Source organism: Lissotriton vulgaris, chromosome 3_2 (genome assembly GCF_964263255.1).
Source record: "Lissotriton vulgaris chromosome 3_2, aLisVul1.2, whole genome shotgun sequence".
NCBI classification, from domain to species: domain Eukaryota; kingdom Metazoa; phylum Chordata; class Amphibia; order Caudata; family Salamandridae; genus Lissotriton; species Lissotriton vulgaris.
In genome coordinates, this window is record NC_141690.1 from 52,069,159 (window position 1) to 52,141,247 (window position 72,089).

The window sequence follows — 72,089 nt, forward strand, 5'->3', positions numbered from 1 at the left end:
CAGGCAGTTTCCCTCACGGCAATGCTCTTGCTGGTTTATAGCGTCCCCGCTGCCCCAGCAGCCTGGCCTGGTTTTTATCGCGCCTCTGGGCACGTAGTGTAACGTCAGCAGCAGGCACCCAAGCCTACTGGGTAGAGTAGTTCGGGCCGTTCCCCTTCAGGTGCGTGGATTGGTGAGCCAAGCCGTTTCCCTCACGGCTGTCACGGGCAGAATAGCGGCAGGCAGTTCCCCGCACGGCAATGCTCCTGCTGATTGATAGCCATTCACAATGGGTCGCAAATTGCAAATATAGTTTCCTAATTGTGAGTCGCAGAAAGTCGCAATTAGGATTTGGCAAAATCTGGCGGTCGTAGATGGGATCCTATATGCTGTTGTGGTTGTTTCGTTTTACTTGCTGTGTTAATGGAACATCTTTAACAGCACAATCAGAGTAGAAAGGCAAATAAATTGGGAACTTTAGGCTTCTTTCAAATGTCTGGAATATATAATTTTCAAGTTAAGCAGTGATTCCTTTTACTTATGAGGCTATGTTTATGTGATCTACATAGGAGTAGTTTCATAAATTGTAGACAGGGTTTGCTCTCTTCATGTATGGAAAAGTTCAGAACTTGTTTGGGTGGACAAGGAGCAAAAATGGTTTATTAGGCTCGAATTGTATCAATCGGATTTGTTTTCTAGTCAGTAGATCCAGCTAAGAATTATAGAAAGCTAAATACTATGCAGGAAGATACAATTGTGCTAATTGCTAAATTGGTATTGACAGGTGACTGGCAAGTCATGATCTACACCAGTGGTTCTTATCTTGGGGTCCACAAAACTTTATCAGGGGTCTGTGAGTACTTGGAAAATTAAATTAAATTAACACATTAGGAATGTGTATATCAATGAAGGAGAAATATGTAAAATATAAAAAAGAATTTGATGTTCTATTAATGTGAATGAAATCAACAATAGAGGTTAAACCTTAAGTTAGTATCTGTAGATTGATTAATGGGAGCAGTTAAAATGTATCAAACCAAATATAGTATTGACAATAAGTGGCCTCAATTGGATTTAGAAAAGCTCTAACCTTCCCACTAAAATTAAAATGTTGTATATGTTTGTTTGTGAATTAAATAAACTATGTAATCATGTGTGGATTTGTTTGATGAATGACTCGTATTGTATTTTTTTTTTATTGTTTTGCAGGTCAAATAATTAAAGAAGCTTTTATGGGATCCCAGTCCTCCAATAATGACTCAGTTGGAGTCCCTAGGTTCTTATAATGATTCAGTGGAGGTTCACCGGGTTCCAATACTGATTAAGTGTGGGATTCACAGAGGTCAAATACTTAAGAATTACTGCTCTGAACTAACATTGAAATTGACAGAAGACCTAGTGACCGGCTCTCATAATATGGCATTGATAATATAGTAAGTCCAGGTGCTTTATGGGATGTCTGAGACTGGATTCAAGAAAGATCAATCACCTAGGTGTTATGTCACATGTTGTGTTCAATGGCTAGTTGTATTACTCAGCTGTACTCACTTTTCTGAAGGCTTTACCTTGTAGCCTCTGTTTCTATTCCTTTGCCATTGGCACACACCTATTGCGGCTTGGCTGCATACTCTCTTGTTATCGCTCTCGAGACTCCTCTTCTCCCTGTGTGAACTTCAGTCCAACAAGTCTAGCAGAGCCAAAAGATGGCATGGTTATAGTTGTGAAAGTGCTTATGCTTCATGGGGATTAGAGACAGAACACCTCAGGCTTTCAGATGTTCCACATCAATGGAGCTCCCCCACATATTTCATCTCACCTTTGATCCAACAAGTAACATGGCTGGGAATTTCCCAGGCTTCAGTTTATACTGCCACACCCCCCCCACCAAACTGTCCAAGCAGAAAATGGGCTTCTAAGTAAGACGTGAGGCCTGTGAAGTGGCCCTATCTAGAATGACAAAACAAAGAGAAAAGAGGTACAATTAGTCAATGGGAGTAATCTCAGTGAGTAGCGCTGGTCCAATGCAAAGCAATGGTAACCCTTGGGCTTTATTATTATAGACACACCCACAATACATCCAGTAATACTAATTAGTGTGTGAAAAGCTTTAGATTAAGTTTACCAGGGAGAGGGGAGGACAAACAAACAAATAAACATATTAACAGGAGGTCAAGTAGACAGGCCAAGCAATTGTAATTAGTACATTAACGTACCCTTAAGTACATATCGTGGTTTCAGCAAAAATGCATGTGATGTGCTTGCTATGTAGTTAAAAAGGCCAGGAAAAGACAGTGGAAATTTAAGGAATATTTTTAGGCTAAGAGTTGTATCCATTGATGGAAAACCTCTAGAATCAAAATGTACCGCATATGGTAAGTGATGTTTAAAAGTTCAACTAATCTTTATGGGTGTTTAATCCCATGACTCGCGGCAGAGGTGTCCTCTGCCACAGTCTGTTCACAAAAGTTAGTATTACTCATTGCTAGTTAGGCTCATACATAGCTAGAGCATGCCGGCGCAATTGTTGATCCGTACTTACAGATGTGAAGCATAGGTTCTCAGACCTGCCCCACCTTTCACCAGCTCATGGAGTATTCTGTTTCAGAGCCACTGTACTTGTGTGCTCGGAGTGGTGAGGGGTGCCGCTCGCAGTCGGACTTTTGAGGACACTGCTGTTGCCCTGAAGCCTGCCTAAATTGTGCCCTTCCCGTGACTTGGGAGCCCGTGTGCTCAGTCACCACTCGGACCAAGGGAACCAAGATCAGAGACCCGGAGCGGGACTGCGAGGACCAGGAGCGCTTGCGGCAACATCATTCCGCGCACCTGGTGCCTCTTCCCGCCCCCTCCTCCCAGCGAGCTCTGAACGACTCGCGGCCCCCGCTTCGCGGGGGCCGCTCGCAGTCGGACTTTTGAGGACACTGCTGTTGCCCTGAAGCCTGCCTAAATTGTGCCCTTCCCGTGACTTGGGAGCCTGTGTGCTCAGTCACCACTCGGACCAAGGGAACCAAGATCAGAGACCCGGAGCGGGACTGCGAGGACCAGAAGCGCTTGCGGCAACATCATTCTGCGCACCTGGTTCCTCCTCCCGCCCCCTCCTCCCAGCGAGCTCTTAACGACTCGCGGCCCACGCTTCGCGGGGGCCGCTCGCAGTCGGACTTTTGAGGACACTGCTGTTGCCCTGAAGCCTGCCTAAATTGTGCCCTTCCCGTGACTTGGGAGCCCGTGTGCTCAGTCACCACTCGGACCAAGGGAACCAAGATCAGAGACCCGGAGCGGGACTGCGAGGACCAGGAGCGCTTGCGGCAACATCATTCCGCGCACCTGGTGCCTCTTCCCACCACCTCCTCCTATAAAGCCTAGCCCCCGTACGCGAACGCGGGACGCGCGCGGACGGAGGTGCGGGCGAAGACCGGGCAAAGAGCGGGCCGTTTGAGGCCGTTCGAGTACGTGAGAGTCCGGTCCGGGCCCCGTCTCTTTATCTTCCACATCAAGGACGTTTAACCACCAGTGAAATGAGCACCAGGGAAACCAGAAGTAAAATATTCGCTCTAGCCGCGGCCGGAGCAGTTAAAGGTCCAATCGACACCTACTTTGCCAAAGCTGGTTCTCTCCTGATTGAGGAAATCGAGGTCCTGGAGTGAAGAATCTCCCAAGAAATAGACTGGGTAAGGAGATCCTCAATGGGCCAAATGGCCCAAGCCAGAACCCCAGAAGATAGATCCTGTTTACCAACTAGCGGCAGTACTGACCAAGCAACATGTTCGCTACCTGGTACTTCAACTACCAATCCGGAGTTCACCATTGAGGTTCCGAGTGACTTTGAGGATATGAGCCTAATGGCTCTACCCAATACTCAAATCCCCCAACTAATATCAACAGAGAATACTGAGGCAGCTAAAGTCATGGAACCTAACAAAGATAGTGATAGGGGGGCTAGAGAAGGGGCTATACAAAAAAAGAAGCGGGCCCCAAAACAAAGAAGATAATAGGTTCAAATCTCCCAAACCCAAACAACCTAGAGGTAAAGGGGGGAAAGGAGCCACCTCTGCTACGATGCTAGAGAAGTCGGGAATGACAACTCCCCCTAGCATCACTAACACAACCTCACTACCACAGTCTACCAGCACCGCGCCAGTGGATATTACTTCTGATGATATCACACTGGAGGACATAGGCACACTCCTTAGGTCCCTATTGAGTCCCCTCGAAGCTAGACTGATTAAGATCGAAGCCAGACTAGTTATCATCGAAAAAGCAACTGTGCAACTTGCCGATTCGAGGAAACTCGATAATAGTGGAACTAAAATAGCAAAAGAGGGACTGGGACCAAAGTCCACTAAGGGTAACGGACCACCTATAGCCACAAACAATAAGCTTCCACCCACAAACCCCAAAACTTCACAATCTATTCCAAATAATACACCGCAACCACCAAATGCCAACAAGGCCCCAATCCCAAACCAGCAAACAGCAACTGCCACTCCTAAAATAATCCTCCCACCGAAAGATAATGCTCAGCCTTCGACTAATGCCAAGGGTGACCCACCACTTACTGGAGAGAAATTAAACCCTAACCGCAGACAAAAGCCTATAAACTTCCCCCCAGAAGCAGCACCTTACACCTTAGTTCTGGCGGGGGTCCCGGAATTAAAATCCTCTACATTTGAATCCACTACCTCACTCAGGAACAAAGTAATTAACTGGCTCTCCGTAAACAGACCACTCCCGAGAGGAACAACCAGTGATATCTCCATGGCCAGGAGGGCAACGTGGGCTGGTTACACCAGGAAATCCATTAGGGGAGATTGTATTCTGGTCACCTTCAAAGACCCTAACACAGCCGCATACATCTGCACCTGGGCTTCCGATGAGGATTTTGGCAGTAACATCCAACCTCTTCCTCTTTCATATTTTTACCCTTCAAGCCTCTATAACTTAGAGGACCAGAGATGGGGGTACCATCAAGAGCTGCTGGAGGACTGGGAAAACTGTCCTAGGGAGAGTAACGTTCCCCAACACCATAGGGGAAGACTAATAGATCAGTTCCCTTCGTTTGGGGATGAGGCTGGCTGGGAAACTGTCACAAGGAGGAGGGGTGGGAGTGGAGGTTATAGGAGAGGAATCCCAGGGCCACACAGAACACACTACCCAGCCTATCTATCCACCCACAATAGATACAGTAGTCTAGAAATGGTAGACTAACAGGCGGATGAAGAGGGGAGTGTTCCATTAGTATCTCCTAGGATTGAGATCAATACACTCCCAGCCCCAGATACATATACTATGGCAGTTAACATAGCCAAACCTAGCCTGGCTCCAAGTATGACGGACCCTATTGTAACCCCTACTAATATAACATCTGACATGAATCACTCCCCTGCAAGCCAACTGCCGCCCATAGAGCTCAACCCCAATAACTCTACCCCTATAGGCCCAGCCACTACCCAACGGTCTCTTATAACAGTGATCTCTTGGAACGTGGCAGGCCTAGCCAATAAAATAGATTCCTGTAGTGGGGTTCTTACATCAGCTCCAAAAACATACTCCTTTTCCAGGAGACTTGGGCGCGCGACTAAATATTATTTCCGGGCTTTGCTTCTTTTTCCAAACCCGCTAAGAGGGGGGGAAGGGGTAGGCCGTCGGGAGGACTCACGACCTGGGTAGCAACGGACCTAGGTTGTCACGCTACCTGCTTTGAGACCGCCTCAGATGACATATTGGCTGTCCTACTTGAGTGGCCAGACTCCACGAAGTTGTTAGTTATTAACATTTATTCAAGGCCGGTACCTATGCATAAAGAATCTGGCACCATAGATGAATTAGCTGGGCTTCTAGAAGGTATTCCATGTGAACTTGCCTGCTTGGTGGGAGGTGATTTTAACTCCCAGTACAAACCACTACCTGGACTACGCGATGGCCCTTCCTATGAGGAAGACTTATGTTGGTTTGTCCCTGAGACGGTGGCACCACCCCCAAGGGCCTGGACTCCTTTGGCCTTGCAGATAACTGCCCTTACTCTTAATCAAGGTCTAAGGGCGTGCAATGGCCGTTGCAAATCAGACATCCCTAGCATCCATACCTATAACAAATCAGGTAGCGAATCTAGACTGGACTATATTATGGTCAAACTGTTCATGTGGCCATTAATAGTCGATTTCAAAGTCACCGAAAGAATGGACAGTGACCATAATGCCTTGCAATTGACTTATTCCCTGCCTGGGTGTGAGGTCACATCTCATGGGACGGATAAATATAAGGCGGGGCTCCTACTTGAAAATAATCGGAGGAAAGTCAAGTGGGAGAAATTGGCCAATAGTCTAGATAGAATACCACAGTTATATGCAAGGATCATCCCACTTTTGGAGAGAGCCTTCCAGATAGGAAATGAGGTGCAAGATGATGCTAACCGAGGAAAGCTTGCACAAATACACGCAGACATCATTAATACCCTAGAACAGGATTTGTTCTCATCCTCAGGGAAAAGGAAAGGCCCTCTGTCCAAGACATCCTGGTATAATGCCGCTTGCAGGGAAGCCAAGGCCCATTTGTTACTTGCTATAAAAGGTCGCCTTGGCAAGGAAGAAATTCGAGCCAGGAGAAGATCTTACAAAAAGCTCCTGGAGAATGCGCGGGCGGAATGGGACCATGATTACTGGGAAAACCTCGTTAGAGCACTAACCAACAGAGACTCGCGCAAATTTTGGCGCTTAGTCGCCAATTGTACAGAGGATTTATCCTCAGCAATAGAGCCCAACATAGCCCCTACGATATGGCAGAGCCACTTCGAGGCGTTGTATGCTGAGGGAGGGGGGGACCAAAATAGAGCTGGTGGCATAATGACATCTAATCCTACGGGGGTTCCTTTTACTGAAAAAGAGGTGAGGGAGGCCATTACAGGATTAGCTGCTGGAAAAGCCCCGGGACTCGATGGGGTGCCCGGGGACTTGTACAAGCAGGAACCAGGGATATGGGTCCCTTATCTTACACTGATATTCAATGCCATTTTGAGGGGAATGGAGGTACCCGATACTTGGATGGGAGCATAGGTGGTTCCGATCTACAAAAAGGGATCCCCTCTGCTTCCTGCCAACTATCGACCGATCAGTCTAATCGACATATCCCAAAAACTCTTCGGAAGACTGATCTTGAACCGGCTTCAGGCCTGGATGGAAGAGATGGACATCCTGTCCCCCTATCAGGTGGGATTTAGAGAGGGTGTATCGACTATAGACCAAATTTTCAGGCTGAATCTCCTTTACTGGAAAACAGCTGTAATCGAGGGCGGTACTCTGTACACTATTTTTGTAGACTTACGTGCCGCCTTCGATTTGGTACCCAGAGCGAGGCTGTGGAGAGTCATGGAAGAGCTGAACGTCCCTGAAGACATCTTGGCAATCCTGATGAGACTACACTATAACAACTACGCCCACGTAAGGTGTGGCAAGGGTGGCAAGTTAACCGAAAGGTTCCCCGTTCGCAGAGGGGTTAGACAGGGTTGTGTGCTCGCACCGTCCCTGTTTTGCCTCTTTGTGAACGGGGTTGTTGCCCACCTGAACAGGATTGCCAACACCGATGCACCCAAGTTGACAGGCAGCAGGGTGCCTGCAATTATGTTTGCAGACGACACCCTGCTGTTGTCTAAATCCCCTATGGGGATCCAACGCATCTTGGATAGTTTTTTAGAGTTCTGCTCTGAAAGAGGATTGGAAATCAACCCACAGAAAACTAAATTCATGATTTTGAATCCCAACCCCCATAACCGAGCCCCACCTAGGCTAGGCACAGTCCAACTAGAACGTGTGCACAACATCGAATACTTGGGGGATTACTCTTAACGAACATCTAACGTGGACGGCCCACCAGACTAAAGTGACCATCAAACTGGCTCAGTTGGCAGGTGGCACTATGCGTCTGGCCAATAAATCCTCCTATCGCCCACTAACCCCAATTATTAATATCTACAAAACTCAAGCCCGTGCGGGTGTCACATATGGGGGTGAGCTGTGGGGACACTCTCAACTGTCTAAATTACAGTCAATTGAAAATAAATTTCTGAGACAGGTCGTTGCCCTCCCCCAGAGCACTCCACTACTCCCCCTTAGATTAGACTTGGGAATTCGACCAATAACGGAGGAGCTAGGTCTTAAACCCCTGACATTTTGGAGGCGTTTGTGTTGTAGCACAGACCTTTTAAACTACAGAGAGGAGCTACAGGAATTCCTGGAGCTACGGAATGCCAAGAGAATTCCGTGGATGATTTATGTTAAGGGAATGCTAGAGGAGATTGGTTACCCGGAACTATGGACGGATCCCTCAAATACCTGCCCAAAGACTCCAAAAAAGGTTCTTGTGAGAGCATACCAAGAACTGATGCTCACCAAAGCTATTGATGCCACTCGAGAAGGATCTCTGACCCATTTGTTCCTAAAAGCAAAAGACTCCTACCGTCTCGAAATTACTCTAGATGCTATGTCTCCTGTATTAACGAGGAAACTATTTTTGCAATGGAGATACGGAATCCTCCCTCTAGCATCATTCACAGCGTCATGGTCATGCCGCTCCTCAATAGAAACTTGCCCAGTGTGTGCACATCCGAAGGAGGATGACGTTCACGTTCTCTTCTTCTGCAAGGGCTATGAGAGGAGCAGGAAATACTGGTTAGTCCCTCTACTCAGGAACTATGGGTTTTAGATCTTTTCAACCGGCTTACAGAGTTTTAAAGACAGACCTCTCTCCCACTGTAGACTTTGCCCTCTCGAAATGTTTAACCTCCATGTGGTACACTCGAAACCGATGGGTCAAAAGACTTGTATAAAATGACTCCTCGAAAGTTATAGACTGATTTCCTGGCACACTTTTTTTAACATGCATTAATTATTGGATCACACTGTGTTTAATTCGTTTTTAAATTTTGTATAAATGTCATGCATCTTTTATGATCTGTGATCGAAATAAAGATTTTCTGGAATGAATGAATTATAGACACACCCACAATACATCCAGTAATACTAATTAGTGGGTGAAAAGCTTTAGATTAGGTTTCCAGGGAGAGGGGAGGACAAACAAACAAATAAACATATTAACAGGAGGTCAAGTAGACAGGCCAAGCAATTGTAATTAGTACATTAACGTACCTCTAAGTACATATTGTGGTTTCAGCAAAAATGCATGTGATGTGCTTGCTATGTAGTTAAAAAGGCCAGGAAAAGACAGTGGACATTTAAGGAATATTTTTAGGCTAAGAGTTGTATCCATTGATGGAAAACCTCTAGAATCAAAATGTACCGCATATGGTAAGTGATGTGTAAAAGTTCAACTAATCTTTATGGGTGTTTAATCCCATGAGTCGCGGCAGAGGTGTCCTCTGCCATAGTCTGTTCACAAAAGTTAGTATTACTCATTGCTAGTTAGGCTCATACATAGCCAGAGCATGCTGGCGCAATGGTTGATCCGTACTTACAGATGTGAAGCATAGGTTCTCAGACCTGCCCCACCTTTCACCAGCTCATGGAGTATTCTGTTTCAGAGCCACTGTGCTTCTTCCTCCTTTATTTTTCCTGACCCGTGGTTGTTGACAATAGGACTCTGGGCACTTTACCACTCTGGATCAATGCTAAAGTGTTAACCATGATTGGCATATTTGTTTTACCAGGAAGTCCCTAGTAAACTGCACTGAGTGTGCCAGGGCTGGTGATTCAAATGGACTAGTGGGCCTGCCGCATTGATTTTTCCACCCTCATGAGTAGCCCTAAAATGGTGTCTCAAGCCTGCCACCGCAGTGCCTTTGTGCAGTTGCTAACTGCCATGCTGACCTGACCAGTGTCCACACTGGCCAGGCCTAACCCTTCCCTCTCTGTACACATTGGACAACCCTATGGAAGGCCCAAAGTACCCCCCTGGGCAGGGTGCAGTGTATGTGAAAGGTAGAGCATGTACTAGTGTAGGTGACATGCTCTGGTAGTGAATTACAGCCATTTTTGTTTTTCACTATTGAAAGGCTGTCTTGCCCATAGTCTATAATGTTTACCTGCATATCTTTCCATAGGAGCAAGATTGAAAATTAAAGTCTGGTATCCCTGAACTCAGAATTTAATAACACATATGTTAGGAAGGATGTTTTTTAAATCATGTGTTTGAAAGTGGCACTTTTAGAAAGTGGCTGCTTTCTTGTCTGACCTTTCTGTGTGCCTTTGGCTATTTATAAATTGACTGTCTAGTTTGTGAGTGAAAGGGCTGGAGATTCCTGGAAACAGAATGAGTCTGCCCAGTGGTGAATAGAGAGATCTGCATCTAGATGGGAGGGAGGAGTTGACCCTGGGACCTGAATAGGACTGTGCCTGCCCCCCACAGTGCTGGCTCCACCCCCTGTGGTGCGTCTGATGTCTCTGCCCTGCACTGTGAAAAGAGAGAAGGAATCATGTCAACAAAGTGCTCCGGGGATGTGCTTTCCCTCCACAATGCTGGCTCAACCTACTGTGGGGTGTCTGATGTTTCTGCTCTGCACTGTGAAAGGAAAGAAGGAGTCATGTATACAGAGTGCTCCAGAACTGGTTTGGACAGGGCTCAGAGCCCTCCTGCACAAAGGAAACAACACATTTTTGGGGTATAAGTACAGGACCCCAGACCACTGAACTATAGAACATCCTGGAATCAAGAAGGAACCTCTGCCAAGGAGAAAGCTGGAAGACTGAAGAAGAAGGGCTGACCTGCTGTAAGGTTGACAGTCAGTTGCTTTGCTGCCAAGGAGAGGGGAAAGACTTTGCTGTTGCTGTGTCCCCTTGCTTGAAGAGATCTCCAAGGGCCTAAGGAGAGCTGACCTCCTGTAAAGAAGTCCCAGGAACAAAAGGACTTCACCCCCAGCTTCCCCCCCTGAACTCTGCCCTTCCTAGAGTGCTTGATCCCATTGCAGGGCCTCTGGAAGCTGTTACCTGCTGTTTGGGAAATTGTACAAGGAGAAAAGAAGACAATCTGCAATTTTCACGCATCGCTCGCTTGCAGAGCGCATCGTCGACAGTGCAAGGAAATTCCCGTCACCGCGAGGATCGAGATCGTCGCAGCACCTGTTGCCGCTGCGAGAACCGACGCAATGTTCGCTTGCGGAACGCATCACCCTGGTGTGGGATGATTCCTGTTGCTGCGAGTATCGTCGCAGAACCTGTCGTCGCTGGGTGTGATCACCACACCACTTGCTTGCGGACAGCATCACATTGCTGCGAACATCGTCGCAGAGCTATCGCATCGAGGGGCCGCAAGAGGAGAATATCGATGCTGCACTGTGCAACCCAGCCGCACCTGAGATCATCGCTGTCTCAAAGATCGTGGCATCGTGCCTTTGAGAGAAACTTCCTACCGAACCTGCACACCAGAATCCATACAAGGTATCGCATCCCTCCCCATACAGACCGGAATCGTCGCAACATGCCCGCTGCATCCAGCGGGGCTGGCGTATCACCTCCCCAGGGTCTCAGGAGTGACGCATCATGTGTTTTTCAACGCTGCAGCTTCCACTTTGAACTTTTCTCCGCATCTACAGGTATTTTGGGCTAAACGTGATGCAACTGTGGATTATTTTAACGCATACCCTAGAACTCTTGTAAAATCATATTCTGGATTTGTATATGTTGGATTTTTGTCGTTTTGACCTTGTGTAGTTTAGATAAAGATACTTTATTTTTCTAAACTCATGTGGAGTCCATTTGTGGTGTGAGTGTTGGTACAAATACCTTACACATTGCCTTTGATAAGCCTGTCTGCTCGTGCCAAGCTACCAAGGGGGTGAGCAGCGCTTATCTAAAGAGTGTATCCCCCTTGCCCTGACTAGAAGCAAGGGTCCCTATTTGAACTGTGGTACCTACCTCTGCCAACTAGAGACCCCCAGATCTAACAGGGGCCGTCAGGGCATAAATGTTATAATGAATGATGTTGCTGCTGGCTGAGTAGTAGGAGTAGGGTGTTGTGTTGAAGGGGTCGGAGGTAACTAGTCATGTAGCTAAAGACATAGTGACGTGTGGAAAATCCCACTTCTTTTTGCAACAGAGGCAGTGGCAGAGGAAGAAGGAGAAATGATCAAAAACAGGTCCATTGGATTGACCCCAGAACCCAATGATAAACCAGGAGCCAGACGACGAAGAAAAAGTAGTCATCAACATGTCCAGCAGACAACTGATGACCGATGAAACAGCTGTACAACAGAGGGGCCTAGGCTTTGTTCCGACTCCAAAAGAAGACCTTTTCAAACTCACTGGAGAACTCCACGTATTCTTTAGGAAATTGGGACTAAACGCTTTCTTTAACAATCATGATAACATCACAGCATCAGACTCTAGATTGAGGAACCCTTCCAGATTCACACCCAATGCCTCCATGACTCCCAGGTTAATTCCCACTTTTGAGAAAGCCATCCTAAAATACATCAACCTCCTCACTCCGAGGACCCCCTTTAATAACCTGCCGACCAGAAAAAGAACAGCCATTATGGATCTCAACAAAGATCTCAACATCACCATAAAACCAGCTCACAAAGACCGGAGCAACCGTAATTCTCAACACCGACGAGTATGACCTTAAGTGCCAGAGACAAATGGCCGATATCAAATACTACAAGAAACTGGACACAGACCCTACTGAGTCCTTGACCAAGAAAATAAGAATCATTGTCAATAAAGCTATTAACAACGGATGGATTTCAAAAACAAAGCAAATGTTTTGGTGAAAACCTCACCCACAGTCCCTTAATTCTACATACTCCCAAAACTCCACAAAAATGTGCAACCTCTTCCAGGAAGACCTATTGTGTCCAGCATAGGTTCCCTCTTGGAGCTCTTAAGCCAATACTGTGATCACTTCCTCCAACCACTGTGTCTAATACCCCATCATTTCTCAAGGACACAAAAGAAACACTCTGTCTCATTGACAACCTCCCTAATCAAAATTAGATTACCTTCCTCATCACCATCGATGTGGAGGCACTGTACACCAAAATTCTCCAGGAGGCCATCATCAGGGTTATTGATGAGACAATCAGAAGATCGACAACTGGCACAACCACCCCTGTGGAGTTCATCTTGAAGTGCACCAGTGTAGCCCTTTAAAACAACTTCTTCCAGTACAAGAACCAACTATACCACCAGATACACTACATGGGGAGAGGATTTGGCCTAACGGCTAGGGTGGTCAACTTCGAGTCTGGGGAACTGGGTTTGTATCTCGGCAATGGCGCTGAACTTCCTGTGATTCTGGGAAAATCACTTAATTTCCCCTTGCCTAACAAAAAAAGAAAAAGGAATTTGTCCTCATGTAATGCAACTGGTGCTATGTAAAGCACTCCAATACCCGAATCAGGTCAAGTTTGCAGTACCTAAAACTCTGTTAAAAAAAAAATACATCCATTTGCAGCACCTTTGTACCTAGGCTGGCATGCCTCTATATACCTGCCTTATATTATCAAATGGAAGCGCTACATTGATGATATTCTGGTATTCTGGGTAGGCACGGTAGAGAGATGTGAAGAATTCCATCTGTTGCTCAATTCCAGAGACCCTTATATTTTGTTCACCCTTTCCAAATCCAAAAAGGGGCTCCCCTTCTTGGAACTCCTTATGTCACTTGATCAGGGCACCCTCAAAACAAAGACATACAGAAAACCCACTGACTGCAATAACCTTCTTCCCTTCAACAGCCACCATCCGAGACACTCAGAGGGTACCTATTTAAATTCTCAAGACTTAGAAGGAATTGCAGTGACACCAGCGATTTTGAGGTACAAGCAGACACCCTGAGCATCAATCTCCACCACAAGAGCTACCCCAGAAAAGTTATCAGAAATGCTAGAAAGAGAGCTCACAATCAGAACAGCGAAGCCCTTCTGGAAACCGTGCAAAAAACACAAGGAGACATCATGACCTGTGTCACGACTGTAACCCCTGCAACCAATCAAGTAAAGAACAGTATTCTTAAACACTGGAAAATTGTTAGCGAAGGAGAACTCAAACTAGAATGGCCCAGGTTTGCCTACACAAGAACTAACAAACTTAGGGACATCCTGGTCCACACTTGACCACAGAAAAGAACAACAACCTATCAGAGCACACGATGAGATCACAATCAGTGTGGCAGCTGCAGTGCATGTACCTCCACCAGACATACTGTGGACCTCCAGATAGGCAACATCACCTTGGCTCAATGACAGCATACCAACTTCAACACTAAAAATTCTGTCTATCTTATTAGATTTCCTTGTAACATATACTATTTAGGAATGACAACTAGACAGGTAAAATTCTGCATCAGTGAACACAAAAGTTATATCCGCTGCGGCCACAGCATCACAAAAATGTGTAACCATTACATTTGAAAAAAGTCACACTACAGGCCAACTTACATGGACTATCCTGGAGGTTAATTCCTCCTGGAGCACGACCACTCTATTGTGGAAAGAACAGCGCTAGGAGTTCCGCCTGCACTGAAATGTCAAGGGGCTTTATGATGAGATACCTTGGATGGAGAGGCAGAGTTGATTCAACCATACTATCTACCCTATTGGTACCAGCCACGGTCCATGCAGGTAACAGCGGTGGGCGGTGGAGCTGGTTAAGGGGGATTTCAAGGGATGATGCAGAGGGGAAATGATTTATTTATTGTATTTTGCCTCTGATTCATGCCTAGACATCCCCTCTTGCACAGCCTCATCACCCCACTGCTCTTACCTGCACGGACTGCTGCTGATAGGTACCCTGTTTTGTCACCTTTTGTTGTGGTCAGCTCTCACTAGCCTACTATCAGTATTTACATTACCACATTTGCCCTCCTTTATTAATCCATCTAACAATGATCCGTATTAACGACACTTTTCATAATCTTGTTCCAACTAATGCGCTTGGTCATCACTTACTCAGTACTGAACACCTCCATTGGAGTTGATTCAACAATCCTGGAAGCCACCACTCATTCCACACGTCACTGTGTCTTTGCCTACATGAATAGTTACCTTTGACCCCTCCCACACTACACCCTTTATCATTACAATCAATAGCTCCTACTACTCAGCAGATAGCAACATCACTCTTTATAGCATTGAAGCCCTGGCGGCCTACAATTTTATAGTAGCTGTTTACACTGTGCTATGTTTATACCCAAACACCACTCTAAGATGGCTCCCGTGTTTCCAGCCTCACCTTCCCCACAAGCGGCAGAAACACATGTGCCTCTGTCATCACTGCCAGAGGTGCCAAGCCACGCCCCTGCCCCCTCCCCACTCGGAGCACACAAGTACTGTGACTCTGAAACAATACATTCAACGTGCCGGTGGGTCTAAGAACCTACGCTTCACAACATTACTGTAAGTATGGTTCAACCACTGCGCCCGCACGCTCCAGCTATGTATGTGGCCAACTAGCAATGAGCAATAGTTACTTTTCTGAATTGATTGCAACATTGGACACCTCTGCCGCGACTCATAGGATTTAACTCCCATTACCATTAAGTGAGCTGCTACACATCACTTCTCATATTTGGCACAGCGTGATTCTGGAAGTTTTGCCATCAGTGGATACAACTCTTAGCCTAAAAATATGGCTTACATTTCCAGTCTTTTCCTGACCTTTTTAGCTGCATAGCGAGCACATCACATGCCTTTTTTTAAAACTACAATATGTACTTGGAGTCCTACGTATATGTATTAACTATGATTGCTTGGCATATCTACTTGACCTCCTTTCAATATGTTTATTTGTTTGTTTGCTTGTCGACCCCTTCCCCTGGTAACCTTTATCTCATTCTTTTCACCCACCAACTAGTATTACTGGATGTACTGTGGGTGTGTCTATAATAATAACGCCCAAGGTCCATCCAAAGGGGACCTTTGCTTTGCATTGGAACAGCACTACTCAATGAAATTACTCCCATTGACTACTTGTACATCTCTTCTCTTTGTTTTGTCGTTCTAGATAGGATCACTTCACAGGTCCATTGAGTGGCATTACAATACTCAACTAGACCACCACACAACCCCACCCCTGACTCATGAAGAAGCGCAAAGGATCTCCTCCTGAGACCATACTACAGTGTGAAACATGTCGACTCTATCCCTGTCTACAAAAGACTTTGCACTTGCCTAGCTACTGAGGGCCATTATCACCCTCGAGGAGCACACCACCTTTTGTTTTTTTTAATGATCACAGGCGTTTTTTATAACATTTACCTTCCTTACTCCCCTTCTAGTCACCTTTTAACATTTACGCTTCACGTACCTTTGCACACAGACCTGCACACACCTTATGGCTAGATTCATAAAAGATCTCAGATAACGTGACCCATCGGGGGACCCTTAGGGCATGGCAGCGCCGGCCCGATGAGGAACATCGCCTCAGGATGAAAACTTCTCTGACCTTCCCAAAGGTACAATGCTCCCCCTTCTCTCTTGTCTTACCTCCGTCTCAGGAACTGCGACTCTCTTTAGTGACAGCCTTAGCATTCAGGAGCATGAGCCACTGGACCCATATCCAGTAACATATTTTCTCTCCCAAGCCCCAGCATACTTTTGGCTGCCTTGCAACAAAACACACACACTTGTGCCATAGTGCAAGAGTTTGTGCATTCTCTAGATCGGTATGAAGTCAAAATATCGAGTTTTTTTTTTGACTAGCAAAAATACTGAGTCAAAAATATTGAATAGACATAATAACGACTAGACAGAATTTAGACTACAAAAATATCGAATAGAATAGTAGTAGTATCGAATAGAATAGCAATAATAACGAATCAAAAATAGAGAATGGACAAAATATCGAATGGACAGAATATAGACTACAAAAATATTGAATTTGAGGTAAGTAAGTTAATAGGAAGAACCTCAAATCTTGGCTGTTATGTCCAGTAGTTTCTTTTCAGTCTGGCTCCTCCGCTCAGTACCGCTTTTGGGTTTTTTGTAGCGCCGGGACACTCCTCGGAGTAGCTAAGCGCTATATAAAACAAATTTTAACATAACATAAAATAACAATATTAATTTTTAATTTTTGCGTAATATAATTCTGTAGCACGTTCTGTCTTTATAGGGGAATAGGGTGGGAAGTAATATAAATATAATTAATTAAATATGTTTTTCTTTATTGGTATTTATTTTGAATTCATTGTGAATTAATTATTAATTGGTAAATAATTAAAATATAATTGGTACTTCATTTTAATGGTTTAAGCAATAAAAATTTTAATTTTAGTAACTTATTTTCTGATGCGGTAGTGGTTTTTTCAATGATCACAGATGTTTTTTTATTACATTTACCTTCCTTACTCCCCTTCTAGTCACCTTTTAACATTTACGCTTCACGTACCTTTGCACACGGACCTGCACACACCTTATGGCTACATTTCTAAAAGATCTCAGATATCGTGACCCATCGGGGGACCCTTAGGGCATGGCAGCGCCGGCCCAATGAGGAACACCGCCCCACGATGAAAGCTTCTCTGACCTTCCCAAAGGTACAGTGCTCCCCCTTCTTTTTTGTCTTACCTCCGTCTCAGGAACTGCAACTCTCTTTAGTGACAGCCTAAGCATTCAGGAGCATGAGCCACTGGACCCATATCCAGTAACATATTTTCTCTCCCAAGCCCCAGCATACTTTTGGCTGCCTTGCAACAAAAAACACACACTAGTGCCATAGTGCAAGAGTTTGTGCATTCTCTAGATTGGTATGAAGTCAAAATATTGAGTTGTTTTTTTTGACTAGCAAAAATATTGAGTCAAAAATATTGAATAGACATAATATCGACTAGATAGAATAAAGACTACAAAAATATCAAATAGAATAGTAGTATTATCGAATATAATAGCAATAATATCGAATCAAAAATATAGAATGGACAAAATATCGAATGGACAGAATATAGACTACAAAAATATCGAATTTGAGGTAAGTAAGTTAATAGGAAGAACCTCAAATCTTGGCTGTTTTGTCCAGTAGTTTCTTTTCAGTCTGGCTCCTCTGCTCAGTACCGCTTTTGGGTTTTTTGTAGCGCCGGGACACTCCTCGGAGTAGCTGAGCGCTATATAAAACACATATTAACATAACATAAAATAACAATATTAATTTTAAATTTTTGCGTAATATAATTTTGAAGCACGGTCTGTCTTTATAGGGGAATAGGGTGGGAAGTAATATAATTATAATTAATTAAATATGGTTTTGTATTTATTGGTATTTATTTTGAATTAATTGTGAATTAATTATTAATTGGTAATTAATAAAATATAATTGGTAATTCATTTTAATGGATTAAGTAATACAAATGATAATTTTAGTAATTTATTTTCTGATGCGGGTTGTGGGGTTTTTTAATGATCACAGATGTTTTTTTAATTACATTTACCTTCCTTACTCCTCTTCTAGTCACCTTTTAACATTTACGCTTCACGTACCATTGCACACGGACCTGCACACACCTTATGGCTACATTCCTAAAAGATCTCAGATATCGTGACCCATCGGGGGACCCTTAGGGCATGGCAGCGCCGGCCTGACGAGGAACACAGCCCCACGATGAAAGCTTCTCTGACCTTCCCAAAGGTACAGTGCTCCCCCTTCTTTCGTGTCTTACCTCCGTCTCAGGAACTGCGACTCTCTTTAGTGTCAGCCTTAGCCTTCAGGAGCATGAGCCACTGGACCCATATCCAGTAACACATTTTCTCTCCCATGCCCCAGCAACTTTTGGCTGCCTTGCACCAAAACACACACCCTTGTGCCATAGTGCAAGAGTTTGTGCATTCTCTAGATCGGTATGAAGTCAAAATATCAAGTTTTTTTTTTCGACTAGCAAAAATATCGAGTCAAAAATATAGAATAGTCATAATATCGACTAGACAGAATATAGACTACAAAAATATTGAATAGAATAGTGGTAGTATCGAATAGAATAGCAATAATATCGAATCAAAAATATAGAATGAACAAAATATCGAATCTAGCGCCGGGACACTCCTCGGAGTAGCTGAGCGCTATATAAAACAAATTTTAACATAACATAACAATATAAATTTTTTCTTTTTGCGTAATATAATTCTGTAGCACGTTGTGGCTTTATAGGGGAATAGGGTGTGAAGTAATTTATTTATAATGAATTAAATATGTTATTTTATTTATTGGTATTTATTTTGAATTAATTATTAATTAATTACTAATTGGTAATTAATTAAAATATAATTGGTAATTCATTTTAATGGATTAATTAATAAAAATGTTAATTTTAGTAATTTATTTTTGATGCAGGTTGTGGGTTTATAGGGGCCTACGGTGGGAAGTAATTGAATTAAATATGTTAATTTAAATATTGGTATTTATTTAGAATGAGTTGTTAATTTATTATTAATTGGTAAATAATTAAAATTTAATTGGTAATAATTTTAATATATTAACTGATAAATATGTTAATTGTTATTTATTTTCTGTAGTGGGTTGTGGGTTTATAGGGGAATAGGGTGCGAAGTAATTTAATATCTTAATTAATTTATTGGTATTTATTTTGAATTAATTGTTAATTAATTATTAATTCGTAATGAATTCAAATATAATTGGTAATTTATTTTAATTGATGAATTAATATATTTTATAAAAGTGTAAATTATTTTAATTAATTTGTAACTGGTATTAATATTTCTGTTATTTATATTTATACATGAAATATTTACATTACCTACTCTTGCACTCCCTGGAGTGGGAATAGTATTTTTTACCCCTACGCTATCCAACTCTTTCCCTACTGTTGCACTCTCTGGAGTGGGAATATTATTTTTTACCTCTACGCTATCCAACGCTTTCCCTACTGTCGCACTCACTGGAGAGGGAATAGTAATTTTAAACCTCCCGCTATCCAACGCTTTCTCTACTGTTGCACTCACTGGAGTTGGAATTGTAATTTAAACCCCTACGCTATCCAACGCTTTCCCTACTGTCGCACTCACTGGAGTGGGAATAGTAATTTTAAACCTCCCACTATCCAACGCTTTCTCTACTGTTGCACTCACTGGAGTTGGAATTGTAATTTAAACCCCTACGCTATCCAATGCTTTCCCTAATGTTGCACTCACTGGAGTGGGAATAGTAATTTTTACCCTTACGCTATCCAACACTTTCACTACTGTTGCACTCTTTAGAGTTGGAATAGTAATTTTTACTTCTACACTATCCAATGCTTTGCCTACTGTTGCACTCACTGGAGTGGGAATAGTAATTTTTAATTTCCCGCTATCCAATGCTTTCCCTACTGTTGCACTCACTGGAGTAGGAATAGTAATTTATACCCCTTTGCTATCCAACGCTATCCCTACTCTTGCACTCTCTGGAGTGGGAATAGTAATTTTCACCTCTACGCTATCCAATGCTTTCCCTACATATATATATATATATATATATATATATATATATATATATATATGTATTAAAATGATTATTAATTTTTTTGTTACAGTAATTATTTATTGATTTTAAGTTTATTTAAATATTTTAAGTATGTTTAAATTAATTATATTTATTAGTATTAAATATGTTTTTAGGTTACATTAATTATTTATTAATTTTAAGTTTATTTAAGTATTTTAAGTATGTTTAAATTAATTATATTTATTATTATATAATTTATTTATTTAAGTTACATTAATTATTTATTAATTTTAAGTTTATTTAAGTATTTTTAGTATGTTTAAATTAATTATATTCATTATCATATTAATTTTAAATTACTTTTAAGACATTTAAAAAATTCGACATTTTTTACAATTGATATTTTGGAGTCGATATTTTTGTACTTACCTGTTTGTAGATAGGAAGTCGATATTCTGGCATTCTATATTTTTTCCTCGACATTTTGGCAAGTCGATATTTTGCTCCTCGATATTCTGTCAGTGATCCCTCTAGATCATAGGTGTTGTACAGCAAGGGGATTCATTTAGTACAAAAACTATCCTTTAATTTTTTCACACTTTGTATTTGTACTATACAGCTGGAAAAAGTAGGAGAGATTAAAGTTGTTCTCCTCGTTATGTCTGCTCGAGGAAGCATAATGTTTTGGTGTAAATATCTGCCTATAAATGTTAATAGATAGCAATTAGTGTCAAAACCTATGAAAGGTTACATTGGAACACCTATGTACCTCCCATGAAACGTCCCCATGGCGCAAAGTAGCACAAAGTAGATAATAGCACAACTTTGCACTACTTTGGTATACTTTCCGATGCTTATCCTGCTCTGCATTGAAAATCCTACCACCAAACTCTGAGCAAGGCTTGTATCACAAACATGAAGCAAACCAGGTGCAAAGATTTAGTAAATCCAGCTCCAAATTTCCCACCCATTAATCCTAAACCTCAATTTACACCTGCCTGGAAGAGAGATAATTTAAAAAACAAATGCTAAGCGAGATAAATTGGATTTTGGGATTCCCAATGATTGATCAATCTAATAAACTGATACTGGTCCTGACAAATCCCAGAACTGAACAAGCCACATCAGGGCCCTGAATGGTCATGAGACTCTTGCTGGCACCTGAGGCTACATGATTGACATTTACGTAAAGTTTAGAAAGCATTGATGCGCTGTCCCTCCGAAATGCCTCACTTAATGACTTGCCCAACTTTACTAATGGCAATACAGATAATTTTAAACTGACACTTAAGGGATTAATACTTAGATACGGCTAGAGGAAATACTGACCTGAGTTAACTAGCTGAGAGTTGTTTTCAATATTCCAATTTGCTATCCACCACGTCCAAGAATGAGGGATTTGGGAACGTTTTTCACCTACTGGTTTATCTTAAAAGGAAGTACGGATTTACACACATAATAACTGTGGAAAAACAGTAAAACAATCATGCATACAAAATGTTTATTTGCACTGTGAGCATTATGTCTACAAATCTTTTAGCTGGCACCACTAAATAAAAGCACTAAGTATAATGTGACAATGGGCGAATCTAACTACTTGTTTTTCTATTTATGATACCTACCTAGACCTCTTCATAAATGCTTCATCTAACATCTGGGGCCATGATACTCAAAGTGCTCAAGAGCTGCAAATGGCATTGGCACCCACTAATTACACCTTTGGATTACAGAAGGTACCACAGACTCTAATGTGGAGCCTTGTGTAATAAAAAGTGTGCCTGCACAAATGTAGAACCCGCATCATCTTAGGGAAGTGTTTTCTCATTTGCATGGGGCACGGCCAGGTAAATGATGGATCATTGTTGCCTCTGTTGTGCTTTTGACATGAAATAGGAGCAACCTGGTTGTCAGGAGTTGCACTTACAATGAGAAAGCATCCCATGGAATTGGGAGAAAAGGATTCCCTAGACCCAAAATATATGTTTTTGCAGTAGAGTTCACTCGCTGACCACTCCCATCTGCTAGGGGACCCTGTCCCACTTTCTAATGCCATCTGCAAGGTAAAAAGAGGACCGGCTCCTGCAATCAGCCAGAGTGACTTCCAGGGTTTGCAGCTGGGCTGAGGACAGCACTTTCATTGTGATAGGGTATACTGCCCTTGTCTACATTCGTCGTTCCCAGATAAAAAGAGTAGTGGCGGCTGCTGTCTAACGGTGGTGGTGTGGTGAGGGGGTCAATAAAAAAGAAAGTAAACTTACCTGTGAACGTCGCCACAGAAGCCACATTTCCTCAGTCCTCTTCTCCGTCCTCTTCTCCCTGCAGCACTGAACGTAAGCACACAGGCTCCCAGACCCACCTCAGCCAATCACAACGCTGCTCTCACTCGCATGACAGCAGCATTGTGATTGGTCTGAGTAGCCTGTTTGGGTGCTGAGGCAGTGCTTGGGAGCTGGGGACAGTTCTCCACCCGGCTGTGCAACACAGCCAGGTGGAGAACATGGTAAGTGCCCAGTGCCAGCCCAGCCCTGCCCTGCCCTGCCCTAACCTGACTCTAAATCCACACTGAAACATAAAATGATAATAACATTGTGTTATTATCATTTTATTTAAAAAAAATCACTGCTCAAAGAGTAATGGGGTGACACTCCTCCGCCTTAGCGGAGGAGCCACCGCAGAAAAAGAGTGCTAAGGCGCAGACTTGTACAATGTGTCCTATCTGTATTATATGCACACTTGTCATTTAACAGTGTGTTCAATTTTCACCTGTAAAGTGTTCTCTAAAAAGGATGGGGTTATGTGAATTTCTGTACGGGTGCCACTAAACCTTGTTGGTACAGGCAGTGGTAAAAATTGGTGCTGTGTATGGCATTCCGACGATCATGTGAACTACTTAGGCAAAGCGAGTAGTCCTGCATGTTCACGTATCGTCTGAGAGAAGTGGCTTGGAGAGTGTAACACATGTATATCACATCAAAACAAGTCCATACTTCATAATGTCCCTGTAAACTAGAGATTATATGAATGCTAAAAAAATTAACAAACATGATAAAATTAAATGTCATTGTCTGCAATCTATTGTTTCTTTGTATTTTTCTTCTCCAGCATTTTGTTTTAAAGCTGATTTTTAAACTTGTATGTTAGTGTACTGATGCCCTAGTGAACAACCACGTTCATTGGATATTGACACATAAGCAACAGGGTGCATCATTTTCTCAGCTAATGAAACTGTAAGGACACTGGGAATACACTTCCTTTATCCAAACCAAGATGAATATTTATTTAATAACACTTTTTCTTATAAATAATACATATGTGTTATCTCTTATTTGTCAGTAAGCAGAGCATTCCTTTGGGTAATGCTGCAAGAAGTAGGCTTTCACAGTTCACGTAACTTTTTAACCCCTGTTGTGATCAACCCAATTCCATCGCAAGAACACAAGACTTACTTTTATAAAACAGATATATATACTAGAACATTTGGAGAAGCACAATGTAATTCCATGTAAAATATGTCCTTAAAGGAAGTATATGAAAATGATAATATATAGGTCACATGTTAAACCCTTAAATACGACGCTCCTTAGAACCTTTACGTTCAATGTATTCTCTTTTCTAATGAACATGTTTTTTTCAGTAGCTGCAATTGCAAAGGACAATGCACAGAACAATTATAATAATAGCCTTTGTTCTCAGAACATTTAAATGCACATCATACTACTCATTGTGGTAGTGGCTTGTAATTAGCTGTCGTTTCATAAGATGTATTGAAAAAGCATGTTTGACATTTCTTAAATTCCCTTGTCTGATAACATTTCTATATTTAACACCATTCAACTCTGCCAAATTCAGCTCTTCACAATTGCATGACGCAAAAAAGATTCGAATTTATGAAATGTAATTATCATGACAGGAGATGTTGACCTCCTACAATGAGTGGATCTGCCCCTAATAATAATTTGCTTTTTGGTACAGAATAGGCCTTCTTGAAAACAAATATTTCAGTTTTGGAATAGGAATGTTTATACTATGCTGATTTTTGCAAAAGAATCGTTAGATCGTATTCTAGAAGTTGGAGTGTTTTCATGGAGATAAACAACATGTTTGTTGAGATGTTTATATAAAGATTATGGGGCATATTATCAAGGACAACGTTAAAATCATCGCCGGTTTAGCAGCAGAGAACTGCTGCTAAAGCGGCCCTATTGGGCTTGATAATATGTCCTGGAGAATTCCAACAGAATCCCATGTTCACACCAGAACATGAACTTCATTGGAATTCTCAAGAGCATATTATCAAGCCCATTATCGCCGCTTTAGTGGCACTTTTCTGCCGCTAAACCAGCAATAATTTTTAACACCGCTCTTGATAATATGCCCCTTTATTCATTTCATATTTTTTCCTAAAGTTAGTACTATGCTAGACAATTAGCTTCATCGGCATGAGGTGTTCTTTTACTAGCCTTATCCTGTTCTCGAAAACTATTCAATAGGAGTTTCAGAGGTAGGATTAGCATATGCATGTGTTAATGTGTATTAATTACGATTTATATTGGCAAGTTACATTCCCCCTGAAAAAGGTTTATAAAAAGGCACAAGCAAGCTATGATTGAAGAGAATACTTATTAATTATCCTGTTAAAGGAATAAAACACACATTCATCACCTAGGTTCAGGGATGTATCGCAGGTGCCATCAGTTCTGTGGCCAGGGGCGTGGGGGGTACCTTTTAAGAGCCACTCTTCAGCTAAAGGCCATGAGTATGTGAGAGAAATGGGAATCTCAGGGGCCCTAGCCACTTTTGTCTCCAGGTCCCCAGGGCTTTAAGTGTGTCGGGTCCCTCCAGGTCTTAGACCCAGTAGTAATTAAAGATGGACTATGAAAAGAGTCCCATGCCTGCCCTGTATCCATGTCATTAACTTTAAAGGCTAAAACAGATCAATTTCTGAACAACAAATGTAAAAAATGTTAAGGTACTCCATGTCGTTAATGTTAAAATTTCACACAGTGTACTTAATCTTACATTCCCTAAGTGTGTTTGCTTTTTCCAGGATGTTGTTACAATTTTTTGGGCAGAATGTTACTCTTGTGCTGGGAAAAGATCGAACTAGGGCAGCAAGGAGGGGAATGCAAATGTTAAAACATGTGTTGCTCAATAACGAGTCTTGAGGGATCCCACACCAAAAAACACAGGATCAAATTGAGACATTTCAAGAGGAAGTGTTTGAACTCTATTCAAAGCTTAAGTTGACTAACCTAATTTTTAGTACTTCATCGAACATCGTGTCTAATGCTGCCAAAAGATTCAGTAACCCAAAGGGCTCCTCTGCTGCCTTGATCAAAAATAAGTTTAAGATCATCAGTAATGGCAAATAGGGTTTATTCAGTGGTGTGTCCTCATCTTAATTAAGATTGTTAGTTTGAATGTAATAAAAGAGTTAATTGTTGGCGCCTACTTTACCACTTTGAATGGTAGTGGCAGTAAGGAAATGGATTTATAGTTGGCCAATATAGAAAATCTTATGTGGGCATTATAAGTAGTAGGGTTATAATGGCTTGTTTCCAAACTGCTGGTACTGTTAATGATTCCAGAGAACGATTGCAAAGAGGTGTAATAGATGGGACTATAATGTTTTTGACTTCTTGATAATAATAAATATTTCCAAAGACTAACGTCGCCCTGCGCCAGTGTGAGAGAGCCTGGCGAAAGGGATATGATCCCAATTCCCAAATCTTGTATACGGAAAAACTTTCCACTTATACACAAGCCATTAGGACTAGGAAAAGTGAGTTCTACGAAAGCAGAATTGCTACAGCACCCAACCCCCAGAAGGAAATTTTCAAAGTCCTTACAGAACTGAGAAAAAAGAAGGAACAACCCCCATCCTTCACATAAATTCTAGTCATTCCTTACCACCAAGATATCGGCCCCCCTGACAGAAATCGAGAGCACTCCTAGACTGGACTGTCCTGTAATCACTCAAACTCCCTCCCCCACAGTCATCCAGCCCTTAACTTCACTACCCTTACTTACCAAGGAAACCCTGGAAAGAGTGATGAATCAAGTTAAATCTTGCTCTCCGGCAGACCCATGCCCTCCGCGGATTTTTAAACAAGAGTGGCCAGGACAAGAGGACGACATATTATCGCTCCTAAATAGTTCCCTCACCTCTGGACAAGTCCCTTCTAACCTTAAGGAAGCGCGATTATTCCTCTCTTAAAAAAGGCCGGGGCTGACACAAAGATCCTGAAAAATTACAGGCCCATCTCTCAACTTCCTTTTTAGCAAAAATACTGGAACAGCATGTGTTGTCCAGCCTCTCTCACCACCTTGAGAGCAACTCCTTGCTGGAACCCAACCAGGCCGGTTTCAGGGCCCACAATAGCACGGAATTGGTCATGCTCTCCGTGCTAGACGATCTGCGACTTAAAGCAGATAAAAAAGATCCTTGTGCCCTGGTGCTACTCGACCTCTCCGCGGCATTTGATATGGTCAATCATGACCTTCTTCTGTCGCGGTTGGGGGAGTTCGGTATCCAGGGCACGGCCCATGCCTGGCTGACCTCGTTCCTCGGTGAACGGGTCCAGAGAGTACAACTGGATGACCTGGTATCAGAGGCAGCAAGGATTACATGCAGAGTCCCACAGGGCTCAGCCCTGTCTCCCTTGATGTTCAATGCATATCTGCAGCCCCTCATCTCATCTTTGAATCAGATGGACTGCAGTATATACAATTACGCTGATGACACTCAGATCATCATTCAAATAGGTAATTCCCCAACTGCAGATCAAAAATTGAAAAATATCCTAAAATTTACCGTCAACTGGATGACTGCAAACTTTCTAAAGATTAACCCTGATAAGACGGAGGTGCTTGCAATTACCTTGGCATAGTTATCGACACCAACCTCACTATGTCAGCCCAGGTTTCAGCGGTGGTGGGCACTTGTGTAGGCCTATTGAGACAACTACGCAAACTGTCTCCCATCCTGAAGGCGGACACTCTCAGGAGAGCAGTGTCAGCATTAATCCTGGCACGGCTGGACTATGGCAACGTCATGTATTTCGGCATCCCGAAAAAATTAACGAACAGACTTCAGATCGTCATGAATGACGCGGCCAGACTCATCTTTAATAAACCAAGAAGGACCCCTGCTACCCCCCTTCTTCGTGAACTTCATTGGTTGCCAGTGAATCAACGGGCCAAGTTCAAAGGCTTATGCATCAAGCAGAAAGCCTTATATGGGCAAGCCCCTAAATATATTAAAAAACGCCTTGTCCCATATGCCCCTATCAGGAACTTACGTTCAGCAGAGGCTGCACTATTGATCTGCCCAAGGTTTAAACTGTCTTCCCTAGGAGGACGTACGTTCTCCCACACAATTCCAAAAGCATGGAATCAACTGCCTGAGAACCTGCGCAAAGAAACAAAGCTCCTGCCCTTCAGGAAAAAGTTAAAAACCGTGCTCTTCCAAGAGGCATGGGGTACCATCTAGCCTGTCTTCCCTCTACAACTTTGTGTCCACTCGCCGCTAAGCGCTTAGAGACCCCTGGGTGATAAGGCGCTCTACAAATCAAAAATACAATACAATACAACTCTCAGAAAGTGGTTTTAAGAATTTAAAAGTAGAGTAAATGTTCCTGCTGTGGAATAGAGAAAGAGTGGTATTAGAATCCACCTGCTGCTGAAAATGCTTTCTGTTTTTTCCTTGCAAAGCAATGTGAGTTCATGGCAGAGTGACTGTGGGATTATAATGTTTTTGACTTCTTTATAATAATAAATATTTCCAAAGACTAACTCTCAGAAAGTGGTTTAAAGAATTTAAAAGTAGAATAAATGTTCCTGCTGTGGAATAGAGAAAGAGTGGTATTAGAATCCACCTGCTGCTGAAAACGCTTTCTGTTTTTTCCTTGAAAAGCAATGTGAGTTCATGGCTGAGTGACTGTGTGTGAAGGATTGTGTTAGAATGGACTTCTGGATTGGTAAACTGGTTCTTCCTATTTCTGGACTTCTGTTACCTCTTTCTGCATTTCTCTTGCTTTTTCTGCAGCTCTCTTCGTCTTTCTGGACTTCTGTTAGCTCTTTCTTCATTTCTATTTCTTCTCTCTGTGCTTTCTTCCTCTTTCTGCACATGTCCTTCCTGTTTAGGCATAGTTAGAAATTAGCACTTTAAAAAACCAAAGAAATTCACTGAAAAAAACACAGATTTGAGGGTCGTTATAGTTAGTTGGATATTTCACTTGTACAAACCCACAGGAAATTTGACCGTTATAGTAAGTTGAGCTAAGTATAACAAAGCCCCAGCAATGCACTGCTGATGACATTACATTTTCCTAATTTAGCTGTGAGTCCAGAGCCCCCGCACCATGCTCTTAAGCATCTATCTGCACAATGAATTCCCTTGAGAAGTTGGATGCCTGAAGCAGGGGCTCCGAGCACATGGCGGATTTCAGGGGATCAAAAGCCTTCTGGCAGGCATCTGACCAGTTCACCTTCTTGGGCTGTTTCCTGGAAATCAGCTCTGTAAAGGGGGCAACAATGGTGCCATACCCCATGACAAATATCCTGTAATACCCGATGAGTCCTAAGAAGGCTCTCACCTCTGTCTGGGTCTTGGGGGGTTCCCAAGACAGAATGGTATTATTCTTGGGCTGTAGGGGCGCCACCTGGCAGCTCCCCACCTGGTGTCCCAAGTGTATCAGAGAACCCTGCCTGACCTGCCCATTACTTGCCTTGATCATGAGGCTTGCCCTCTGGAGAGCCTTCAATACTGCCTAGAGGTGGCTCAGAATTTCCTCCCAAGTGGCACTGAGCACTTCTATGTCATCCAGGCAGTTGGCACTGAAATCCTCCAACACAGCCAACACCTGGTTGACCAACCTCCGAAAGGTGGCAGGGGCATTCTTCAACCCAAAGGGCATCACCCAGAATTGGTAGTGCCCCTCTGGTGTGGTGAATGCTGACCTCTCCTTTGTCCCATCAGTTAAGGCAATCTCCCAGTACACAGACGTTAAGTCAAACGTACTGATGTATCGGACAGCCTCTAATCAATCGATGAGCTCATCAGCTCTCGGCATTGGGTGCGCGTCAGTCCTGGTGACCGAATTGAGCGCTCAGAACCGGAGACTGTCCCCAGTGTCAACATCATGGACACACCACTGAGTGACACCAGAGGTCCAGGAGAAGAGCGGAGCAAACTGCCCCAAAAGTTGGGGGCAGACGTCCACTAACCCATTGTGTTCCTTTGCAGATGGGAGGTCAGGAAGAGGCTTGGACTCCTCATGTATTCCAACATCTATTGCTAGGAGCATGCTCCCTTCGGACCTCTCGAAGTGGGGCTTTTGGCAGTTTACATGCAGGACCTGCAAAGGGTTCCTAGGAGACTGCAAGTCCACCAAGTAGGTGACTTTACTCTTCCACTCCACCACTTCAAATGGTCCTGTTCACTTATCCTTGAGCGCAGAAGGCTCCCCCGGAGCCATGACCCATACTTTCTGTCCAGGCTGAAACTTGATCAGAGTGGCATTCTGATCATACCAATGTTTCATCTCATCCTGGCTGGCTTCCAGATTCGCCCGAGCGAGTTGTCTGAAGCGCTTAGTGTGGTTCCTGAAGGCCAGCATGTAGCTATATACATCCTGACAAGGTTTACTGGGAGCTTTCTCCCAGCCTTCTTTAACCAGACTTAGAGATCCTCTTACAGGATGCCCATACAGGAGCTCAAAGGGACTGAACCCTAAGGACTTCTGCAGTACCTCTCTGTAAGCAAACAACAGTCATTGTGAGAGGACATCCCACTTATGCCTCAGGATTTCACCAAGTCCCATAATCATGCCCCTCAGGGTCTTGTTGAATCTCTCAACCAACCCATTACCATGGGGGTGGTAAGGAGTGGTCAACTTGTAGATAACACCACACTCCTGCCACAGGGACTTCGGATACTTAGATATGAAGTTGGTACCCCAGTCGGACACCACCTCATCGGGGAACCCCACACTGGAAAGAATACCCATCAACACATTACCCACCTTTTTGGCCATCACAGTCCAGAGAGGGATGTCTTCCAGGTAACAGGTGGCATGGTCCACCAAGACCAGGATAAACCTGTTGCCCATGGCTGTCTTAGGATCAAGAGGCCCCACAATGTCAATACCCTCCCCCTCAAAGGGGTTGCTGACCACAGGGAAGGGATGTAGAGAAGCATTACACTTCCTCCCACTCTTACCACTTGCCTGGCAAGTCTGGAAAGACCTACAATGAGTATCAGAACTCTTACGCAATTGGGCCAGTAAAAGTGGGTGACAAGTCTTTCAAAGGTCTTGTCTTGCCTCAACTGTCCTGCCAAAGGCACATCATGAGCCAGACCTAGTAGGAAGGCTCTGAAGCACTGGGGTACCACCAGCAGTCGGGCTGACCCAGGCCCAGCAACCTTAGGCTCACTATATAGGAGACCATTCTCCCAGTAAATCCAATGTGATCCAGACTGATAACTTCTGGCTGGTTTGCAGCCTGTTGTTGCAAACAAACAAGGTAAGGGCACTTCTGCTGCTCCTGGCAGAATTCCTCCATGGTGGGGCCCCTTCCTGCTGCCAATGGGATAGCTCAGGCAGGTCCCCCAGTTCGGCCACTTGTTCCCCAGTAGGCTCCAGGGCATCTCCCTCAAGGTCTGCCTCCTCCTGGACTGTGAGAACTTTGTGGGGTGGTTTCAAATGCCCCTGCTTCTTCTCTTCCAGGCAAGCATCTCAGCCACTCTTTCATGCTGTAGGTTCTCTTGAATGCCCTAACCGGTTGCCATAGACCAAGTGGACACACACGCCCACTCAGGCAAACCCAACATCTCTAAATGAGACCTCCACTCCACCTTCATCCAAGGGGAGCTCTCCAAATCATTGCCTAGCAGACAGTCAACAGACATGGCTGGCCTTAAAGCAAATTTCAAGGTACCTGAGCCCCCCCCCCCACTCAAAGAGACACTGTGTCACTTTACAGAGGTACTGGGTAGAATGTGTTGGGGACCACCTGCTCTTCAGACACCAGCCAAAAATTGACAGCTGTCACCCTGGCTCCGGTGTCTCTCAGAGCCTCCACACTATGGCCATTGATGGTCACTCACTGCCTATACTTCTTAGTGTTATCAGGCATATAAACTCTTGGGACTATATCACTGCCTCCTAAACAGACCAGGGACATTTTTGAGGGACCTCACCCGTCTTGGGCACGCAACTACTCCCCCAAGGCTACACTAGCCATTTTCTTGGGCGGAGCACCAGTGCGTGCAGTGGAAACCTTCTGGGGACATACATGCCTTGGACCCCATATAAACAGGCTTACCTGTCGGGACCATGGCTTCTTTTCAGTGGAAGGCCGGGAACCCTTACCTTGGGTCCTTTGGGGATTACTATGGGGCCCTTTTTGGAACTCCTTCTGTTTACTCTTGACTCCCCAACTCTTCTGCTGGGAACGCTGCCCACATTTGGCAGAGTCTCCCACATGACCTTTTTGGACCCTGGTACTGAACCAGCCGTCCGCATCCAAAGCAAGATTCCTGGGGTCAGTTAGCTTACTGTCAATAAAGTACTGGCATAGTTCTGGAAAACAATTATCTGAAAGGTGCTCACAAACAACCAAATCATGGAGCCCCTGCAAATCATTCACCTTACTACCCTTCACCCAGCCATCCAGTACTCTGCAAAAATAGGACACATACTGCACCCAAGTGCTTGACTCCAGCTTCTTGCAGTTTTGAAATGTCTGCCTGTACAGCTCTGGGGTCAACCCATACCTTACTATTAAGGCCTCCTTCATGGGGGCATAGGACAACTGATCCTCAGTGGGCATTGCTAGCAATTTCTCTCTTCCTTAACTGATAAAGTAGCCCCATAACCACTCTCCAATCTGTGGGACCTCATAGCAACTTCAAAGAACCTGAAACACTGACCGATGCCCTCATGCTTCATAAAATCCTTAATAAAATCCTTGGGGATATTTACCTTTCCTTCTCTAGTCACCGTTGGGATGGATCTCTAGACCTTTGTCTTTCAAATCCAACTCCTTCAACCCTCTTTCATGCTCAAAGAGCATCTTCTTCTCATCCATGGCAAATTTCTTACTCTCCACGTCACACTACTTCCCCTGCCTGAGCTTTGCGAGCTCTATCTCCTGCACTCTGCTTCAATCCCTTTCTTACAACTCCTCTGGAGACAGACACTTTGAAGATACACTGCACTTATTGGTATTCCTCCTTTCTGGTGAGACCTCTCACAGAGATTTTAATTTTTTACACACAGCTTTAAGTTGTGGCACAGTGTAGGTATCAACCCTCTCCTCTTTAAATTCAATATCCACAGATGAAAGTGATGCTGGACTACTCAAGGTGAAAATTGGCAGTCCTCAAGATGCAAAGAATTCCCAGGAAAAATAACTCTCTCAATGTATGTGGTTGCATAATGGTCTGCACTATTCTAGTGGTATACACCAATCACTTTATATAAGTCACAAATGCAAGTCCAGATACTCACCACTGACCACCAATGATGCGACAGACTTGGTGTCTCGGTGCGATGAGACCCCACAGCACAGCTTGTGTCGGAATCGGTGTGGTGATCTCAGGCTTCAGAGATCATGTGTCGATTTCTTGAGGCGCAGCAGGGACTGAGCCGATTTCTTCGGTGATGCTTTGGAAACAGGCACGGATGCATCACGTGTCTCGATCTTGAGTTGATTTTCCAGCTCCCAGCGGAAAACAGTCTCAAGAGGTCTTGACAACAGCAGGCACCTCTTTGCAGGTCAGAACTCCCAGCAAGGCAGTTCAGGGGAGCTGGTGGTTATGTCTTTGTGTGCCTGAGACTTCAGAACAGGAGATCTTCTTCAAGCAGGGGATACAGCAAACAGCAAAGTCCTTTTCGCCCTTCCTCTGCACTGCAGGCCAACTCCAGACAGTAAACTGCAGAGGGGCAGTATTCTTCCTCATCTTCGCCAGCTCCTCTATTCTGCAAAGGTCTTCTTGTTTCCAAGAAATGATCTAAAGTTCTGGGGTCTGAGTCCCAATATCTATACTACAAAATCATTTCTTCTCCGATGGCAGAGAAGCCCTGTGCTTGGTCAAAACGGATTCTGTTCTCTCTGGTGCAGCTATCTGGCAGAAGGAGGAGACAGCATTTTGGAAGGCTGACTAGGCTGATTCAGGTGAAAGGAATACCCCCCTTACTCTAAATGCAGCCCAGGTCTATTCAGCCCAGCCCTGACTTATCAGGCTCTCTGGAGCCACTGCTCCTTCCCAGCCCCTTTAATTAAAAAACCAGACATGCAATACACAAACATAGCAGAGGCACACTGGATGGCTAAGCAAGAAAATACCTACTTTCTAAAAGTGATATTTTCAAACTCAGAATGTAAAAATCACCCTCACTAAAAAAAGCATTTCCTACCTTGTTCCCAGGGGTAGTTATGTTTATAAGATGTTATAAACAAACTCCCAATGCTATCCTATCAGAACAGGTAGCCTTGAAATAGTGAAAAAATACATTTTCAGTCATTCACTATGAGGACATGCTACCCACAGAAGGGCAAGTCCTACCTTTGATATATACTGCACCCTGCCCACAGGGGTACCTCGGGCCTACATTAGCAGTGACTAACATGTAAGAAAAGGGAAGGTTTGAGGCTGACAAGGGGGTACACTTGTCAAGTCAAAATGGCAGTACTTAGCTGCAAAACACATAAGGGGTGCTAAGGTCAGTGGTGGCCTCAAATGTCTAATGTGTACTTAAAGCACAGAGGTATAGACTGTAAGAGTGAGAGAGGAGAGCAGACGTGAACCCATCAGCCCACCCATTGGCGGAACTTCATCATCTGGGTTTAGGAAACACCAGCCTGGTGTCTACTAGGTGTCTCACCTTGAAGGAAATGTCAGTACAGCAACTAGTATATGGTACACCAGTGATGGAAAGTTGGGTAATAGTGTCTGAAGGGCTGTTGGAAGTGCTGTATACCTTCATTCCCCAGAAAGAAACTTTACTTACAATAAGGAATTTGCTAGAATCTCAAGATCTTAATAGCATCACTCTGGTCAATTTCCTTATTGAGTTGGCCAGGATGGTCATGACCGAGAGTTTCTTCCAATTCGAGGATTCACTGTACCTACAAATCTCCGGTACCTCAATGGGGAGCGTTTTCGCCCCCAGCCTGGCGAATCTCTATGTCCGCCATTTTGAGACACAGTCGATATTTGATTCCACCAACCCTTTTTCCACACAAATGCTTGTGTGGAAAAGATATATCGACGATATCCTGGTGATATGGCGTGGGGACAGAACATCTGTACTTGCTTTTCAGACCTGGCTCAATGCCATAAATCAATTTCTTAAATTCACTCTTGAATATAGCAAAACAGAGCTCCCCTTTTTGGATTTACTTATTTTTCCAAAGAACGTCCATTTGGCCAGTAAACTTTATCACAAACCCATGGCGAGAAATTCGTTGCTTCAATTCCAAAGTCATCACCCACGTTCCCTTCGGGAAAATCTACCCTTTAGCCAGTTCCTCAGGGTACGTAGGAACTGTACAGAAATGTGTGACTACGTTGACCTATCTAAGGATCTGAGCACAAAATTGAGGAAGCAAAACTATCCACCCTCCATTATACGTAAAGCAAAAAAGAGGGCTTCTAACAACCACCGTGATGCCCTGCTTTCCCCACCAGTTCCAAACCTCCTCTTGAAAACTTGACGCTTGTAGCTACCTTTAGCACTGCCACGACTCAAGTACAAAAGATAATCAGAAAACATTGGCGTATTTTCAACACCGCTGGAGTTTTCATACCCTGCCCAATGTTCTCATTCAAGCGGAGCCCAAATCTCCGTGACGGCCTAGTACACACCAGACCGCGCATGCCTCCACCAGAGTCTACCCACACCCTATGAAACCTTCCGCCAGTTCAGGGTCATTATCCCTGTGGCTGCTGGTCCGTATGCCCCCAGACTGAAAAAACTTTAACAGTGGACATCGGCACAGCACGTCCATGGATTTTGAAACATCACACCAATTGCAACAGCGAAAAGGTGATATATATGATTTCCTGCCCGTGTTCCCTACGATACATAGGGATGACTACAAGAAAGGTGAGACTCAGGATACTGGAGCACAAGAGCACCATTAGGTGTAATCGCCAGGCAACACGTCTCACTAACTATTTTCTGACCTTGAGACACAACGTTGACGACTTAAAGTGGATTGTGATTGAAAAACCTTTCATTCCACCACACATCAGTGACGTTTCACACTATCTGTTCGTTAAGGAACAGAAATGGATTTTCAGGCTGAATTGCGCAACAGGAGGGCTGAATGACGAGATCCCATGGATCCAAATCTAATGAGTTTAGCACACTGTCTGATAATCCCTTACAGATTATGTTTACAACAATTATTCCATGTTTTCAGGGCCACTGTCCTATATGCCTTGAGTATTTCCCATACTGTTCGCACACCACACTACCCTGTAATGATTGTGCTCCTACCCAAATAATAATACCAGTTTCCCAATGCAGTCTCCTTTTTTACCAACTCTCTGACGACTTCTTGTCAGTTCAGTTTCTCAACACAGTCTATTCTCTTCAATTGTCTGTCAGACTATGGTCTTATTAACCATCTCATGTTTGTTGAAGATGTGCGTTTTTCCCTATGGATGCCGCCTAGAGGATGTGAAACACATAGAGATGTAAACATAATCTCTCCCTGTGTTTTTATAAAAATAATGATCTCCCGCACTGGGGAACTCTGGCAAATATGGGATATTACCGAGGCTTTCCTTAATGGCACCCAAGATGAGTTGCACGATAGGATTGGTCAGCTCCTGATCCTACCAATTCTCAGTCCTTTTCGTGGCAGCCGATTAGTCAGCCATCGTAACCCACACACTTTCTACATATTTCTCCGTATATGTTAAAATGTGACATTGGTGTTTTCTATGCACTATGACGCACACGATGTACTACACTTGCACAAGGTAGTTTGAGCCGGTATGTTTATTAGGGTCCGCGCATTTCCGCGTTGAATTAAAAGGTGCACCAGTCGTTTGGCATTTTACAGACACGTCCGTGTCTAAAAACAAACACAATATAGTATCTTGCTGCTACCCCTTTATGAGTATGCTCTCAGCAGATATATCAGAGATGTTTTGATTTCTAGTTTAGTGTCGAGTCCGCCTCGAGGGTCTGGCTCCTTGATTGGCTGGTGACCCGACCAATCCAGACTGCCTGTGTACATCCTCATCCAATCAGCCGTCTGGATGCATCTTGTAGCCTTTTGTATATATCCAGCGCCGCACCAGGTGCGCATCGGCTCTAGTTGCGTGCTTATGTGTTTCCAAACATTTTTGCGTTCAATTTGAATAGAGAGCTGTGCTTTGAGGCTACCTCCCAGCGGAGAACCCTTACAGCTGGTGAATCGCGGGCGATGTGGTTGTCTATATGGTGATAAGGGCTGTTTCGCAGGGCTGGTTCCTCGATTGGCTCACGATTCGACCAATCCATACTGCTTATACATGGCCATTCCCTATCTGCGGTCTGGACGCATTTTTAAGCCTTTGCATATACCAGCTCCCCGAGAGGCGCGCTTTTGGCTCAGTTCACGTGGCGGGGACAAGGCAACTGGGAGTTTACTATCTGGTCTGCCGCAATAACATTAAAACAGCCCTCCCTGTCCGTCGTGTTACCTTCCCCTCGACTCAGAAGGGACTCGAGGTAGCGACGGACAGGTGAGTGTTCAATAGCTCTTGGCTCATAGCCTGTTACTGGATCCCATTAGTGGGTTCTTGGCATGCTTGCTTTCTCTCTTACCTCACTGGCATGCCTCTTATTTCTCCATTTTCTGTTCTTAAGCTTTACATTTTGAATTCACTTAAGCTTATTGAACTTATTTATTAGACACGAGTAGATTTAATGTTTAGTCTTCTCTTGCCTAGTTATTAAGATATGGAGAGTCTACATACAGAACCAATCACTAACTTACTGCAAGACTGTGACCAGAAACTTTTGAAAAAATCTTTTTAATTGCCACAATGTCTCAACATCGGTTTAATTTGGCCAGCGAATACTAATGTCCTGCTACATTTGCCTTTTAAAACACTGAGTGGTCAAAGAAATAGATAGGTTCCCAGCATAATCAGTTATTCTGTTGGATTTCCTTTCTTTTCTTACTAGAGCGGGACCTCATTGTCCTGAGCGAGTGCCAGGCGAGGTGAGGCCATCTCCTAGCCAAAGTGCGGGTGAGGGATTAATTAACTAATCAGTTCACAGTAATAGAGCATTGTCTCTGTGGTCCTCTATGCCTCATTTTCCACATTTGATTCTTTGTTAGTATTTACAACATGTGTACTTGTTTGTGTGTATACACTGTTTTTATGTTTCAGGAGCAGTTAGTTTCAGAATACCATGACTTCATCTCCTACCAATTCACCCATAAGAGACTGGTAGGTTAATGTCTCTGGCATTGTACGTACTTTGATCCTTACTACCACAGTTGCAATAGTGTCTTATTAGGTCCTGAAGAAAGCCTTCTTAGGCTGAAACATGTCGACCGATTGATTCATCTACAAATGGTAATATATGCTTACATCCATTCACACTCTGCTTTTAATTTTGGCACCATGGTGACCGTCTAAATAAAGGTTTATTAGGCACCATGCTAGTCAATTTTATCTCACCACTTTCTCTACAGCACATTTGCTTTCTACACTGCAACTTTTTTTCACTTCCCACAGCCCTTCAGACACTATTACCCAACTTTCCATCACTGGTGTACCATATACTAGTTGCTGTGCTCACATTTCCTTCAAGGTGAGACACCTAGTAGACACCAGGCTGGTGTTTCCTAAACCCAGATGATGAAGTTCCACCAATGGGTGGGCTGATGGGTTCATGTCTGCTCTCCTCTCTCACTCTTACAGTCTATACCTCTATGCTTTAAGTACACGTTAGACATTTGAGGCCACCACTGACCTTAGCACCCCTTATGTGTTTTTCATTAGTCCAAAGTCTCTGAGCTATAATGTGTCACTTCACCGGTCCCTTCAATTCTTACTTCCCAGCGCTTGGACGCCTCCGGGCAGCAATCGCGCTCTAGAAATCTATTTCCATTCCATTCCATTCCATTCCAATAGGGGTAGGGTGTTGTCAGGTCTTTAATCTCGTACCCCCCTCAGACCCCCTCCACTTTTTGTTTTTTCCTCAGTACTTAGCTGCACACAGACTCTGCAATGGCAGGCCAGAGTTACCTTTACAGGCTGCTTATTTTGGTGGCACAATCAGTGCTGCAAGCTCACTAGCAGCATTTGAATTACAGGCCCCAGGCACACACAGTGCACTGTAGTAGGGACTGACTAGTAAATCAAATCAGCCAATCGTGGAAACACCAATCCATAACAACACTTTACAAAGGGAGAACTTGCACTTTGGCTCTCAACAGCAGTGGCAAAGTGTCCAAATCATCTAGACTGGCAAAACAGATTCCAACACTCAGCAAAAACACAGGAGGCATAGGCAAAAAATGCAGGGGAGACCAACTCCTATGGTGCCAGGTGTAACAGTTCCTCAATCTTGTGTTTACGTACTGTGCCTAGGGTATGCAGGTGCCAGTATGGCCCATTAGAGTACATATCCACCCCAAGTGGATAATTTCCCACACATCTTCATTTAGGAAATGCACGCCCATTTAAACAATGGAGAGGTCATTTATTGCCCTGCTGGCATACAAGCTGTGTGCCCTTGCCTAAATGATTTTCAAGCATTATAAAGTAAAAGCAAAGCTCCCATGATTTTACTTCTGGTTTCAGTTGAAGGCTGCAAATCTTCATCAGCTTCATATTACTCACAGATCAGGCTGAGGCACTACATTTAATAGTTGAACTTTTTAAGCAGGACCTTTTCTTACAGTTCTCTTTGCCTATGCACAATATTGATGTGGGCAAGCTCTTATTAATAAATTAGATTTGAACATTTGAAAGAAGCTTTTCATCATTAAAAGTCAAAAACGCAGAAGCAGAATTCATAGCATCAAGATGAGGTATAAAAAAAGTATCATCACTTAAACTGTCTTTATACAGGTACATCTGTCAATATGATATTATCAACAATCAGAACTACTGGACAGAGGTCTACATATAATTAGAATCACTCTCTGTAGGTCAATGTTACAAAAAATAATATAGTTACTGTTATGGTTGATATGCAAGAGTTGGCATGCGTGTTCTAGAATCACAAGGCCCTGTCTTAATATAATACAATCTGGTTTAATCTATTGCCAAAGCAATTTTGATGCCTAATGATGGGGAAATGCTGAGTATTTGGTGACTTGAAGCTAATACCTTTATGTAAGTTACCAATTAGAGGAAAGACAAGTCACTGACATTTTTTGTCACAAAATACCTCAATTTGCTGCAAGTAAATAAACAGTGGAGGTTCTTTCTTTAGTGTACTGGTGCTCTGCCCTTCCAATGTTCAGAAAATTAAAAAGTATTGCCATAGTCGTCCAAGCAATGCTAATAGTACCTACTGCAAGTCTCTCATCCCAAGCATTGTTATGTGGCCTGTTTCTGACAGGCATCCAACTACGCATGTCTGGACTTTTCACAAGACTTGGATTGCAAACCAAAGGAGGTCCAGTAGTGAAAAACCCAGGGCCAAGGAAATTTGGATTGACCGGGACATGGACGCTGACGCCTCGCGTGATGCTGTCAGAACCTGTCATCACTTGTTAGTGTTAGTGTGAAAGAATGATAAATCTGGGCTTTAGGAAGGAAAAAGCTTCAGAGGATTGATTTTCTGAAGATCCCCTTACTTACTCAAAACATTACGGCCTGCATTACATGGAGCAAGGGTGACTGGCTTGGCACTAGGCAGAAGAATATGCACCAGCGCAGGCAGAGAGCAGGAATGTCCCAATTCTTGTTATATACAAGTCATATTCCAGCCCTCTCCCTTTCACACAGTGCAGGGCAGCACACAAAGTTTACTTGTTGCATTGCTATTCATACAAGAAAATGTACATCTGGGACTTGATTTATATGTGCAACCTATTCACAAATGATGATTTTGAACTCTTTGTTTATGTGTAATATCACTCCAAGTTGGAAATAGTAAAGTGCAGGAATAATTTCTATAAAATGGATCCTTATCCAAAAAAAATCCTCTGAAGCTTTTTCCTTCCTAAGGCCCAGATTTATCATTCTTTCACACTAACACTTAAATAAATAAATACATACATGAATAAATAAATAAATGGTGTTTGAGAGCTGGGATGTGTTGGAATGTTTTGAACTCTATCTGACATTTTTCAAGCCTATTCACATTTTGGAAATCTGTGATTTTTTCCTGTAAAAAGGAGAAGAAAATTATTTTTAAACATGGAAATGTGGTTGGAACACCACAAAACTGGGGTATATATAAGGAGGTATTCCTCAAAAGGAAAAATAGTGTCCTGGTGAAGAGAAACTAACCCAAGAAAGGCAATTGCAAGTGCAAATAGAGTTTTGATGGCAAACCAAAGTTATATCAATGTGTCATTATTTTAACTAAGGGACTATGCTTCCTTCTCTATTTAGGTAAAAGATAATACATGTAGAATTCTCAGTGAAAAGCAGGTCTTGTGTTTTTGATGTACATTGTATGCATCAAAAGGTGCGTTCAGTTTTTTTTAATTAACAAAGGTATTCCACCAGCTAAGTGGGTCATTTACTATGGTGGAGAAGTGTGGCTCACTGGTTAGAGGAGGCAGACCTGGAAGCAGAGGTCAGCCTGGGACCAGGGTTCCATTCCTGGCTCGGCGGGGTCATGAGTCTTAAAATGTCTACGGACTCAACAATTCTCGCTCCGGTGCCTACTTGGTTCACACTCTGCGAATCTGGGCAATAGCTTGCTTAATCTCCACAACGGCCCCTTGCGGCGGGATGCCTGGCTTTCACCTTGTGGATACCCTGCCGGGGTTATCTCACAGGGGAATACCAGGACAGGTTCCCTAAGCAAGCGCTTAGATACCGGGTCAGTGATTTGCGCTATATAAATACATGTACATTTACATTTATTCAAGCATTAATATTGCCTAGTTGGGCCTTTACATGCTCTCCTCCCCCTATGTCTGCAGCCATGACTACAGCCCTGCTCCTGATGTAAATCATCCATCTATGCAATAGACCTTTTTACAGCAAGTAAGCTGAGTACTGCATTGACTTGGTCACACTGTTACATAATTTCTGAAACATTGAAATTCAACTTTTACACATCTGGTGTAGCGTGTTAGCTCATGTCCCAGTTTTTAATGAGGGTCACATTAAACAGAGAGAGGCAGGTTACATGTGCTCAATAGCAGGAAAAGTTAGCTGCTTTTATCAGAACAAAATGTATGAGGCTGGGCACAAATTTGTTGTAAGAAATTTGGTTGTTGATTGACTGGGGGATGAGCTATAGGCAAGCAGCAACCACAATTCTCGTCAGAGTAAGAACTAGGCAACCCCTAAATTAAATTCTGCTCACCCTCTAGTAGCTTGGCACAGAGCAGTAAGGCTCAACTTAGAGGCAATGTGTAAAGTATTTGTGCAACACTTCAAACAGAAAAGCATTAAAAACACCAAATAAAAAGAATTCACACCAGGTTAGATATCCTGAGACTTCAGATCTGAAGGCCGACCACGTAGCCCTTGGAGTCACTCTGGGTTCAATTGATGCAGGTACAGTCCTTCTCACCCAGACTGCAGAACAGCAGCCAGCAGTACAACACAGCAAGGCAAGAGTCCAGAAAAGCAGCAGTCATGCAGAGTGGCTGTCCTTCATCAGCACAGAAGGCCTTCCTCCTTGCAGAGTCTTCACATGTCTAGAACAGTACTTAAATTGTGGTGTCTGAGGTCCAGCACGTATACCCAGTCGTACCTTTGAAGTGAGAGAGACTTCAAAGACATGCATTTGAAGAGCACAAAGGTTGTATCTTCCTGTATTGGTTCCAGACTCAATACAGGGGCATATGCAACCCTTTGTTTGGGACAGGACACAGCATATTCAGGAGAAAGTGAGGCTGAATCTAGCTCCTCCCTCCCATCCTTTCAGTATTGCCCATAATGTCACACCTGATATCCCATTGTGTGTGGCTGTCTAGGGAGAATACTTCAAGTCCAACTGTCACCTACCCCAGACGTGATGGTGCGCAGTCATAATATCGATTTGTTTATATCGACCTACACTAATATCAATTTTTTAATATCGTAGCGACAGAATATCGATGTCAAGAATATCGGTGACCAGAATCTTGACCTTAAGGTCAGTAATATAATTTTTAAATATCAAAGTAAGTAATATCGAAGTAAGTAATATCGTTAGCAAAAATATTGTTGTTAATAATATCGATATTTATATAAGTGTTATGTATTTTATTATGTATTTTATATGCATGTTTTTAAATATATGTATTCAATGTTTTGAAATTAGTAATTTTTTTAATGTACATTTTGCCTTTTACTATAAGAGCAGGTTGTGGGTGTATAGGGGAATAGGGTGGGAAGTAATTTAATTATAATTAATTGATTGATATGTTTTTTATTTATTGCTATTAATTATTAATGTATTGGTAATTAGTTATTAATTGATATTTATTTTTTATTGATTAGATAATTTATAATTATATTAATTATAATTAATGTATTATTATTTTTTATATATCATTATTGTTAATTAATTTTTTGTTCATTCATTATTAATGGGTAAATAATTTGTATTAATTGATAATTAAGTAACTTTGGTTATTGTTTATGTGTAGCAGATTGTGGGTTTATAGGGAAATAGGGTAGGTAGTAATTTAATTATAATTAAATAATTCTTATGTTTTTATATATATTGTTGAATATTTATTGTTAAGTAATAATTAATTGGTAATTCATGTTTATTAATTAGTTAATGTATCATAATATTAATTATAAATAATGCAATATTATTTTTATTTATTGTTATTGTTAATTGATTTAATGTAAATTTATTATTAATTGATAGTGACATTACTTGTGTTTTTTTATATGTGTAGAGGGTTGTGGGTTCATAGGGGAATAGGTTGGAAAGTAATTTAACGTTATTTAAGTAAAGATTAATTTATTTTTATTGGTCTGTGTTATTAATTTTTTTGTTAATGAATTATTGTCATTTATTTTACAAAAATGATTTAATAAATTAGTATGTTAATTTAACCCCAACACTATCTTACACTTTCCACACTGTTACACTCACTGGAGTTGGAATAATACAGTTTACCCCTATGCTATCCAACACTCTCCCTACTGTTGCACTCACTGGAGTGGGAATTGTAATTTTAACCCCTAAGCTATCCAACACTTTCCCTACTGTTGCACTCACTAGAGAGGAAATAGTAATTTTAACCCCTAATTTATCCAACACTTTCCCTACTGTTGCACTCACTGTTGTGGGAATAGTAATGTTTACCCCTATGCTATTCAATACTTTCCCTACTGTTGCACTCCCTGGAGTGGGAATAGTAATTTTAACCCCTACACTTCCCAACACTCTCCCTACTGTTGAACTCACTGGAGTGGAAGTAGTAATTTTAACCCCTATGCTATCCAACACTTTCCCTACTGTTGCACTCACTGGAGCAAGAATAATAATTGTTACTCCCACGCTATCGAATACTTTTTCTACTGTTGCACTCCCTGGATTGGGAATAGTAATTTTAACCACTACCCTATCCAACACGTTCCCTACTGTTGCATGCACTGGAGTGGGAATAGTAACTTTTACTCTTACGCTGTCCAACAGTTTCCCTACTGTTGCAATGTTTGGAGTTGGAATAGTAATTTTATCCCCTCTGCTATCTAATATTTTTTCTATTATTTTTGTTAATGTAGTATATAATTTCCTTTAAAAATAAAAAATAAATGTTTTAACTTGTTATATATATTTATTTATGCTTTATTTATATTATTGTTTTATGTGAATAGATGTATTTATCATTTATAAAAGATGCTTTTAACAATGTAAGTTATTAAAATAATTATTAAAACATATTAATAATTATGTATGTTATATATTATATGTATATGTTTCATTTATTTTTACATTATATTTACATATTACTTATCATTTCTAAACATTTTGAAATATTTTAATTATGTTTATTTGAAATATATGTATTATTTAATTGATTTTAATTTTTTTAACATGAATAACAAATATTTTTAACAATGAAATGTTTTACATCAATATTTCTTTTCAATATTTTTGTACTTACCATAAAGTAAATAGGATGTTGATATTCTTGACTTCGATATTCTTGCTTCAATATTTCTGTAGGTCGATATTCTGACCTTCGGTATTCTCTCAGTGATTCTAGTGTGATCAGAGACAGGCACGTGGCACCACATGGCTGAAGTAAGAAAAGGACAACTTTCTAAAAGTGATATTTTCAAATCTGACTTTGCCATATATTTGCACCAAATTTGTAAAGTCTTTTGTTTCACAATCGTGAATTACATATAGACAATGGAATAAGGGAATACCAATGGTATCCTAAGGGAGAGAGAAGCCTTGCAGTAGTGAACAATGGATTGTATATGTTTTCACCACCAGAACCTGTAAAACAAAAAGTACATGTCCTGTCTTTTAAATACATTGCACCCTAATCTCTGGCTAGTCCAGGGCTTACCTTAGGGGTGAGTTAAATGTATAAAATGAGAATGTTTGGTCTGGCGAGAAGTTCATCTTGCCAGGTCGAATGTGCAGTGCAATGCCACACCTTAGGTATGGTTAGAGGGCTACTTAAGTGGGTGGTACAATAAGTGCTGTTGCCCCACCAGTAGCATTTAATCAACGGACCTGGGCATATGTTACACACTTTGCAAGGGACTTTGGGGGCATATTATCAAGGGGGTTTATCTCTGCTTTTTTGGCTTTAAAAGCCAAGAAAGCGGAGATAAAATGATCGCCCTATTACCTAGCTGTCGCTAACACCAGTTAGCGACAGCTAGTAGGAGATAGCGACCATCTTGGGCCCTGCTTTGCATGTCAGTGATATTTATCACTAATGACATGCAAAGTGGGCGTGCCAAGATGTTAGCGACTGGAAACAGTCGCTAACATCGCTATCTCCTATTACCAAGTTTTGGAGATATTTGCGCTAAGCGCGAATATCTCCATAAGCTAACACCTGCCCCTGAGCAGTTCTTAGCCATGTTATCCAATGGTAGGTGGATAACATGGCTAAGAGCATTAGCTCGGTAATGCATGAATATCGCTGACTTTTCAGCGATATTCATGCATTTCGGCCGATTTTTATCGCTTAGGAGATAAACCTTGACAATAGCAAGGTTCCTAAGCGATAAAAATCACCGCAGCTCGGCAATATAAATATCGCCGCTAAACCAACATAGCGATAATTATCGCTAGTTGTTGGTAATATGCCCTTATATTGAACCAATATTACCATGTTTTAGGGAGAGAGTACATGCGCTATCGTACTGTTTAGCAGTGGGATACTACTCAGAGTCCTAAGGCCAGCAAAAAGGGGGCCGGAAAATGTGTGAGGGAGGAAGGCATAAAGTTTGGGGAAAACGACCCTAAGCCTGCCATGTCTAACAATTGCTTTTAATTTAAGTCCTTAGTGCCTCATTGTCTGTGTTTCTATGTTGATGTGCTCGGCCATTTAAATCATTTTGTACTACTGTAAAATTGTAGTTATTTGGCTATGTTTGCTAAAAGTCTCGTATTTTGGTTTTCAAAAGCTGTTCACCCTAGTCTGGTGTCATGTACAATATGCAAGATCAATGTAAGATACTAAACCTAACATCAAACCTGAGCTTGAACCAGAGTGCACATTTTCAAAGGAAACCGGAATGGCTGTAATGCACTGCAGTTCTTTTGCTGCCGCAGTGTCATCATCAGTTCGGAGTAATGGCCTGCTGGAGTCCAATATCCGTGCCTTGAAAGAATGATCGCTAGAGGTCGTAAAGATCACGTAAGTCAAGTTGGGCTCAAAGCTAATGACTGAAACAGACACAATATCGTGGACGAGGCAGGCACCATGAGGTCAGATCTTGATGGAGAAGGAGTGCTTGAAAAATGCATGCTCTATACGTCGTGGATCTAATTAAATGAAAACAGTCTTCACACCAGCACGTCTGTGCAGGTAATCCTTTAATAAATATGTGGATGCCTGACCACTAATTGCCGCGTGTATCCACAACAGTATATCAGAGGCCACTTCTTAATTAAAGGTTATTAGCAAATAGCCTTAGAAAGTTGGTAGTGGTAGAACAGATGCAACTATAAATTAATTAATTACTCTGAATATGCTGACTGATAAATGTATGTAACAATACTTTTTACTCACTAATTCATTGTATGAACCGGCCGAGCAGGGTGTGTGTTCAATTACAAATCAAGATGGTTTACATCCTAACGTCAGAGCAGAATTTTTGGAGTAGCTCTGGGAATATGGCTATCAAATGTATTGCATTTACTCTACTTTCTGGAACTTTCACTGCTAAGCAGTTCCCCTTGTCTTTTTGCGGAGCACAGTAAAGCTAGCTGTGTGTTTTATTGTCTATGCTTTGAAAAAAGAAAAGACATTTTGGAAGTCGAACGCAGCTGCTCCAATGTCAATGTCCTTCTATCTGTAGTATTTTATTATCTGAAAAGTTCCTCAAACACTCCTTGACATCATACAGTCCACGGTTCCCAGCACCTACAAAAGGAACACCCACAACATGACAGAATTCCTGCTGCTTATAGTGTAGAAAACAACAAGCCGGAAATAGTGCAAACCTATCTCAATGATATTAAGCGTCGTAACTTCTCACCTCATCTCACTTGGTCTCATTCTTGACATCAACCTCACTCTCAAGAAACACTGTGCCAAGAAAACAAACAAGGCTTTGCACAGTTCATTTTAGTGAAGAAAGTGAAACTATTACTCCCAGAAATAACTACCTTTCAACTCTTGGTACTCACATCTGCATTGGGGAAAACTCCTGCTACATAGTCTCAGAGACTTCATGATGGCCCACAGCATGTCTCATCGATAGCGAGGTGAAATAGGATCACAGCACCACCATTGTGATGAGAGTCTTCTGCCTGCCCTTGCTAGCCCACACTATCCAGATACATACATACATACATTTTTCTTTACATGTGGATCGACCTCGAATCACATTTGAAATACATACTTCCACTTCCACTTCACTGTTATATCCTGAACCTAGACCCACGTATACTCACAATATGAAGGATGTGTTCAAGTATAAGTTTAAAGGAATGTGGAGCAGTGACAGACAAGCTGAATACCTGGCCTAATGCCAATACTGTCTGACTTACCTTTGGACAACAAGCATCCCAGTCCCAACAGTTTCTGGCATTCACATCAATACATGAGATCTGGCAGTAGAATACAGGGGCAAAGGTGTTGGAGAAGGGGCATGTTTGTGTAAATTCTACAGAGACAGATACAAAATTACTAAATATTCTGTTACTTTAAACCACATGCTTCCTCAAGATAGTATTCAACAAATTGACGTAGATTGCGGAATAAAAGAGCACTTTGCAGTGAGTGCTGGTCACATTTTTGAGCTGAGGTCAAGAAAGATCTATTGTGAACTGAACCAATCAAGGAAGCTAAATGGAAAGGGGCGACCACTCGGTCCCCCCGAACGTATGGTAGGGGGCCCGGATCCCCCCGGGAAACCATTTTGGGCGGGAGGCGTGTCTCGGCTGGTATGCCCGAAGCGGCGTAGCCGGGGCGCGCCTTTTTGCCGCCCAAGAGGGGTTGTCCTAGACACCTACACCGTTGGCCACGCCCTGTAGGCAGACCGGAGGAGGGTACACGCCCTCCCGAAGAAGAATAAAAGGAGCAACAATCCAGAGAAGCATCCTCTTGTTCCTGTGCTTGGAAGCCGCACCCCTCGTTGCACGTGAGCCCTCGACGGAACAAGGAGCCATTTTTGAGAACTTGTAATTGTTGTGTTTCTCTTTCAGCAACTCCGTACCCTCGGATCCAGGACCTCGTGAGCATCATGGATCGAATAGCCGATAACAATGCCTGGCAAGAAGGTCGGAAAGAAGCCAGGGACTGAGCAGATGCTTCGCATGCTAATGAAGGATATGGCGAGCATGAAAAAGCAGATGGCGGCGATGAACAATACGGGCAGACCGAAGAAAGTAATCGGGCCAGCATTGCCGGGCGTAGTCCCCGCTGGGAGAGGTAAAAGGGCCAGGAATAGGGCAGCAGGGGGGGAGGCCCCAGTTTCCGAGTCACCCCCGGCAAGCCCGGTTAGTCCAGTGGAGGCCCCGGTTCCGATCCCGGACGCAGGCCAACCGATTCCGGTTGTGGTTTCGCCCACTAACAAGGAGGATATGCCTCCGGAGTTGGCCGCCCAGTTGGCCGCATGGCTCGGCAAAGGTACTGAGGGTACTACAACACCAGGAGACACGGCCGAAGAGGCCAGGTTACTAATGAAGCAGTTGCGGCAATCGAGAGATGCTGCGAAGGCGAATCTCCCTCTTGTTTCCCCTCAGGTTCCCTCTGAACGACCGGCGTCTGGCGTTGGAACAACAGCAGGACCAGCTATCGATTCCGGTAAGCAGCCATTGCCAATGGCAAGGGAGGGAGCGTTACCCTCAAGAAGGGAAAGGGTGGTCCAACATATCCCGCTGACCACGAAAGAATTGATTTGGGCTGATAAATATGTGAATATGTTTTCTCTCTTGACTGACCACCACGAGGTGGAGCATGTTAAAAGTCAGAACGATTTGTTGCACCCGAGCGTATGGCGTGCAAAAATGGTGGGATTCAGGGTGGATGAGACGATCTCTAATTGGGCCAAGGCATTTGCAATGTTCACTGCGATCATGGGGGAACGTAAGCCCGAGGTGTTGACCGAATTGGCTTGCTACCGGACACGTATAATGGATTTCTATGAAACATATGAAGGCAATCAATGGTTGGGTTATGATAGTAAGTTTCGTAAGGCCAAGGAGCACGACTCATCTCTGACGTGGGATTGTTTCGACTCCATCTCTTGGCAGAAGCAGCTCCTGCCGGGCACGACGAAGTTGTCTTCGCTCGGCGGGAATGGGTCGGAGCCCTCCCGCCATTATTCGGCTGCGCCCTTTCGAGCGGGCGCCACTAGTGACCATCAACCAAGAAGTGGTGGGAACGGGGGTAAAAAAGGGGTCTGTTGGAACTTTAACAGAGGCAAGTGCACGAGGCCACAAGGGACATGTAAGTTCAGGCATGAGTGTGCAGAGTGCGTACACTCTTCACACCCTGAGAGTTCGTGCAGAGCCAAGAATGGTGATACAGGGGGTAGAGGAGGGGCCAAACAGGTCTAATGTCGACCAAGGGGCACCGCTACCTACCCCTGTAGACATCATGGCAATGATCCCCTGGCTGAATGAATACCCTGATCATGTCTCCGCTGGGGTGTTGCGAGACGGCTTCCCGTATGGTTTCCACATCCCGGCGGGGGATTTTCGGGGGGAATCACGGTGTAGAAACCAACTGTCGGTTCAGCAGCATACGGCGGTGGTAGAGAGTAAGATTGCAAAAGAAGTTGCCCGTGGCCGGGTTGCTGGCCCATATAGGCACCCGCCAGTCAATAATTTTGTTTGTTCACCACTGGGTGTAGTCCCCAAGAAGGACCCAGGTGAGTTTAGGTTAATTCATAACTTGTCGGCTCCTAGGGGTCTTTCAGTAAACGATGCAATTGATCCAGGAATCTGTTTGGTGCGGTACGCTTCATTCGATGAGGCCGTCGCCATGTTGAATCGCCTGGGGCCCGGAGCGCTGATGGCTAAATCGGATATTGAGTCAGCGTTCCGGTTGCTCCCGGTACACCCACAGGATCAGCGTCTGTTAGGTTTTGTTTTTCAAGGACGCTATTACATGGATAGATGTATGCCAATGGGTTGCTCAATCTCTTGTGCTTATTTTGAGAAATTCAGTTGTTTTTTGCAATGGGAATTCACCAGGGCCACGGGCTATGCCCAGGTTATTCACTACCTAGATGATTTTTTGTTCTTGGGGCCAGCCGGTGACACGGAATGTGCACAGGCTTTACGGGAATTTTGCACTCTCATGAAGCAGTTTGGTGTGCCATTGGCACCTGGGAAGACGGTGGGGCCATCGACTTCACTCGAGTTTCTTCGAATTGAGCTCGATTCTGTGAAGGGATGCTTCCGTTTGCCCAAGGAAAAAGTGGTGAAGTTCAGGGCCTCTCTAGAACTGTGCATTAGCAAAGAGAAAGTAACTCTCCATCAGTTAAAGCAAGCTGTGGGACAGCTTAACTTTGCCCTTAGAGTGATACCAATGGCTCGCCCCTTTTCCAGCTCTATTGCACAAGCCATGGTCGGTCTCAAGGAAGGGCACCACCGCACAAGACTGTCTGCAGAGGTTCGTCAGGATATGCGCATATGGTTGGCATTTCTGGCGGACTTTAACGGTCGAATTGTGTGGAGCAAGCCACCAGCCTCCTCGGAGGAGCTGGGTTTGTGGACCGACTCGGCGGGGAGTGTGGGATTCGGCGCCATCTTCGGTAATCGATGGTCGGCGCAAACATGGCCGACATGGTGGCACACCAGTGGGCTCACAGGTAACATTGGGTTTCTTGAGCTGTTCCCCATTTTTGTGGCCCTGAAGACATGGCCAGATGGGTTTCGTGATCGCACAGTGGTGTTTTGGTCCGACAACATGACCGTGGTCGAATGTATAAATAATCAGGCAGCACGCTGCAAGTGGATATTGAGATTACTGAAGGAAATTGTACCACTGTGTATGAGACTAAACGTTCAGTTTAGTGCAAGGCACGTGCCGGGTGTACTAAACCAGGCGGCTGATGCACTCTCTCGTTCCCACATGCAGGCCTTCAGGGGTTATCTACCTTCCGCGGACTTGGTGGCGGCACCATTTCCCGAAGCTCTCTGGTTCCTCGGTGCCCCGGATTACAGGACCTCGTGGGAGCAAGTCTAGCCCCCAGGACAAGGAAGGCATACGAAGGAGCGTTTCGTTCCTATTGGGCATTTTTGGGTCCAGCAAGAGGGGATCATTGGGGGCAGGAGGAGTATGTCCTGAAATTTCTAGTGTCACTCCACAAGGCAGGCCGATCAGCGGCAACGGCCAATAGGCACCGGGCCGCCATTGCATTCATGGCGCAGGTGCATGACATCAAGGACCCCACATCGTCCTTTCTGGTAAAGAAGGCACTGCGAGGGTGGCAACGCCTCGAGGGTCATAAAGTGGACGAGAGGCACCCGATTGGGCTCGAAAGGTTGTCCCTGTTGATGTCCGTACTCCCTGCGACATGTTCATCCCAGTCAGAGGCAGTGCTGTTCCGGGCCGCTTTCGCATTAGCATTCCATTGAGCTATGCGGGTGAGCGAGCTGGTGGCAAAGAATAACAGGATACGGGGGGAGGTTTATGTCGAGAACACATTCTCATCAAGGGTGATTCAATGGTAGTCACAATAGCCAGGTCCAAAACCGATCAGGGAGCTATCGGGGACGGTGTTGTTGTCCAGCGCATGCGAGGGTCCCCCATGTGCCCAGTGAAATGCGTTGAGGAATATTTAGCGCAAAGGGCGGTATCATGGGGGGGAAGCTTGCTGAGACACACCGACGCCACCCCGCTGACTAGGTTTCAGTTTCAGCGGGTGCTAACAATGGCAATCGCGGCAGCGGGCTTGGACCCGAGCGATTTTGGGACCCATTCCTTTCGGATAGGGGCTGCTACAGAGGCTACAGCCAGGGGTCTGAGTGTTGAAAAGGTGAAACAATTGGGACGTTGGTCCTCGAACTGTTATAAAAGGTATGTGCGGTTGCACATGTTGTGAAGCCAATGTCATGCACTCACGCTTCTTGTTTCTGTTTGGTTTACATTTTCGCAAGCATGCTATGCGGGGCGGACTGTGCAGTTGACCCGACACCTGGGGACCAGCGGTCAAAGATCACCGGCTGAGGGAAGAGTGGTGTGGGTCGTTGGCCACTCATACGTGAGGTGTGCCGGGGACATATTCAAAGCAGGTGACATGATTCACGTGGCTGGGGAATACGGGTACAGGGTGACCTTCCACGGAAGGGGCGGGCTCTGTATTGACCAATTTCAATGTTTTATTGAGGGACTGTTAGGGCGGACAAGGTCACCGCCGTCTGTAATTATAGTAAACCTGGGAGGCAATGATTTGGTGACAATTGGTCGTCGAGTACTGCTCGAACGAATTCTATCCACTGTTAGTTGGTTGGCGAGAAGGGTTCCGGCGTGCACGATAGCATGGTCACACATGATCCCCAGGAAGGTGTGGCGGGGGGCCCTCTCTGTGACATCTTTGAATCATTCAGTAAAGAAAGTCAATAACAATCTTAGTAGGTTGTTTCTCTCAGGACAGTTGCATAGTATTCCACATGGATGTATTCGGGGGGACCACATGTATCTCGAAGATGGGGTCCATTTGTCCCGGGAGGGGAATGTCTTACTCATAGGAGACTTCATAGCATGGTTAAGGGGTTTTGTAAATCCATGACCTTTAGTAGGAGTTTGTGGGGGGTCCGGATAGCCGGTCAACTATCCGGCCTGTGGCGGTAAGGTCATGATCGGTGAGCAGTAATTTCAAGATCCCTAGAGGGGGGGCGCCACCCATAATGGATGGGAGCGCCCGGGGGGAGGCAGCCATTGGCCCCTCACACGGGGAGGCAGCACCCACTAAGTATGGGGTCGCCTAAAGGGAAGGCGGTCAAGGCCCCTCCCAGGAGAGGAGGCGGCTACGTGCCCCTCCTACGAATTTCCCGGGGCCAGGACATCCGCGACGGCGGATGTGGTAAGCAGTGTGGGGTGGGAGGGGGGTCTACGCTACCTTCTAGACACCTCACACGAGTCCTCGGACGACCACTAAGATGGCGTCGAGTTAAATAAGGGGCCCCCGCTAAGACAAGGGAAATTGGAAGTTGGCACAGAGGTACAGTCCTTTGTGCGCCCGCCCCTCACAAGTGAGGGGGGAGTTCTGGTATTAGGGATCTGACACCGGTTACGACCTTGCCGTTGGCCCGTAATGTTAGGATGTACAATTTTTATTTTAGAAAGTATGCATTTGCAGGATGTCTAGACTCGGCTAGGAGAACCTTTGTATTAGAGTTTTCTTAAGGTTAGCCAATAAACGTGTCTGCATCGTAATGTCATAAATGAGAAATTGTACATAATATGAAACTGTTATTTTAATGTTTTAATTTTGTTTCATATTTTAATAAATACGGCCGGGAGGGTAACTCCCTCCCGCCTTCCAAAAGTTCAAGAACTGTGTCCGTCTTCCCATCCTTGGGGATTGTGTTGGGAGGGGGTGACAGGCATCCCGGCCATATAAGCCAGTCCATCTCTTCCAAATTGGATTAGGCAGGGCTCTTGCCAAAGAAAAAGGAACTCGTCCACTCTGTGGGCCTTCTGGCAGCCGTCTCATTACTGCCAAAGTAAGAGTCTTCCAGGAGGCTCTTTCCAAGTCAGAAAAGTGCTCCTGTTCCCCGATCCCACATGAGTTTGATTTTACATGGAAAGAAATTAGGAGGGAGCTTAGGAATTCTGACAGACTGAGCATTTAGGTAGCTGATGATTGATTCTAATTACAGTGCTACTGCAGGTTTCCTGCTCAGGTTTGTAGTTACTGTGTATGAACTGTTTGGGAGTGACTAATGCCTTCATTGATTCCTTGGGCATGGCTGTCTATGTTGTAAATGGAATACTAACAGCGCGTCTATCTCGTAATGTATATACATTTGGAGGAAAGTCAACAAAACAGCATTAATTAATTACATTCACAAGAAATTATTTATGCTAGAGATACATGAGACGTTGTGGGAATGAAAGCTGCCCGTCCGTCAAATGGGACTTAAATTAGAAGTTGTGCATGGTGTAGGAAACATAGCGATTCAATAACACACCTACACAGGTTTTCCTTTTCTGTTAAGGTCGTATGAATCCTTTAGGAACTGATGAATTCCAGCAAAAAGTAAGCTGAACATATAGCTCTACATCGGAACAAAATTCTCTCACAAATAATTGGTTCAAACCTTCCAATAGGTGTCAACTGTGAGTTGCTTTCTGTCAAAAACTAGAAATTATCTGCTGCAAACTGCCAAGAGAAATAGACACCAATAAAAAACTGACGAAAAAAGGTTAAGTTTGCAACTCTCAGAATTGTATTTTCATTTAAAGGCACTGACATTTTTCACTGTTACAAAAAGCGTACATGCAACGCTAAGAACTTGAATAGGGCACCATTTATATTAGCAGCATAAAGATAATGTAAAAATGTGTTCTGTGATTAGTCATGGTAAACCTTATAACTTCATGACTCACCCTCATGCATCCACTAGGCCACTTCACACTCATGGCGCAGGGGTGCCTCCATTGCAGGCAGGATTATGTTTGTACAGGAAGGGACTTTTTCCTGCCCATAATAATCCTTTGAGTCTTTTTTCTCTTTCTAAGTATGCTGCAAAATGCAGCATACTTAAAAATTGGAGTCAACGAAGGGAAATAACGATATTTCTCTCATTGTGCTCCCCCTGGGAAGGTGTATTATTTTGAATCATTTACATGTTTACCAGTATTGGTAAATCTGGGAATGTGCCAAATCTATGGGGTGATGCGTGTGGACATCCATACTCCATCCATGGAACGCCTTCCCAGGGCACAGTGGTGCAAGGCAGCAACTTTGCTCTGCCTTGCGTTACTCTAGATTTATCAATCAACATAGGGCCACGAAAGGTGGCTTTGCGCTGCTTGGTACATCTAAATTAGGTATTGCATTGCCCTTGTGACACCATCCATGACCCAAGGGCAACGGAATATCATGATATATCTGACCCCACGTGACTTTCACATGAAAGCTGAAATTAACCGTGAAAATATATTTGCGCATTAGGCCCTTGGAGTGATTAAAAGCGTATTAGTATAAAACTTTACATTGATAATTAAAGTTTTATGTTATTTGCAAAAAGTGTCAGAGAAGCCAAGGATTAGATAGTTACTGCATCCCTCTGCCTTACTCTCTGCTTTACCTTCCTAAAGAGGAATGACCATACTGATACACAGAGAAGGGTACATTACAACAGGGAAAATTACCAGCAGTTCTAAGTTGGAATGGCCTAATTTAGGTGTATTACCAGTGCTTCCAAACTTGACAGATACAGATTTATTGGGCCAGAATGAGTACTTCTTAGCAAGGACAGCAACCCCATTTCTTCCAAGGCTTTTTTCTTTCAGGACAGGAGTGACTTCAACTTCATTTCACAAAAGGGCTACTAGCAGTGACAGTGTAGAGGGAGAGACATGATGGGATATATTCTGAGCTCCCCAAACTTCACACATAAGGTATGACAAATAAAGTTTGCAGGTAGAAGATTGCACAAATGTGCAGGAAATAAAGTGACTCTGTTCTTAAGCCAGCAACGTGCTTGGCCGTTTCCATTTCTGATGCATAAATGGCTGTCGATACACAATGGCTACCAGCTTTTCTGAAGTAACGTCCAGTCATGAAATATCCTACTGCCGATCTGGTATAGTCCTTTGATTAGCATTCTGGACTAGTTCAGAGTCCGTCACAAGTCAGGTGCGATTTACATTTGGCTGACACATTTCCAGCTAACAGCCTTTTGGGCTGTTGTAAAATGTAGAGTTGACTGTAAATGTACCTGATGCAGAGATTCTTGTTTTGTTTAGAGAAGCAACGTTCTAGTCATTGCAAGAGAGTTTGTCAGTTCATGCGCCTGCTGCAGAACTCAACCCAGGACATCTTACTACTCCTTTCCAATCTGATAATGTCGTAATTTGGGGCTACTAGAATGTCGATGAGAGGCAAGGAGGATTCTGTTAGCCAGGTTTCGGTTAACATTATCAGGTCCAGATCATGTGAGATAATGAGGTCAGCTATGTCTGCTGCGTGTCTAGAAGCCGATCAACAGTTCAGAAGTGTGCATTTAAGAATGGGTGTGATCAGGGAAGAAGTGGGATCCTGAATGAGTAGGACTCTTCTAAGATTATTATTGATGATTCCTCTATTGTTGTAAGTGGAGGACCTGTGAGGGTTGGGGGGGCTTTTAGGGATGGGCATGTGTGTGGGAGATGTGGGGATCGTTAGAGAGGGATTGAAGGAGTGCAGAAGAGAGTGTAGCGTGTTCTCCGAAAATGAGTTGATGCTTCGCATTGGGCGGGTAGAAAATTATGGGAGGGTACTGATTTCCAGCTGGGTAAAATATGTTTGGGGTGATTGGTAGGTGAGTCAGGGCCTTGCTTGAAATAGAGGTTCTAGAAAATATGGTGCACCGTGGTTTGTCTAGATATCATCTCTTTAAAAGCGTGCAGTTCCTCTTTGATTTGGTGAAGTGCGGACAAAATCTAATCCAGTCTGGTGTCTGGAGTGGTTATGAATGGAGTGGGTGGCTGTGATATGAATGTGGGTGGCTGCTATGTGTACTGGTTAGGTGTGTAATCTGGTGCAGGAGTGAGTAGAGTTGGAGGCGAAGTTGTGTATGTGGGTGGGAGAGTTGTTGATGTCGATGGCTGAATAGTAGGTGTGGCTGGCTGGTGAGTGAGTGTGGGAGGTGTGATTGGGAGCGGTGTGTGTTCTCAGTGTGGTGTGTTTTCGAAATGGTGATGGGGTGTCCTATTATGTGCCAACAACTGACATGTGGGGGGTTGGCTGGAATGGGGGGAGTCCGTATTAGGAATGATATTGTGGAGCAGGGATGGGGTAGGGGGAGAGATGATTAAGAAAGGAGTGATGTTAGAGGGGGCTATGATCGTACCCGGAGGGTGTTCAGTTTCAATTGGGGGTGCGTATGTAGTCTTAGTCGTCCTAGGTAGAGGTAATGTGCCTGGTTTAGGTGAAGTGAAGTGAGGTGTGTTGGTGAGAGGGGTAGTCAGGGTTGAAGAGGCATATGGATCTGATGCCCGTAGTGGACGGGGTAATGGAAGGGGGAGGATGACTGAGGGGGTTGGAGATGTGACATCTTGAGTACTGGAGGTGAGCGCATCTTGGGTAGTAGTTTGGTTATTGTACACTTTAATAAAGTGGAAGATGTTATCCAGGAGATTTAAACTATGGTCCATGTATTGAATGAGGATTGTTCCGTTATTGTAGATGGTGATGGTTGCTGATGTTTGAAAGAGCTGGGCTGGGGCAACATAAATAACTAGACCATGTGCGGATTTCCTAGTGGAAGATATCGTTAGTGTTCCCGCTGTTTAGTGAGAAATAGGGATCAGCAAAGAGAGTTTCAGGGTGTAATTTAATAAAACTGTGCTTGAAACGTTTGGCTGATTTTTTTGAGAGGTTGGGGGGATAAATTATGTTGTAAGTATGTGTGCCTGTGAGTTCTATGATGTGCGCAGAAAAGTAGGTGCAGTGAAAAGGGTGCAAGCGAGTGTATGGGTGTATGGTACTCAAGAGGGATCCATGGCGTCCGGTGAGAGGAGTTTGGGAAGGAAGGTGGGTAGGGGAGGGTGAAATTAACCACTGTGGCTTTGACTAATTTATTATTGGCTGACGGGGAGACGGGCGTGGATCTCAGATATCCTACAAACAGTGAGTCAGTCATTCATGCATCTGTGCGCTAAGTAATACTCCCCACCGAACCGTACAAACACTCATTTTGGTACTCAAAAAAACAACTAATAATCCATATACAGACTCATGCACCTACTCACCAAACCATGCAGCCACTTAAATACAAACTGAAACACTGAATCAGATATTTAAATATTTAAAGATTACTCGCTAGTACACCTATTCACTATAATATTAATATTATTAAGTCAGTTATACAATCAATTTTACAAAAAAAACATCCATTTAGACACTTATTTACCCATTTATTCTTCCATCGACCTTTAGATATGCATGTATAAAAAAATATTTTTCAGAAAGACACACATTTACTGGATGATGTCATTAGTGATGTCATCAGGGATGTAATTTGAGATGTCATGAGTGATGTCACTGACCATGTCATCAGCAGTGCATTGCGGGCGCGCAAGTTATAGTTAGATGAGCTAACTATAACGGAGGAATTTCAAAGGCCTCTGTTATATCTCAAATATCTCAAAACCTTAGATATTCTTTGAAAAAAACATAGGTTTCAAGGGTGTTATAGTTAGCTGGACATTTCACTTGTACACCATTTAAATTCCTCCGTTATAGTTAGTTGCACTAACTGTAACTTGCGTGCCCGCAAACCACGGCTGCTGATGTCACATATTACATCATTCATGACATGGTCAGTGACATAAATCAATCAATAAGTCAATCATATCATTTGTGAAGTGCCCGTTGGAGTGGAATGCTACTACTGCTCGAAAAACTAGGTCTAGAGGAGTTTTCTGAAGGTCAGCAGGTCTTGGGTCTGCTGTAGGTGGATGGGAAAGGTGTTCCAGGTCTTGGTGGCGAGGTGGAAGAATGATCTGCTGCCAGAGGTTGCTCTTCGGAAGCGGGGCGGTGACGAGGGCAAGGTCGGCGAATTTCGTAGTGCACCCTGCATCACATTTTGTGATGCAGGGCGCGCTACGAAATTATTTTTATTAATTAAATTGTTTATTTAACTTCAATTATCCATACTCCGGTTTTTAGCACCCCCCACCCTGGCCCTCCCCCGCCCCGCCTCTCTGCCCCACGAAACATCCTCCACGGGCCATGGCTGCAATGAGGGCAGTCTCGGTACTGTGGTTGCTGCAGAACCCGGACTGGAAAGGGTCCAGGATGTTGTTCTCCTCGAGGTAGCGGGTCAGTTGTTCGTTGACGGTCTTCTTGATGACCTTTGCCGGGAACGGGAGCAGGGAGATGGGCCAGAAGTTCTTGAGGTCCTTAGGGACCCCCTTTGGTTTCTTGAGTAAGGCGTTGATCTCTGCGTGCTTCCAGTTCTTCAGGAAGGTTGCTGTCTCGAAGGAGGGGTTGATGACTTCCCGGAGATGGGGTGCGATGGATGTGCTGGCTTTGTTTAAGATGTGGTGTGGGCACGGGTCTGACAGAGATCTGGAGTGGATGGTGTTCATGATCTTGATGGTATTGTTGTCGTTGATGTTGGTCCAGGAGAGCAGGCAGTTGGTGTGGATGGCACCACTGATGACATCACTGATGACATCTCAAATGACATCACTGATGACATCATCCAATGAGTGTGGTTTGGTTTGTTATTTAAATATATAATAAATAACACATAGTTGGTCACTGACTACATGAGTGTCTATATTAGTTATTGATTAGTTGGCTGAGTATTAGTATGGGAGACTGAATGTGTGTGTGGTTGGATGGGGGGGTGTTACTCTATGCATTGATGTGTGAGTGGTTGATTGACTAGGTGTATGGGTTGAGAAGTGCCTGTGGTAACAGTTGTTTGGGTGACTGAGTGTATTTATGGGTGTGTTGGTGAGCGAATATATGCCTCAGTGGTACATCTCCAACAATGTACAAAAAAAAAGGCATGTATGTGAGAGTTGGTGTATATAAATAAGTATACGTAAGAGTCAGTGATTGTGAGAGTAACTATAAGGAGGAGTGTATAATTGTATTATATATTTTTGGCTGGGAGTGGCGCACCCAGAGCGGCTGGTAGTTGCGCACCCCTCGCGTTCACACCAGGGGGCCATGCTGGGAGTTACACACTCATTGTGTACAGAGCAGAGGTCACGCACCCCTCTCGTTCACACCAGGGGGTCGCTCTGGGAGTCACGCATCCCTCGTATTCCCACCAGGGGGTCACGCTGGGAGTCGCGCACCCCTCATGTTCACACCAGGGGATCGCGCTGGGAGTTGCGCACCCTTCACGTTCACACCAGGGGTCTCACTGGGAGTTGCACACCCCTCGCTTTCACACCAGGGGCCACGCTGAGCGCTACGCTAGGGTTAATACTGCAAATTCTTTTTAAAAAATCCGGCTCCTACCATTAATTTATATTCACCCCAGAGATCCCATCCCCCGGGGCCTATCCACTTTGTTGGAGACCGTGGGGGGACCCGTAATGCCCGCACGGTACCGCTGGCTCCTCATGTCCTTCGGGAGCCGGCATTGCTTTTCCACATGGGGAGCTGCTGACATGCAGCTCCCCGTGTGAAAAATTAATTCAGCTTTGGACTTTGAAAGAGAAAGCAGGTTTCCCTACTCTCTCTTCCAAAATCCAAACCAGAGTTTGCTACGGTAGGGCGGGAGACATACTCCCGCCCTACCGTAGCAAACATGAGCCGGCCCTGGGGGTGTCGGTCCCCAGGGCCATCGAAGGCTCCTGGAGGGGGGTACCTCGGCCCCAATCACAACTTTTGCAAAGCCCTGTGACTACGACTCCAGGTATTATTTATTGAAAGGGCCGAACACACATAAGATTGTCAGCCCCAGTACCCGAAATCTAGAACTGGAGAACCAATTTGGCTGCACACACTCAATATGGGCTCATATAGGCGTTGTAACTGCATTATGTGCCGATTAGCCCTACATGGCAACCTCAAGTTCGACTATAATGTCTCTATAAAGTATCAAATTAAACAACATATAGATTGCTCTACTAAATTTGTAGTGTATGCGATATTATGTGAATGCAAAAAAATCTACATTGGAAGTACTATACGATGCCTTAAAGACCGGATAGCAGAACATTTTAGAGGTTTATGGAATCAAGAGCAAGATATCCTGTAGTTGCACATGTCCTTGAATGTACAGAACTAAGATGTCTTTCAAATTTAATGGAATTCAGGTGATTCCATATGACAGCAGAGGTGGTAATAGGGAGCTGTGTGTGCGGCAATGTGAAGGCCGATGGATCCTTAGATTACAAGCAGTATCTAGGGGCATTAACATTGACTCAGAGTTACAATACTTCTTGGGTATTTGAAGTTTTAATGATTCTGACGAGCATCTGAGTGTAACATATTTTCATGTTACCACATAGCAGAACTGAGTATATGGCTGTAATGTTTTATTATAATTATTGTGAGATGTCTTATTGGATTGGTTCTCCATTACAATTTAGATCTATTGGGTCTGCATAATGTGAGAATTGTTTTAGCCTGGGATGTATAAACTGAATTTAGATGAAAAATTTAACAAACCTGTTTGGTATTGGACTTGGAGTTATCACAATAGATTGTATCTTGATGCTGTTACAAAATGTATATATAACGATGTGATATTGGTATATATGGTGGGATTTCAGGCTGGGATTCCATATAACATGAAGTGTACATCTAATTGTTTTGACATGTGTATATTTCCTTCCTTCCTCCCCTCACTTAAGTTTATGGAATAACGAATGTGCTTACTATCTATCCTTGTTTTCAAATTTTTAATTTTTTCATGGCACTATGTACAATTCCTCTTTTTGGACTTTTCCTCTCTATCTTTTTAACACACTAACTGTGTATAATTTTCTACATTTACCTTTGTCAGTAACTAATATGGATGTCTATACTTGCTCACTTCTGTATTCATGATGAAGGGCAACTGTAATGTTGGGCCCTTTATTTTTGGTCATCTATACAGAGAGAGTTAACTTTGAACCACTTTGTCTACCTATTGTAGACAACCTCCTTTACTGATAATTTGGCGATAGAGACATACAGGATTTTAAGAAAAATTACACTGATGCGCATTGTCCCAAGCTTCTATTTATGATATAAACAGCTTTACTGGTTAGCTTTCACGCAATGAAGAGTGTTACTAGTTTTTGATAGGGTGTGTATTTTCCGTTATGATTGGCTGTGCTATTTCTTCCTAAATGTATGATAGATAGAGGAAATAGTTTTAATATTGCTACTTTTGCTGGCTCTTTGTTAATCTCCTAAATCTAAATATATATATGCTGATTCGGACAGCTGCTTCATTATCAAGTCCGCTTTTTGTTACAATACGTCGACTAGTGTTTACAGCAAGTAGTCCGCTTTCATTGCTTGTTGTCAAATAATGGTTAAATAACACTTACTAAGATGGTGCCCACGCAGATCGGCATAGTTTCAATTCAGACCAGAGTACTCTCTGCGTTGGTTTCATACTTTGTGAACAGGTAAGGGATGTCAACGATATTAATAGCTTAAGAATTCAAAATTTGCAAACATACATGACAAGAATTTTCAATTCTATTAAGGACAAGGAGGCGAGGATTATGCTTTCTCATTTCTTTATTAGAAATACTCAGAAGCCAATTAGAAACAATATATGAAACAAAAAACTACAATACCCATGAACCTCTGGGTATCACATGACATATCATAGAGTCCCTGGTATAAAAGGTCCCATAGAGAATACCAAATCCTCTTTCTTTGGCGGCTTAAAATAGATAAAAACCAAAAAAACAAACGGCAGTCCAATAGGCAGATCCAACAGGAAGGAACCAGCAGCAACGGAAGCCATGAAGAGAAGGTAACTGGATGCATGCAGTCGTAGACAACTTGGAAGAAGGTAACCATCAGGCAGGACGAGCCGTGCTGAACATCAACCTCTATTTAGGATCAGATTGCTCTACACATAGCTTAGGATGATTGGGAAAAGAAGGATAGGTAACAGAATAATTATTCGTTTTAGTGCGCCTGGAAAGACCAAAAGTACCACCTTCAGGTGTAAAACTACGCCCGCAAGATCCAGAGCACGCACATCAGATACACATTTGCATGAAACAAGGCACAATAACATAGTCCGTTTTGCTGACAGCTGTTTGCGAGTTAACAAGGAATTGGAAGGCCAAGACGTCAAAAATCGCAAAACAATGAAAACATCCCATAAATCAACATATTTTGGACAAGGCGGCTTCATCAAACTAATTGCTTTAAGCAACTTCGAAATCAAAGGGTGTTCCCCTGCAGGCTTACCATCAATATTAAGGTGGCCAGCAGAAATTGGCGAACGGAAATTTTTAACCGTACGATAAGCAAGACCAGACAAAGCTATAGAAGCCAGAAAGATAACAATTAGAGAGACATCCGCCGAAGAGGGATCCACCTCCCGCTGAGCACACCAACCGAGAGGGTCCAGCAAGAGATTCCATTTCTGGGGAAGAAGGAGCGGCACTGCACAACACATTTCCAGGAGACCTGGGAACCAAGCTTGAGCCCTCCACAGAGGAGTGATAAGAATCAGCTCTGACTGATAACGTTTCATGCAAGCCAGGACCCTGGGAATCATCATGAACGGGGGAAAGGCGTAACACAGGAGCGATGGCCAGGTCTGCATAAAGGCATCCGTGGCCTGGGTTTCCGGATCCAGCCTCTAGCTGAAAAATAGGGGAAGCTGAGTGTTGAGACAAGAGGCAAACAGGTCCACTTGACACTGGCCCCAGACACGGGAGAGAGAGTGGAAAACGCAAGGGTGAAGTCTCCAATCACTGAAGTCCCAAAGATGACGCAAGTTCTAGTCCGCAATCAAATTGTTTCGACCGGGAAGATACTCTGCAATAACTGTAATCTTATGTTGGAGACAAAAGTGCCAGAAATCCTTGGCGATCTCTGCCAAGATCCTGGACTTCATCCCTCTCAACTTGTTGACATACCTAACCGCTGAAACGTTGTCCATGCGGAGGAGGATGCAACAATTGGACTGGCGAGGAGATAAACAATGGATCGCAAATTACCCGGCTAGAAGCTATAGGCAGTTTATATGGAGAGACACCTCCTCCTGGGACCACCGACCCCCCGTCGACAACGGACCACAACGGGCTCCCCAGCCCCACAGACTGGCATCGGACTCCATCACCACTTCCGGGGTTTGACCGAACAGGGCTCGCCCATTCCAGGCCTCCATGTGGTGCAACCACCACTGCATCTCCCACCTCGCTTCCTCTGAAGGGGGAACCAGATCTGAATAGTGAAGGCCTTTCGGGAGATGACGGATCTTCAAGCACTGAAGTGCCCTGTAGTGAAGAGGGCCCGAAAAATTGCCTAAATCGAGGATGCCAACAAAACTACTGCTCGTGCTATGGATCTCAATGACACAGTCTTTTTGGACAAAAGTAAAGTCAACTCCCTCTTAATGGAACAAATTTTCAGTTTGGGCAAGAGGAGGTGACAGGAAAGGGAATTGATCTGGAAACCCAGAAATTCGATCACTTGAGAAGGAAGGAAGACCATCTTTTGAGGATTCACCAGAAAACCTAGAAATTGTAAGAGTGTGATGGACCATTCCAAGAGCGTCATAAGCTTTTGAGGACAATCTGCCATAAGCAGAATGTCGTCCAGATAGATAATCAGACGAACACCCCGGGCACGTAGGGATTTCAGAACAGGCCTCAGAAGATTCGTGAAGCACCAAGGTGCCGACGAGAGGCCGAACGGGAGAACTTTGTACTCAAACCAATTCCCCTGCCATTGAAACTGCAGGAACCGACGATGTGGGCCGAAAATTGGTATTGATAAATATGCGTCTTTGAGATCGAGACGGACCATCCAGTCCCCCTCTCGAAGAAGATCCCGCAACAGATGAATGCCCTCCATCTTGAAGTGGCGATAAACCACCCCTCCGTTGAAATCCTTGAGATTGAGTACCAAACAGGACCGCCCCCTTTTTTTTGAACCCTGAACCAGAAAAACCGTGCCTGCGAAACCCTGGGGGTGGCGGGAAGTCTGAAGAAGTGCCCCTTTTTTCAGAAGGTAGTCTATCCCTGCTGAAATGAACTCTTGATCTTGAAGGGAAAAAACAAATGGAGGAGGAGGGCGGGACTGATGCAGGGAATGATAGAATTCGATCTTGTAACCCTTAACAGTCTCTAACACCCATGCATCGCTGGAGATCAGTTGCCAATTTTGTAGAAAAATAGATTCCTGCCCCCTAGAACAACCTCCGAAGCTGAAATCAACCTCACCTGAAGTATTGGAGTCCTGATGACCTCATTGATTACTGTTGTATCTTTCTTTCTTGTAGTGTCCTCTCCCTTTCCAAGAGGGGTAGGAATTTGATCTGTTGTTATAACCTGAATCCTGTCCTTCACCCCTGTAGGACTGGTATCCCCGCTGAGAATTCTGGATAGAACCTCGGCCGAACGAGCGTCCCCTGGGTAGTCTGGCCCTAGCAAAAACCGGGCAGAAAGCTCTTCTTAGGGAAGCCTGAACCTTGTCCAACCCGCTAAACGTAGCCACAAATTTGGTTAGTTCTTTCAAGAAAGGCGGTCCAAACACCAAGCCCTGGGCCAACGGAAAAGTATGGAGCAGTGCCGCTCACAAGACATTGCACAATTGGCATTACCCAATTGGCAAATAGCCAGTTGGGACCATTCTATCAACTCATCTGCGTCTACAAGAGCAGAGGACTCCTTGGCCTGAAATCCTAGGTCCAAGATTTTTGTAAGAGGACCCAACAAATCCAACATTTTATCTTGGCATGAACGCCATGCCCTGTCAATGCCTTTCTTCAGGTCTCTAGCATACTTTTTGAGATACGTGACCATGGTAGGGTCGACCTCTAGAGTGTCCGCCAAGTTGTCGGCCAAATCAGGATGGGGACACTCCGACCGGACGCGAGCCCTGATATCTTTTTCAAAAGGTTGACGAATATGTGCCTGCACATATTCAGCCACAGCGGGGTATGGAAGCCAAGAAGAGGAATTGGGGAGGATGATGTTGTAAGGCTCAAAGGTGAGTACAGGAGGATGGGTGGCATCAACAAAATGCTCTATACGAGCCTTCTTTGCAGGTGGAGGACCCTCTTGATCCGAAGATGCAGAGGAAGAAGTCTTATCAGTATCAACTTGCGGAACCTGAGACCTAGAAGCACCTGAGGAGGACTTCCTAGAAGATTTGTCAGAAGATAAAGCCTTCACCATTTTCTGAAAATCAGACTTGTGGAGGTTATGGGAGACTTAGAAGAGGCACGAGAAGAAGAAGACGGCAACTAACCTTGTTGCTGAGCATATTGGGAAAGATGGCGTTTTAAGGGGGTAATAGTGCGAACAAGCGCTTTGTTGACAGAGTGTTGTACCCCTTGATCCAAAGCATCAACCAAATCCTGCTCCATAGAGCCAGAGGTGTCATCCTCATAATAGTAGTCATCCTCATCATAGGAATCTTCCATGTATACACAGAGTATAGTAATATTGCCCACAGAGGAGACTGATACCAAAATGGCCAAAGGCACAATGCAGGGGTAGTGACCAAACCCCAAAGCAAGCCAAAAACACACAGGCATAACCTGTCAAAAAAAGTAGAAACAATCAAATGTGGAGGGAGGGCTTGCTTGACCAAAGCCCCTCTAGGCACAGCCTATGTAAATTATACAGCCCAAACCAATGCCTTCTGAGTATTGGGAGTAAATGGGGCAAAAGATGCAGGCTGTGGACAAATTAGGCTCCAAAAGCCAATATTCAGCAATAAATCCGGTGAACAGCAGCTCTCTGTGTGACTAAACCTGGAAATAAACAACCAAATAGCTGCTGCGCATGCGTGGAACAGCCGCCTGCAAATAAATGCAGAGAAACACTAGCGTGCAAGCCTTTCCTGCCCCAAAACTCCCGCTCCACAACAAGGAAAGCGAGGGCGGTGAACACCCAAACCTGGGAGGCGAACCACGCGCTCCCTGCAATGTCGGGAAACATCTGAGGCACGGCGCCGAACGCGCAAACAAGAAACAGCATACAACTCAAGGAGGCAACCGGCAGAATACAAGAATATGCAAAGCGCAAGTGATATGAAAAATTAATGCGTGTTTGGATAATTAGTGGTAAGTGCATGTTCTTTATATCGATCATGTTACATCTGCTGTTTGGTCTGTTGTATCCTATTTGAAATGAAATGAAAAAGAGGATTTGTAAAGCCTGGTAGCTACCCTGAGGCATCCTAGTGCTGTGAAACAAACGCGTGAGAGAGGGCAGGGGGGCCTGTTCTAGTCCTTAAACAGCTGGGTTTTGAGTCCTTTCCTGAAGGACAACAAGTTGGATTCCCTATGTAGTTGAAGGGGTATGGAGTTCCAGAGTTTGGTCGTATTGTAGGAGAAGGAAAGTCCACACATCTGGCCCTTTTGACTCGGGGTACTGTGAGTAGGTAAGAGAGGGTGGATCTGAGCTGTCTATTTGGTTGGTATGGGGTGACCAGAGAAGGATTGATCATGGCTCCTGATTTCCAGCTTGCTCGGTGTGCGATGCAGAGGGTCTTGAATGTGATTCGGTCCTTGACGGGGAGCCAATGTAGCTTCCTAAGTTCCCTTTTAACTGATGTGTGATGCAGGATATGGAGAAGGGTGCGTGCCACACAGTTCTGGATGGGTTAAACTATAACATCATCCCATGTTTTGTTGGTCATTAACTTTTGGGACACCATCAAGTTGGAAGCCTGACCTGACAAAGGTTTTTCCGTGCATATTGGCCCTTCATTGGATTTTTGAGTCTTTGGTGAGCTTTTATTTTTATGATTTCAGTACCATTGATTCCAGTATATATGATCTTGGGTTATATTCTCTTATGAATGATCTTTCTAGTAATCTTAAAGAACAGCTCTGATGATTTTAAGTCTAATTGAATTGTGCACTGGTATTCGTTTTTCACCCCACCTCCCTTCCTCTGTCCTCTTGCTACGTTGATTCTTGCTCTGTTCTTACATCATAATTATGCACTAAAGAGTCGACATTTGTCTTCTCTTTTCGCTTGTATGGTTTTGGCCTCTCTTTAGTCACGGTATCATTCCAGTGGTGATGGTTCATGCTTATGGCATTTATGCCTAATAGTAATTTGTGCCTTTGTCTGTTGTAGCCCTGATGAAGTCTGAGGTGATGTGCCTAGACGAAACACGTGTTGGCTCAACTTGTGGCTACTTGTTAAACTAATGGAGTGAAGTACATTGAACCCATATATGAAACTTGAATAAATCACCAAGAAAAAAGGACTAAGAAGACTACTAATTGAACTTTCTTACTTTGCTCTGTGAATGTGGCTCAGGAGTTTCCTTATTGGTTTGGTTATCTGAGTGTGGATTTTTATCTGCTCTCTGTTAACAACGCGGGCCGTCATTGTTTAAATTTCTTGAGGCACTGCCACAGATGAAACAGATATTACTCTTTTCGAATATTTAGTAGCATCACCAAGCGCAACTTACATACCCCTACTGCCTTTTCTTGTTAATGTAGTTTTTAAGGTCATTCAGGTCCGCAATCAGGTTTTTTGATGTGTGGAGGTACTTGGCTGAGTTTGAGGGTACCGTGAAAGGAGCCGCTCAATAAGGAGGCATTGATAATTTTGGTTCATGTAGGAGATATTTTGTGATCAAGCTTTTTGATAAGTGATGCCGGGATGGGTTTAGAGATGTGCGATACCGTCTTTAAGTTTGCAAGTATTTTTTCTACCTCTTCTTCACAGCCAAGGTTGAATTCAGATCAGGTTGCATTGTTTTTTAGTTGCAGGGAGTTGACGTTGGAGAGCTGTGTTGATGAGAGGGAAAGGCAGCCTGTATTTGAGGGACAAGTTTTGAGTGGGCCCTTTCCATAGGAAACATCCCTGGTGCAAGGTGGAAGCGTAGGAGGCTCAAGAGAGAGTTTGATACTAGTTACCTTTTCTGAGAAAAATATTGCAAATTCCTCACAGCAATTGGTCAAGTTGCAAAATGAGTGTTAAGGGAAAGAGGATGTTTGCTGCTTGATAATATTGAATAATTCTTTAGGTCTGTTCGTGGACTGGTCCAGTTGTTCTCAGACAAAGTAGGATTTTTTCTCTGAAGATAGTTTTTTTATTTTAGGCATTTAGCCTTAAGGATTGAGAAATTAGCTTCCAATGGTGGTTGTCTCCAAGTTTTTTCAGCTGAATGGAGTGGTCTCCTTTAGCTGTTCAGGTCGATATTGAAACAGGATGTGGAGGGTACTTTGATTGAAAGCCTTTCAGCATGTAATCATCTTCACTTTATGACTGTGTATAGTAGATGGAATATTTAGTAGGGGTGGGCGGCCAGCTATGCTCCGTGCACGGAGTGTGCGTAGTGCCGCCTACTCCGCATTTTGCGGAGCTGGCGGAGCCAGGCGGCACTACGCACGCTCCGCAGACGGAGCGTAGCTGGCCGCCACCCGCCTCCCTCCCGCCCTCCCTAAATACTTTAAAATAAAGGAATGCAATAATTTAAAAAGCACTTACCTTGCCGCCGCTGCCCGCCGCGTCCCCGGGGCTCGTTATCTTCCGTCTTCCGTCTTCTTCAGTAATGCGCATGCGCGGGCGGCCGCGCATGCGCATTTTCACGAGAAAATGCGCATGCGCGGCCGCCCGCGCATGCGCATTACTGAAGAAGACGGAAGATAGCGAGCCCTGGGGACGCGGCGGGCAGCGGCGGCAAGGTAAGTGCTTTTTAAATTATTGCATTCCTTTATTTTAAAGTATTTAGGGAGGGCGGGAGGGAGGCGGGTGGCGGGGCTGGCGGCCAGTGGTTTTGCGGAGTGGGGCTACGCGGAGTGCGGAGGTGGGCGTAGTTTCTCGCCCACTTCGCGTAGCTCCGCGAAGCCCCACTCCGCCAACTCCGCCCAGGGCTAATATTTAGGCACAATTAGGGCTGGTCGGAGTTCGCAGAGTTGTACTCCTTGGTGTTCCGCAAAGTTGCCAGAAAACTCCGCCAAATTCTACAGAGTTACACAAACGTGCCGAGTATTGCTTGCCCTGCCCCTACTTTGATTCCATCAAGCTTGTCTTGCAACCTAACGATTTTCAGATCCTGGGGCCTCCCATGTAGAGATAAGGAAGACACAAAGATAAATTAAATACGTCAATGTTCCTACTGATAGAATTGAAATCTGCTCCGAGGGAGTGTTGCCCATCTTACATAATGAGAGGGATGTAAAGTCAGTCATGCAAGATCCTCTGTGTTCCTATTCCTAACATCATTGGCATTGTGTATTGCACAAATGCAAAAACAACAATTGATGGACAGAATGCAGAACAATGTCATACATTCACCCCAGTACAGAGATCTGGACCTAAATACATCGTTTTTTTTGCACTCCACACCACCCCAGTTCTAACATGGCCATATGCAAATCAGTGTTAACCCTGTGCCTCTTGGGAACAGTCCAGCCCGAACTGCCAAGCCATGTCTTCCCTGGACCAGAATCAAGCATCCTAGGACCGGTTACTGGCTATCAGCTGTCATCAGCCAGGATAGCTTGACTCCAGTGTTGTGGAGAGCACAGGACTCACGTCTAAGCATACCTGTCCCACTCGGGGTGACAAATGCAAAAATAACTATTATGTTATGTTATGTTATGTTATGTTATGTGGTTTTTATTTGGCGCACAGATGCTCCAGCTAAGGAGCGTCCTGGCGCCCGACAAGGCAGCTACACAACACAACTAAATAAAACAACACAAGCAAATAACTAAGGGAATAAAAATGTTTTCACAGCGCGACGAAAAGAAAGCAAATTGCTCATAGCGCGAATTGCCGGGGGTAAGGAGTTCCACAAAGCAGCGGCCCGCACTCGAAATGAGCGTCCACCGGCCCTACTTCGCTTAAAGCGCGGTACCACGGCCAATTCGAGGTCTGCCGATCTTAAGGGTCGTGCTGGGATGTAATTGGCCATGAGGGTCGTAAGGATCGTTGCCGGGGACCCCTTCAGGATCTTATAGGCGACGCAGAGGACCTTAAACTGAATCCGCTGCGCCACCGGAAGCCAATGCAGCGCTCGTATGGTGCTGGAGGTAGGACAGAATCTTGGAAGGCCTACCACCGCTCTCGCTGCGGCGTTCTGGATCCTTTGCAGGCGCCCGATCTCAGCTACGTTCAACCCGGCCAGCAGAGAACTCGCATAATCCAGCCTGGAGATGACGGTAGCTTGGATCATGAGTTGCCGAGTGGGGGCATCGAAGAACTTTAGCACAGGACGGAGCCCACGCAAGATGCCGAAGCAGCATGCAGCCGTGCGTTTAGTGTGGCATGCAAACGTAAGGGAAGGGTCCAACCAGACCCCGAGGTTCTTAAGCTCGGCGACTGGGATGGGAGCAGAACCCAACTCCTCCGGCCACCATCTCTCTCCCCACAGTTCCGGTTGTCTACCAAATACCATCACCTCGGTCTTACTAGCGTTTAGCTGGAGACAATTGAGCGTCATCCAGCTAGCGACCGCCCTCAGTCCTTGTTGAAACCTGGGAGCGTCGACTTCAGCATCCCCGCTGATCGTGACCGCTAGCTGGGTGTCATCGGCATATGACACCATGGTCATACCCCATTGTTTGACAACCTCAGCTAGCGGCCTTACGTACAGATTGAACAGCGTAGGACTCAGCGAGGAGCCTTGGGGGACGCCCAGGTTCAACGGATGGAATTTTGACTGATAAGGTGGGACGGTCACGCTAAAGGCCCGGTTGGTTAAGAACGACCGGAACCAGTCGAGAGCAGTGCCGGTAACACCAGCCTCCTCTAAACGCTGCAGAAGGATAGGGTGCGAGACGGTGTCAAAGGCAGCGCTTAGATCTAATAGCACCAGCGCTGCCGTTTGTCCCGCGTCAAGCACGGAGCGAAGGTGCTCCACCATATAAAGCAGAGCCGTCTCCGTGCTATGACCTGCCCTAAACCCATTCTGCGTGGCGTCGAGTATATCAGCTCGACGGAGATGTTCCGAGAGAGCGGCATTTACGTGTGCCTCCATCACCTTAGCCGGCCACGGCAAGAGTGAAATAGGCCGATAGCTCTCCGGCTTGCTCCCATCCAGGCTAGGTTTCTTCAGGATCGGACGAACCATGGCTCGCTTCCACTTCAGTGGAACTACGCCAGATGTAAGTGACGCATTGACCAAGGAACAAA